This window comes from Lactuca serriola, chromosome 9, assembly GCF_051521515.1.
Source record: "Lactuca serriola cultivar US96UC23 chromosome 9, Lser_US96UC23_V15, whole genome shotgun sequence".
Classification (NCBI taxonomy): Eukaryota; Viridiplantae; Streptophyta; class Magnoliopsida; order Asterales; family Asteraceae; genus Lactuca; species Lactuca serriola.
In genome coordinates, this window is record NC_136416.1 from 16,285,750 (window position 1) to 16,357,838 (window position 72,089).

The window sequence follows — 72,089 nt, forward strand, 5'->3', positions numbered from 1 at the left end:
CCAAGCATGTTCTTGGGCAGTAAACTCATGTTTACTCTTCAAAAACTCATTTTCAAGGTGTTCTAAGTCCGAATATGCAAGTCTAAGAGTCATATCTAAGCCTTAGGGGCAATTTGGAGGGGTTTTGGGGCTTAAAACCCCATTAAATGGTGTTCACGGCCCAAGAGTGTTCTTGGGCTGTAAACACATGATTATGTCCCTATTTTATGTTTTAAACTCGAAATTGCAGGCTAGATAAGTTATACAACGAGTTAGGATAGTTTACCTACTCGTTTGGGGCTCGAAACGGACGATTTTTGGCTCGAATTTAAGTTGTAGAGAGAGAGAGAGAGAGAGAGTGGGGAGAGTGTAAAAAGTCTCTAATGGACTCCACTCACCCTTATATAGGGGTTGAAGTTGGGGCTCAGTGGAAATCTACCCGATACTGCTGTTAAACGGGGCTTTTGGTCGCACCCGATTTAGTGGTCGTAATAAAATTTAACTTTTTCCAAAATAATATGGAAATGTAAAGTAAGTGTCTTTATTTCTTTTATCACGACGTTAACGACATATAATATAAATAAATAAAACATTTATTTATTTGGCGACCTCTAATTAACGGAACTTTTATAAAATGGAATATTCCGTTAACGGTAACGGGGTAATGTAACGGAATAAACTTTGGGTTGTCACAAGTACACATTCTTGTGCATTGATCAAGCCCACCACAAATGTAACTTGAGTGACACATCTTAAAGAAGGTTTATTAACACTAGTGAATTGTAAGAGTAAAAGGTTTTCTACTCTTGTACATTTGAATTTGGTAAGTTATGATGTTTTTGATAAAACAGAGACCAACTTAGGCCAATTGTGTTAAGTGTTTGTCTTGATTAGAATCCACACTATCTCTTGAATTTTGGCAAGAAAGTCTTATAGGTCAAGGAGACAATGGGAGTCTAAGAGATACTGAAAGGGTTTCCAGAAGTAATCAAGAATAAAACATGTATTTCATCACTAGCACACATCTAGAGGTTTATAACCTATAGTGTTGACATTTCTGTGTCCATTCCAATTAAGTTGGCTATACATTTGAGTTCTACATGTTCTGAATTGTTTGCATAGCTACTTGGAAACAATGGCAGGCCCTTGAGCAGCCAGGTGGCAAGAAGTTAAGATTGCACAAGTTTAATCCATATAAGTGTGGATTTGTCAGTAACCTTGTCCTGTGATTATGGTTTTGACAAATTCATATGGGTAGGAAATCATACACTAGAAAATCTAAGTGTCATAAGGTTTCTCTTCGATTTATGAAAATGATGGTAAGGAAACACTTTCACTAAGTAGATTTTGAGTAGATAGCAATCTTTGCATTTTCAAAGTCGTTAGCAGAGCACACTAACATGGACTTATGAGAAATAGCAAAGGTCTAAACAATTGAGACTATGATTACGACATACATTTTCATTGTTTCGAAATTGTTTAGACACACATGTGAGCTATCTAAGAAAAGGTGTGTGATTTTGATAAAGTCTTATCAAAGCAATATAGTATCAGAAATCTAAACTTTGGTAAGAAAGTCAATAAAGTATTGATTTCTAGAAGTACAGCTGATTTTTGAGTACATGTCAAAGCTAGTGGGAGCATAAGTGTTATGCTAATAACCATCATGTTAGTGGGAGCATGATAATTATGATAAGTATTGAAAGTTAGCAATGTTAATTATAGAAAACAAAAGTTTCAATTCGTGAGGCTGCAGGGGTTGAAAAAGTTGTTTTGCTATAATTAAGGGAGAGGAAATTATACTTCATTTCAAGTCTAAAAGCTTAGATTGAGATTTTAATCAAATTTAGTCAAGAATATATATGAATTTCATGTTGTAATGGCTCAACATATGGAAATTCTATATATAGGTTCATTATTTGCGTTTTAAAATTCGATTATGATTACGACATCCCTTTTCATAATCTAAATTATGAGAACTTGGCAAATAGAAATGGAAATATTATAGCAAAAGACTGGTTTAGTCTTTATGTGAGACATCATGAATCATGTTCCATATGCTTCGGATATAGGATCGATTACATGTGTTATATTCATCCTTTCTAAAATTTTCCAAATGCCTGAGGCATTAAGAAGGGAAAAGATCTAGAATTAGATATGACTAAAAGGATTAAGCAATTGTTGAGGAAAATCTAAGGTTTACCAAAGATTGGTTGCTCAGGGACAGTTGGAAGTATAGTGTTAGTTGTTGGAAGGACCATATTGATATATTCTGAAAAGAGGCAACTCTTGTTCAAAAGTGATAGTCAAAAGGGGAATATGGAAATGATCCCATAGGTGGAAGTTGTTCAATAAATCTATGTAAAATTAGGAAACTTAATGCAAGAAGGATGTTTCCAAGGAGTTGATCTCCTTTGGAATGCTCTGTAACGTTTGTTGTCAAGTCTTTGTGACTTTGTTCATAATCATTACAAGAGAATCAGTGCATATAACTTTAGAATCTAACAAATTTCGGTAAATGGCATGAATTTGGAATTCCTACATTTGCCATAAGAATTCGGGACTTTGAAATTAGAATCATTGAAATTATGGTCAATTGATTTATTTCACAAAGTAAGGATCATAGACAAACATAGAGTGCATACTTGGTGTATGGAAAAGCTATTGTTTAGAAAAACATAGTGTACATGCTCGGAGCATGGGACAACTATTGTTTTAATTCAAGAATAAAGTTGATAGCTGAAACAATATGCAATGAATAATGTGTAATCATATGGTGATAAATAAAAGGTGTTTTATTTATATTCATAAGTTTTGAGACCATATTGGATTCAATTATTCTTGTGTCTCATTTTTGCATGTTTTGACTTCCAGAATAACTAGGTCGTTCTTCTTGAATGACTAAGTTATTCAAACTATCCACAGTCGGTCATATGTTGTAAGTAGATATAAATCAAGACTGTCATGAGTTGGGCTATGTAGAGATCTAAGATGTTGGACAAGGTGATGCTACAACACTCATGAGTGCTCATAAGTTCTGAGTATTTGATTCAACCCACGCTCATTGGAATAACTTCATGGATTTTATCACGAGTGATCATGAGACGATAATATCTTAAATTCTTCAAACCTAGAGATATGAGTTGTTACTATGAGTTGGTTGTACATTGATTGCACGAAAACGCATTGGTAACTCGATGTTATAAAACGTGTCTTTGTGTATGATTCAACAAGTAGTAGAACAAGCCATATGAGTCGAAATTTATCCATTCCTTTTACCTTCGGGATAAAAGCGATATATGTGGGCCCCTCGATGATTTAATGATGATACATGTGAGTGCTTGGCTAAGCCAGGACTGATTTGATCTGTTCAATCAGTCAGTCATCATGAATCGAAAATCAGGAAACAACAAATGGACAGAGAGAATGATTTATAATCCATATCTCAGTCCATATGATATCTAGAATGGAGGAATATATGATCACTTATCTAATGAACAAGTCATTGAAAAAGGTCAGAGATCATCGGCAAGGTCAGAGTTCGACGGAAGCTTTTGAGAGCTACGATTGCCAGTCGGTTCTTGAAGTCATACACAATAATAGGTTTAGACTTATCCAAGTGGGAGACTATTGGATTAATTTCTAAGTCCATAACTATAATTGGTAAGACTTGACCCGACCCGACATGGTCCATTTGGGTTGCATGGCATCGGGATAATTGGATAGACAATATGAGGAAAAAAAAGGATACTAGTGATTTTATATTAATATATTATAAGTTCTAATATATTAATATATAATCATATTATTTAATTAGTATTGATCAAGAATTAATTTATAATTAATTAAGTAATCAAAAGGAACTAATTAAATATGGACTCTTAGATATATATGTATGATGGGCCAAGTTCATTTAAGTTGGGCTAAGCTTTCATGGATAGTCCATGGAGTGTTTAACCCATTGATCATAAGAAATGAAAGGTCATGGGTATTAGGGTTTAACCCTAATCTCCACACTATATAAATAGGTCCTTGGTTGGTGAAATTGGCACTAGTGTGGGTACACTAAGAGGGCTAGCCGATTTCACTAGAGAGAACCAAGTATCCTTATTCTCAAGGTTATTCCAAGAGTTCATGGTGTTGTGTGAACCATTTGAGGTGTCACACTTGGGGCACTAGGCACTCAAGCTTCATGAAGACTAGCTACATCAAACAAAGGTATGCATTCTATCCATTTGATTACCCAAGTATCAATTATTGTATGCTAGATAGGGTAATACCTTGGAAAGTTCATAATTGCATGTATAATACAGAAAACATAGATCCAAGGTATTTAGGGTTGCATGTACACTTAGGAGTGTTAGAATGTTCAAAACCCATCAGACATATGGCTCTACTTCAAGTAAAATCCAAATAACTAACTCTATAAGTTCCTATTCTTTGATTTTCAATACATAATGTGATAAGATTATATTTTGATGTTTTGTAGGATCGAAGAAAAGAGAGGAAGCTTAAGGGAAGAAGTAAGATGAATCTGATCGTGAAGAAATGGATTTCAATCGCATTGCTTAAAGATTGAATTTTTGAGCTACTACGAGTTAGAATAGATTGCTTACAAATTGAAATAGCATAGTTTTCAGTTAAATTGCATTGTAAGGACAAATTTTTCCGCAATAAAATAAATTTTGATTTTGTCGTATTTATTTATCCTTGAAATGGCATGTATGAAAAATTGTTGTTTGAATGTTTCTACTATTAGCAATAATGGATTTGATTCTTAATTAGGTTATTTATGGAAATGTCGAGAATTTACCAAATAGGGAGAGTTTCTCATCGCCCAAGTTTCAATTGGACAGAAACTTGGAATCATGCAACTTGGTTGCGTGATGAACGAGAAACTTCATATTTGGAAATTAGACTAAATCTTTGGCAAAGTGTCAAGTAAAGGACTAAAACATCGAGTACACTAGGTTGTACGTTGATCAAGTCCACCATAAGAGTGATAAAGATATTCGTCATGATTTACTAAAGTTTAGTAAATATGATTATACTTATAAGATTAAGTGTAATTCTGAGTTGGTTGAAAGAGTTTCAATAAATAGCAGAACGAATAAGAAGAATCAAGTAGGCAGAAAGATAAAAGTTTGTCCATTCTAAGAAGAAGGGAGAGTACCTTTTATTGTGTTTTATGATAAGTCTTAATGATTAAGAACCATATCTCAATTGATCCTCTAAGTGACTCTTAGTGCATTTGTATGTCTAAGAAGAGGAATCGAGAATTGTGGAAATGGTTAAATCAAGAAGTCAATCATACTTCATTCCAATATCAAGTCTTAGAGTTATACTCAAAAATTGTGAATTGAGTGACACATCTCTAGTAGGTTTATAACACTCAAAAAATGTGGACTTGGAAAAAGTCTTCTTATTCCTACACATTTGAGATTGGTAATTTGTGATGTCTTGGATAAGACAAAGACCAACTAGAACCAATTATGCGAAGTGATAGTCTTGATAAAAACTACACTAACTCTTGAATATTTGTTTTGTCAAGGAATGTTTCTTGACAAGAGAATCGTATATGTCAAGGAGTCAGTGGGAGTCTTAATGGTCTTGAAAGGTTTCAAGAACAGATCAAGGGTTAAACCTAGTTGATCATCACTAGCACACAACTTGAGGTTTAAAGCCTATCGTGGATGACATACTCTTTTTCTGTGCCATTCCAATTGAGTTAATTATGCATGTGAGTTCTATGAGTTCTCATTTGAATGCATAAAGACAAAACACCTTGATCAATGGAAAGTACATTGATATGAAAGGGTGAGTTTCTTGGAAAACATGGTGGGCATTCATGTTACCATGAGGCAAGAAATCGAGATTGAGCACGTTCGGTCCATATGAGTTTGGATTTGTCGCAAACTTTGGTTTTGGAAAATTCACATAGATAGGAATACATACACCTTAAAATCTAAGTGTCATGAGGTTTCCCTCCTTCATGAAAATGATTGTAAAGAAATGCTTTCACTAAGAGAGATTTTAAGAAGATTGAAATTGTGAAAATTGTATTCTCAAATTCGATTATGATTACGGCATCGATGTTCATAGTTCGAATTGTGAGATTTGGCAATTAGTAACATAAGTTCGGAATTTATTTAGACACACATGTGATCCTTCTAAGGCAAAGGTGTATGAGGTTAAGAAGCTTAGATAAAGGCTTATCAAAGCATCAGGTATTTAGAAATATGAACTTAAGGAATTCAATAAGCTTTGTTTTCTGGAAGTTCAAATGTTTTCTGAATATATGTCAAAGCTAGTGGGAGCATAAGTGTTATGCTTGTATGGTAATAATCATCGTGTTAGTGGGAGCATGATTATTATTTCAAGTATTGCAAGTTAGCAATATTAATTATAGAAAAAAAAAGATTCACTTTGCAAAGTTGCAGGGGTTGAAAAGTTGTTTTGCTATAATTAAGGGAGAGAATATTATACTTCATTTCAAATCTAAAGGCTTAGATTGTGTAATATTAATCAAATTTAGTAAAATATATATGAATGTTGTGTTGGAATGTTTCAACATGAGGAAATTCTATATATGGAAAGGATAATTGCATTCTTAAAATTTGGTTATGATTACGGCATCCCTTTTCATAATCAAAAATTGTGAGAACATGACAATTAGAAATATTATAGCAGAAGACTGGTAAAGTATCACGTCTTCATGTGAGACATTATCAGTCGTGTTCCATACGCTTCGGGTATAGGATCGATTGCATATGCTATAATGTTTGATCATTCTAAAATTTTCCAAATGCTTAGCACATTAAGAGGGAAAAAGGACTAGAACGATTTTGGCTAAAATAATTAAACAACTATCAAAGGACGATTTAAGGTTCGCCAAAGATTTGTTGTTTGTGAGTAGTTGGAAGTATAGTATTGGATGAACCATGTTGACATTATTTTGAATAAATAAGACTCTATTTAGAATGAGTTGTCATATGGCAAATATGGAAATGTTTCCATATTGGGAGTTGGATATTGAGAGTCTATGGCTAGATTAGAAACTTTTATGCAAGAAGGATGTTCAAAGGAATGTACTTTGAATGTGAGACTTCGTGTCTATGAAATTGTCTTGTAACAATTTCCGATAGAATACCTTGGAATTTCATTAGCCGAGTCTTGGTGACTTTTGTGTTATGACATTACAAAAGGACCATTGCATAAAATGTTAGAATCTAACATATTCTATTAGTGGCAAGAATGTTGTCATCTTACACTAATGATAAGGAGTGGGAATTGTGAAATGAGTTTCATTGGAAAGGTTTTCAATTGACCTATTTCACAAAGTAAGGATCATAGGTAACATAGTGTGCATGCTCGGAGCATGGGACAACTATTTTTGTAATTCAAGTAATAAGTTGATTATCCGAAACATTAAACAATGAATAATGAATAGTCAATATGGTGTTTAAATAAAAGGTGTTTTATTTACGCTCAAAAGTTTTGGGGCCATATAGGATTAAGTATTATCATTGTGTTTCATTTTCTATGTTTTGACTTCCAGAATAATTGGGTTATTCGAACCTCTACAGTCGGTCATATGTTGGAATTAGGTATGAAGGAAGACTGTCATGAATCTGTCTGTAGATTGTCTAAAGTGTTTAGACATAGCACAAGTTTGTTGCAGAGTTCATGAGTGCTTTAATAAGATTAAAGTATTGGATTAAACCCACACTCACTTGAATCACTTCATGGATTTATCATGAGTGATTAGTGAGACGATAACATTGTATACTCTTGAAACCGAGACGTGTGAGTTGTTATTTTTTGGTCGGTTGCACATTAATGATAAGTAAACGCACCAGTAACTTGGTGTTATAAAACTTATTGTTGTGTGTGATCCGATTACTAGGTGCAAGCAAGCATTTGAGTCAAAGTTTATCCATTCCTTTTACCCAAAGTGGGATAAAAGCGACATTTGTAGGCCCCTTGATGATTTAGTGATGACACCCTAAGCACTTGGCCAAGCCGGGACTGAGTTGATGTGTTCAATTGTAGTCTGTTGTCAGTCGTCGTAAATCAGATGTCGGGAAACAATACATAGAGAGAGAGAGAGAGAAAGAGAGATTGATTTAAATCCATGTCTAGTGTCTATACGATATCTTGAAATGGAGGAATATATAATCCCTTATCTAAAGGACACGCGTATATGATAAGATCAGAGTTGACAACGGCTTTTGAAAGCTACCATTGCTGATTACGTTCTGAAGTTATGAAAAATAGCTATTAGACTTATCCAAGTGGGAGACTATTGGATTAGTGTCTAAGTCCATAACTATTTTGGTATGTACTTGACCCGATTATGAGCATGGTCCTTTTGGGCTGTCTTCACCATAGCAAAATATAGGATGAATTAAGGAGAGAAAGGTTTAATTATGATTTATTAATATATTATAAGAATAATATATAAAGGAGAAATCATATTGTTTAATTAATATTAGTCAAGAATTAATAAAGAATTAATTTTGTGGCTAAAAGAGATTAATTAAACTTAGGGGACTGGAATTGTAATTATAAGATAATTGCAATTGGGCTATGGATCACCTTGGAATAATAGGTTGGACGAATTCAATGGGGAAGCCCATTAAAAATCGTCAAAGGCATGTTCCAAAAGGGGTCGATGGGCTGCTTAGGGCTTAAGCAGTCAAATTAGAGTTTTCCTTGTTAGATAACCCTAATTGCCTACCTATTTAAAGAACCCTTGAGACCCAAAAACGTGGCAAAGAGTTCCTCTAGGGTTTCCAGCCGGTTTTGGTGCCTCCTCTCTCCTCCTTCTTAATCCAAGTTGCTTAGTGGTGTTTGTGACTCCATTAGAGATGCAACACTTGAGGCACTAAGCTTTCTGAAGCTAAGGATTGATTGTTATTGCTATATAACAATCAAGGTAAGATCTAAACCGTAATTTCAGTTATAGTTTATTAGATCTAGGGTTTATGGCTTTGGATTATCAATTGCATGTTCATTAGACAAACTAGATCCAAAGCTATTAGGGTTTGCATGTACACCATAGGATTGATGTATTGCTCGAAACCTATCACAAACAACATATTTTCTTTATCATTCTCATAGCATACGATATCCGCACAATAATTAGTTAGAATAGAATAACCTAAGCTTATATATATATATATATATATATATATATATATATATATATATATATTAGAGTATTAATTAGTTAATCATACTTCAAAGTTCTACCCAATCTGGTTAATTAGTTAACACAATCAACAAGAAAACATAGGTAATACTTCATATTTTATCATACTTTAACATAATCAAAATTAGCAAATAAAATGATTAAACAAATTTGATAGTTAATCATACTCACAATTTTATTCAATGGAAAGGCACAAAAGTTTTTGTTTGAGCTAAGAAAAAAACAATTTTATTCAATGGAATGAAACAAAAAAATGTTTTTTTTATGTAAAATAGCCTAATAAATTTATTCAAATAGCGGTTTTAGCACCACTATAGCGGTGACCATAATCGCGGTAACAACGGTAAATCGCGACGTTAATAGCGCCACCACTATTACAAACCTCTATTTTGAAAATCACGATTCTTTACCTCTGCTAACCGCTATAGCACCACTATAACGTTTCGATTGACTGCATAGACCAAAACTTCCACAACAAAAACACCCTTTTACGACACGTAATGCGTGTCGTAAAACGCTCAGACGACACGCAAATGCGTGTCAAGGAAGGCCCTATCATAACGAAAGACGACACACTTTTGTGCGTCGTCTATTTACGACATGCATTTACGATGCACAGTTACAACACACATTTACGACACTCATTTGCGACATGCAATGCGTATCAAGGAAGGCCCTGTCATAAAGGAAAACGATATGCATTTGCGTGTCGTAACCTTATGACGCGCGTTTAGGACACGCATTGCGTATATCATTAAAGCCCTTATCATAAATGAAGATGACACACATTTGCGTGTCATAAACTTCAGCAATCATCTATGATATGCATTTTTGACGTGTCTTTATGATAGTCATTTATGCATAATACAAAAATATGGAAACAAATATATAACAAAACAATCAATTTCATCCAATAACATTATGTCAAAAAATTGTACTACATTGGTGTTAAGGGGATCTGATTGTACATTGTTATTAAGAGGTTTTCCCTAACTATATAACCTAATACTACATTGCTATTAAGAGAAACTTTGTTTCAGATATCATGTAAAAAAAATATCCTCCATGTCAAAAAATTGGTTGTTGTCCACCAGGTGTAGATGGCAAGTAATGACTTGAACATTAGCTGAAACAAAAAAGCTTTTATTAATCACACAATCAACAACCTTTGGAAGTACATCTGAATGCATATATATACTAACAAATGTGATATAATATGTACGATCCTATAAAAAGAAAAATAGCAAAAAACAATTTAAGGAATAGATTGCAAATGATAATGAATAATAAAGAAATGCCTCTTACCAGATGATCCAAGAACTTCTCCAGCTTATCATTGTGCGAAGGCAATTCGCTCATATGAAATTTACTCAAAAGCTTTCGCTATTGAAAGCTAGTTTCTATTTTAGTAAAAAGAAAAAGAAAAAAATGAAATAGATTTTCTAACTACTTGTAAGTATAAATTTGCAGGAGAATCAATATGTACACCCTACATATTATCTTGGACGTCATCAATAAGGCCATATAATATTTCCTTAAGTTTAACCATCACTGTTGACCGTATATAATCATCATTAGTGATCTCCCTGACGAGGTCTGCATCTTCCTTTCCTTTGAAATCTTTGGCCATGTCTAATGCAATAGGGATCTTAAGTGGCAAAAAGTCAAAACCAATAACAAAAATAAATGTACCTTACTGGCAAGCAAGAATGGTGGCCAATGGACAACTGGAACATCACTTGTGGTGCTTGCGTTTTCTTCCATAGTTTCCTTCAATCAAATAGCATTCACCTGTACATGGTACGAAATGGAATAATGAAATAATCAAGGGAATGGAATGAGTCATTCCATTCCAATTTCATACGAACTTCACATTATATATTAAATTAATTGATCTCACCATTATATGATAAAGAGGAGCAGTAAATACATCATTAAACATGAAGGAATCATTGCCATCCACTTCCCTCCCTTTTGGAATCTAAGAAAAACATCAACAATATCAGTTGGTAAGCCATGGAAAAGACATAAATGCAGCAACACAGGCCCTTTTTGCCCCAATTTTATGAAGAACCTGCAAAATGAAAAAAAATTAAATAAATCAATGAAAGTACAATGCTATTTCTTACAATTGTGATTTTGTTTTGTTCTTGTTGTTGTGATAAAAATTTGGTGGGGTTCACCTCTCGACTACTAGCATCACCAAAGTATAAAGTATACAGGAAGGTCAAGTGAAAGTATATAGCTATTTCTCATAGTTAACCAAAAAAAATTTAAAAGAAGTTCATATCCTTAAAAACTTTAAATATTACTTCAATGTCCTTATAAACTCTGAAATTACATATATATCATTCTAAAACTATAAAACTCTCATATGTATCGAAACTTAAATTTTAATTTGGATTATATCAATTTAAAACTAAAAAACTTATCTAAAATTTAAAATTTCATATGAGATTCCCAAAGTACCCTCTCCAAATGAAATCCCAACTTAGGCATGATATGTATCACTTTTTTCATAAAGATGAACACAGTAACAACTGATTCTTTTAGTTAAATCAATGCTGTTTTGCAAGGTTTAAAAAGCTGCCACCATGGGCAATTAAGCGGGCCCCCACATAAATCTTTGGTGTTGGTTAAATCAAGTTCACTGACTTCTGTTCCCATGGATACTACAACTGATTCTTTTAGTTCTGTTTCAATCTCTTCTGAAAGTATCTGTTGTGATAATAGTTTAGTGTCTAAATCAATACAACTTTGAATAAAAAAAGATAATATTTAGGTACCTCAGAGAAATCAAGTTTTGCAACATTTGTTCAATAACCCATGAGCTTAATAGCTTTGGCATAAAAAATGTTGTCTGAAACAATCTTTGCAAGCTCTGGAAAATGCCAACCATACCATTCTCTAACTCTAATTGCATAGGTGTTAAGTTCTTTATCCAGATCATCTAGAAGTCCAATAGCTTGAATGATCATTGTATCCACCTATCCAAGAATCATGTTTTACTAGAACTATTAAATCCAATTAGAATAATGAAGTAATAATGTTTGAGAAGAAAGTCAGAAACTAAACTTATCAGGGCTGAATTTTAGTTTGTATCTTGACATAATCCTTTGTTTTAAGAACCTACAAAAATCATTCCCATATTTTAACACAAAACCTGATAAATTATTTAACAAAAAAATTATAAAGTTTACCAAAGTTTTGAACAACATTCATGATGCCTCCTTGCGAGTTTTCCCATTTAAAAGGTTGTTCATACGAAGAGCCTTTTTATATTCTTTTCTTCCTTATGTACATATTTTGGAGATATTTTCCAACAGGCCTGCAAAAAAAGGTTTTATTTATTTTCTTTTTAAATTAGTGTAAATAAATAAGTAAATATGATTGTGTGGTACGTGAAGACCATCCACTGTTATCAATTATACGTTTTTCTTCGGTGTCACTCAAATCTTCATCAGGTTCTTAGCATCATTGTCAACTTCATTATCAAAATTCAGAAAATCTGAAGATAAAAGAAAATACCTGAATAATATAATTCTTAGAAATAAAACTAGGAGACCAAAATACTTAAACATGTCCATTAAATACACATTCTGCATATAAATGAGGCAAACTTGTATTATTCTGTATTATTTTGAACCAGAGAATATTCCATCTCCGGCACAAAAACAAGCCAAAGAGTTAATAAAATATATTATTATTTTTAATTTTAATGTGACAAAAGTTACAATTTTTTCATATCCAAAGAAAGTGAGTGCAAACGTTATACCTTCAGGTCCCACCACCACCACCTTAACCTCATCTTTTGCTTCTGATGTCTTTTCAGGTGAAGCAATATTGATCTTAATTTCGTCGGTTTTATTATCGATGTATTTACTATTTATATTTTTAGAAGAATCCATTTAAACAGATGGCGGATACGTCATTTCATCTGATTATACACTTTGGAGGGGAGAGGGAGTAGCATCTGTCTCAATTATTGCAGTTTTTTAAGTAATGGGTTGTCTTATGCATGATGAGTAAAAAATAGCATTCACATCAAGGTATAAAAAGTTACAAATTCAGAGCAATGATAGTATTGGTGATAGTTTCTACCCTTGAACCACAATAAGCAAGGTATTATGTTAGATAAATAAAAAACCCTAATAAGTAAGTTGTAGAGCAGTTAAGAGAATTATCACACTTGTATACGTGATTTTTATATTCTATGAATAGAAATAAGATACAAAAACAACAACATTGCAAATCAATTAAGAACGAAAGTCAAACTATAGAACCTATTGCAAAACGATATTCAAACTCCCCTAAACTGCACTAACAAAATGAACAAAGTAAACCTAACTGGCCAAAATGAGAGCTGCAGTTCAAAAATCAGGGCATTCATATGAACGAATAAATAAAAGCATCATAGAAACTACAAATATATGGAATCAATGAGACCAAAAGATTTTGACCTCTACTGGAGCAAAAGTGAGATAGCTTGATAGAGGTTTTGAATTTGAATAATTGCATCCAAGGGTCTGAATTGACAAGTGATCTCTATATCATCGTTATCAGTAAGATTGAATTAGGTCACACACATGGAAAATGTAATCACTTTGCTAAAATGTATAATTCTTTAGGCAAAATGGATTATCTTGACCACTGGCTTGATTATATACCTGATTTAATGACTGGGACATATAATTATAGTATCTTATTTATTGTAGGATCTTGACCTACTTCTAATTCAAGCTAACCCTATATGTTTGGTATTATTGTATTCCCAAAATTCAATTCTCATAAAGAGAAAGAAACGCTTTTTGGAAAAAGCAATTTTATCAAACCAATAGGAAATTATTTGTTAAACAAATAGATTGAGACATATATCTTCAATCCACTTGTCTAATAATTCAACACTAGCGGACTAGTACATAGCGACAGACGAAGAAAAGTTTCTTACAGAGAAAGCCTCATGATCCTAATGGTGTTAATTTTTTCATAGCAAAGCAAATCTTAATGAAGAAATATCAAAAATAGAAAAACAACTTACCCAAATATACGTCATTGCCAAGGGTTTCGAAACCCAGCATCATCAAGCTTCCTAATCTGAGTCATTAAGTATCAAACACAAACACATAACCTTAGACCTCATTTAGTTGTTGAATCACCGAGTGTTATTACAGAAGTACACAATCAACAAAGTAATGAAATAAAATAAACTAAATTCAGATATTTTCAATATACAAGAATCAAATTTACAGAAAACATACTTGTTTGATGATAACACAGAAATATAACCACGAAATTGTAGAGATTGAGGCCTGCTTTAGCAGTGTCCTAAGACAGAAATTTCCCTGGGATGGGTCTGTCTTGAGGATACAACAATCCAATTCAAGAACAGATCTTGAATCTGTCGAAATTCACCATGATCCCTTTGGAAAGATAGACGATTTTTTGAGAGAAAGTTTGTGTGTTTATTGGCCCTCAAATTCTGTCCAGATCCTTTCATTTATAGGCTGTTAATGGTGGTTGTAAACCACCAAACGAAATTAACTGCCAAAAACTGTCTGCAGTTAATCCTTTATTTAACAGAATTTATTTTTCACTGAATTAATAAAAGGATTAATTAAGGACTAATTAATTTCGGATTATATATTAAAAAATATTATTTAGTCAAGAAGAGCCCAAGAGCCCCAAGGCCCAAGGCCCTATCTTTGACCATTAATATTTAATAATCCAAGCCTACTACTAGCCCAATTAGACTAGTCCAACACCACAACCCAAACCCAATTTGCTTAACCCATTACTTGGTCCATTTGAATAAATGAGTGGGACAAGCCTTATAAGGTGAGAAAAGGTTTCCTCTTCCACCAATGTGGGATAAGTCCCATATTGTAATTTTATAGAGCAAAGTTCCAACAATACCCCACATTTTCTATTCAAACTCCATGAATACCCCACATTTGAATAGAAAATAAGTGAACTTTGATATTCAAATAAGGGAAGTAAGATATGACATGCATCTGAATAGGTGTTGGAAAACTTGAACCTTTCATAGTGAGTACTACTTGGATCTACTTTGTGGGTAGTGAACTAGAGTCTTGAACTAACCACTTCTTATAGTAGAATCAAAAACAAGAAGTATCACACATATCATATCTAAGCATGGTTCATTTCTTACCGTTGTGTTCTTTTCGGTCGTGAACAATCCTTTCTTCATGAGACTTTTAGAGAGCTTAGCCATGTCAGCTCCCAAAGATGCGACCTCACATCCATCTCACATAGGTAATGCTAATCTGGAACAATCCGTACTATTCCACTATAGAAGCTATCAGCATTATTAAGAATAAAGAATTCATCCCTATATCATCAACGGAAAAACACAAAATAGATATCATAGGAGTGAGCATACCTTGGTGTTGGTGGTTCTTTGAGTCTTCCCCAACTAGTTGTCCTATTGAACCTAGACCATGGGATCTCCAATGTTGCTAGGTTAGGTTTCCGCCCGGTGGTGACTCATTGTGTTGGCTTTAAGCCCATTCCCCTCGATGTGAAGAGAACTTGCTCTCTACTAAGGCCTTTTGTCAAGGGATCAGCTATATTTTCCTTTGACTTTATGTAACTAATGGAAATGATTCCATTCTTCAGCAAGTCTCTTATTGTAATATGTCTGCGCCTAATGTGTCTCGACTTGCCATTATATATATGACTTTGTGCTCTAGTAAGAGCAGCCATACTATCACAATGTATGGCAATGGCAGTAACAGGTTGAGGCCACAGAGGAATACCCTCTAGGAAGCTCTTAAGCCGTTCAGCTTCTTCAGCAGCTTTGTCTAAAGCAACGAACTCTGCTTCCATTGTAGAACGAGTATTCACAGTTTGCTTAGATGATTTCCAAGAGATAGCAGCTCCACCAAGAGTGAACACATATCCACTTGTGGATTTTGCCTCTGAAGTATTGGAAATCCAATTTGCATCACAAAACCCTTCAAGAACAGGAGGATATTTCGTGTAATGCAGTCCATAATTCATTGTATACTTTAAATATCTAAGCACTCTCACTAATGCATACCAATGATCTTTTCCAGGATTATGGGAGTAACGACTCAATCTACTTACACTATAAGCCAAGTCCGGTCTAGTACAATTCATAATATACATTAAGCTACCAAGAACTTGAGTATATTCTAACTGAGCTACACTATCACCTTTATTCTTCTTAAGATGACTTGAAGGATCAAAAGGTGTGACTACCGGCTTGTCATCATAGTGTCCAAACTTCTTAAGTACACTTTCAATATAATGGGACTGAGTTAGAGTATAACCATCGGATCTTTTTTGAACTCTTACACCAAGGATCACATCTACTACTCCCAAGTCCTTCATGGAAAAGGAGGAATGTAGCATTTTCTTGGTTTGATTGATCACATCCAAATTAGTACCCATTATAAGCATATCATCCACATACAAGCATATGATGACACAAGCATTCTTGTATTGTTTGACATAAACACATTTATCACATTCATTAATTCTAAATCCATTAGAGAGTAATGTGTTGTCAAACTTCTCATGCCATTGCTTTGGAGCCTGTTTTAGTCCATAAAGTGATCTAACTAACTTACAAACTTTGTTTTCTTGACCCTTAACCACAAACCCTTCAGGTTGGTTCATATATATTTCTTCATCTAGTTCACCATACAAGAAAGCAGTTTTCACATCCATTTGGTGTATTTCCAAATTGTGAATGGCTGCAATTGCTACTAATGTGCGAATTGATGTAATTCTTGTAACAGGTGAATAAGTGTCAAAGAAGTCTTGACCCTCTTTTTGACGATACCCTTTAGCCACTAAACGAGCTTTGTACTTCTCAATGGTACCATCAGGTCTAAACTTCTTCTTGAATATCCATTTGTGCCCAATTGGTTTTTGCCCAGGTGGCAAATCTACCAATTTCCAAGTGTTATTCTGCACAATGGAATCAATCTCACTTTTGATTGCCTCTTTCCAAAAGGGAGCTTCAGACGAATCCATAGCATCCTTGTAGGTTTGTGGTTCCTTATTCACTACATAGGTCATGTAATCAGGTCCAAAATCTTTGGCTATTTTTCCCCGTTTGCTTCTTCTAGGTTCTAAGTTCTCTTCTTGAACCTTAGAAGAGCTCTCTTCATTTGATTGTAAACTTTTGTCTGAAATGGTATCATTTAGTCCATCATCCAGAGGTCTTTTCCTAGAGTAGATAACCTCTTTCTCTTTATTCTTAAAAGGAAAAATATTTTCAAAGAATTCAGCCTCTGCTGATTCCATGATGGTTTGGTTATGGATATCATCAACATGTGATTTAAACACAAGAAACCTATAGGTTGCACTATTCATGGCAGGGCCAAGATAGATGCAATCTATGGTTTTTGGTCCAAGTTTAGTCCTCTTGGGAAGAGGTACTTGTACCTTAGCAAGGCAACCCCACACTTTCATCCTTTTGTAAGAGGGTAACCTCCCTTTCCACAGATGATAGGGTGATTTATCACTCTTTTTATGAGGAATTCTATTAAGTATTGAATTTGCTGCAAGACATGCTTCTCCCCACAGATTATATGGTGCTCCAGAAGTAATTAACATTGAATTAATCATGTTTTTCAATGTTCTATTTTTCCTTTCTGCCACTCCATTTTGTTGGGGAGTATATGGAGCAGTTGTTTGATGTATAATACCATTTAAAGAACAAAATTCAGCAAAGTCTTTGGATTCATATTCTCCTCCTCGATCAGACCTTAGAATTTTGATCTTTTTGTCAAGTTGATTTTCAACTTCAGCCTTGTAATTCTTAAAATAATTCAAGGCTTCATCTTTGGTATTTAATAAATAAATATAACAATACTTGCTGCAATCATCAATAAAGGATATATAATAATTCTTTCCTCCTCTTGTAGGTGTTGCTCTAAAATCACATAAATCAGAGTGGATTAAGCCAAGTATTTCATTAGATTTTTCAACTGATTTATGAGGATGTTGTGAAAATTTTGATTCTACACAAACCTCACATTTTAAATTTTTATCTAATGAACATTTTGGTAACATGCCAAGTTTTGCCATTCTTTGAATAGAACGAAAATTGACATGTCCCAAACGAGAATGCCACAAAATTGAAGGATCATGCATATACATAGAAGAGGGGCTAGTAGTGCCCATTATTGCATTAACATTAACATTGGTTACATCATTGTTTGGTGTTTCAACACCATAGTACAAGGGTAAGACACTGACTTTGAAGAGACCATCACTAAGGTATCCCTTTCCAACATACACCCCACCCTTGGTGAGAACAAACTTATCAGACTCAAATACAAGTTTGAAACCTTTGTTACTAAGAAGAGGACCAGAAATCAAATTCTTAGTAATTTCAGGAACATGCAAAACATCATTTAAAATAAGTTCTTTTTCAGAAGTCAGTTGTAGCTTCACTTTTCCCTTTCCTTCAACTTTTGCAGTAGAGCCATTCCCCATAAACATTGGTTCAGAATCTGAGACTTTCTGGTATGTAGAAAACATGGTTCGGGAGTTGCAAATGTGCCTTGTGGCTCCAGTATCAATCCACCAATCCACACAATTGCTAACCATGTTGGTTTGAATCACAGCAACAAATTGATTTGGTGATTCAACCATGTTGGCTTGACCAGAATTTCCTCCACCAGAATTGCCACCATTGTTTCCATTGTTCCCTCCATTGTTCCCTCCATTATTTCCTCCATTGTTTCCTCCTTGACCCCTCCTGAATCTGCAATCTTTGGCCTTGTGTCCCATTTTGCCACAAACATAACATGGACCAGAATTCTTCTTGAAATTCTTCTTGTTAGGGCCATGATTTTTGCCATCTTTGGAAGAGTTTTTAGAGCCTTGCTTCCCTTTCTTGTTGTTGTGCTTTGTCCTTGAAGTGCTTGTTTCTCCAACAAAGTTTGCACTTGGTTCCAAGGAATTCGCATCTGCCTTCTCATTCAATCTGTTATCTTCTTCCACACGAATTCTCAACACAAGTTGCTCAAAACTCATGTCATCAGTTAAGTGTTTAAGATATAGTTTGAAATTCTTCCAAGAAGGAGGAAGTTTTTCAATGATTGAACCAACAAGAAAGTTAGAGTTTATACCCATACCTTCAACTTCAAGATCATGTGCAATGACTTGAATTTCCTCCACTTGTTTGAGGACAGATTTGGTATCCATCATCTTGAAATTCATGAATTTTCCAATCACGAATTTCTTGGAACATGCCACTTCTGTTTTGTATTTCTTTTCCAGTGATTCCCATATCTCTCTTGCAGTAGTCATGGTAGAGTAGATATCATAGAGAGAATCATCCAGGGCATTCAGAATATAATTTCTGCAATTATATTCATTTATGTTCCAAGTTTCCACTGCCCTTTGATGTTCTGCCAATTGGGCTTCATTGGGTGGTGTTGTTCCTTCTGCAGTGGTTATACCAACAGGAGGAGAGGGGGAGTCATCAGTGAGAACATTGGAAACATGAAGAGTTGTTAGATAGAACAACATCTTCTGTTGCCATCTCCGGAAATCTGAGCCTTTGAATTTCTCAGGCTTTTCCACATGTGTTTTGATGATGGAATTTTGATCCATTCTTCACTCTTTGATTTCTGTCTTAGAATGTTATTACAGAAGTACACAATCAACAAAGTAATGAAATAAAATAAACTAAATTCAGATATTTTCAATATACAAGAATCAAATTTACAGAAAACATACTTGTTTGATGATAACACAGAAATATAACCACGAAATTGTAGAGATTGAGGCCTGCTTTAGCAGTGTCCTGAGACAGAAATTTCCCTGGGATGGGTCTGTCTTGAGGATACAACAATCCAATTCAAGAACAGATCTTGAATCTGTCGAAATTCACCATGATCCCTTTGGAAAGATAGACGATTTTTTGAGAGAAAGTTTGTGTGTTTATTGGCCCTCAAATTCTGTCCAGATCCTTTCATTTATAGGCTGTTAATGGTGGTTGTAAACCACCAAACGAAATTAACTGCCAAAAACTGTCTGCAGTTAATCCTTTATTTAACAGAATTTATTTTTCACTGAATTAATAAAAGGATTAATTAAGGACTAATTAATTTCGGATTATATATTAAAAAATATTATTTAGTCAAGAAGAGCCCAAGAGCCCCAAGGCCCAAGGCCCTATCTTTGACCATTAATATTTAATAATCCAAGCCTACTACTAGCCCAATTAGACTAGTCCAACACCACAACCCAAACCCAATTTGCTTAACCCATTACTTGGTCCATTTGAATAAATGAGTGGGACAAGCCTTATAAGGTGAGAAAAGGTTTCCTCTTCCACCAATGTGGGATAAGTCCCATATTGTAATTTTATAGAGCAAAGTTCCAACACCGAGCACAACACCGATCACAACCCTAAATCTTTTAGGAGTCGTAGTCGCCGATGAGGTAAGGTGAGCCAATGTCGCCAAACTATTGTAGAGAGCACGCCTTTATGTTTTGAATGGTTCTTGAAGAAATCCCTAGAATTGTCCCTTCAATTTTTTTGTGTATGTGAGAGAGAGAGAGAGAGAGAGAGAGATGGAGATAGAGATAGCGATAGCGATAGCGATAAGTGTGTGTTCTTGAAAAAAAGACCTAGAATCAACCCTTCAATTTAACGTTTTCAGATTCTTTATGCTGATCAGTGTGGCATCGGTTAGCTAGATGTTGGTTCTCATGGAGAGATTTGATTTCAAGAACATGTTGAAGGCGGTGGAGAAATATAAGGTCACGTATATGCCTTGAAGCAGAGATGGTATGGTGATTAGGGTTTATAGAGAGAAGGAAAGAAGATAGTGAAGGGATATCTTGAAGCGGGGTATTTCAAAATGAGAATAATTTTAAAATAAGCGCCCTCCGTGTTTGTAATTTTTCTTGTGGGACAATAATTTTAATGCACACACAAATGCGTGTCTTCTATCCTTCAAAATTTGGAAGGCTGACATTATTTTTAGGACACACAAAAAATGTGTATCGTAAATCAATGTGTGTCATTGTTCGCGTGTCATTAAAGGGTATTTTTTTTTTTGTAGTGGCGTTTATATATATATATATATATATATATATATATATATATATATATATATATATATATATATATATATATATATATATGTTAAAGTGTTAATTAGTTAATCATACTTCAAAGTTCTACCCAATATAGTTAATTAGTTAACATAATCAGCAAGAAAAAATAAGCAATACTTCATATTTTATCACACTTTAACATAAACAAAATTAGAAAATAAAATGATTAAACAAATTTGGCAATTAATCATACAACACATACATGGTGTCGATGGAAGTCATCATAGTCACATACTCATAATTTTATTCAATAGAATGGCACAAAAGTTTTGGCTTGAGCTAAGAAAAAACAATTTTATTCAATGGAATCACACAAAAAAATATTTTTTTTATGTAAAATAGCCTAATAAAATTTATTCAAATAGCGGTTTTAGCATCGCTATAGCGGTGACCATAATCGCGGTAAATATGGGTAAATCGCGGTGTTAATAGCGCCACCACTATTACAAACCGCTATTTTGAAAATCATAGTTCTTTACCTCCGTTAACCACTATAACGCCACTATAGCACCACTATAACGCCGCAATTGACTCCATAGATTGAAACTTCCACTCCATTATGGGGCAAATAAAAAGTGTACTCCAAATATTGAGTAACACTATTTAGTTCCCCTAAAACGGAGTGAGAAATAAAATAGGGTTGGTAAGGAATAGAGGCAAAAATGGAATGGAAAATAGTATATTATATGGAGCTAGATAGGAGATGCTCTTAGTGAAACTTCAAATGACTTTTATGAAGAAAAAAAAAAGAAAAATAATTGATGGCATGGAGTTGATATTATAAACAAGGTGATTGGTTGGCTTAAAGGGGTGAAAGAAAATAATCATTCCCTTTTAAGGTTGGTTTTGAAAAAAGCCTACGACTGGTCTTATCTTGACACGGTCTAGACCTGACATCTATGAATGTCATGTAGAAAAACAAAAGAAAAAAGAGCGATGAGGGGAGAGATAGTTCATGAGGTCTAGAAAGATGATTTATGTTTAGAGATGTTATGTTAATCATTCAAAGATACAATCTTCTATGATTAAGGTGGTGTTTTTTTCTCTAAAAGCTCTTATTGGCCACTTATGTATGTGGACGGAAAACGTTTTGCTTGAAGACTTTTTATTGTTTAGAAAACCGCAAACATCAAAACATTTGGGCACCCTCTTTTTTATAGAAGACCAGGAAAATCAATTTTGATGTATTTTAAGGTATGTATAGATAATAAATTAATATATTTATTATATTATCCGCAACCATATCAACAACAATACACACAATCACAATCACAAGTCCAATGAGACCAAATTTAATCCCTTCAATTTTTTTCTCAATCTCAACCCGAATTTATTCGAGAAACTCAAATCGAGTTCAATTCCAAACCTAATTTCATTCAAGAAATGCAACTCACCGAAGCACCTAACAAAAGAAAAGGCAAGTGTATGTGTAAAGCATGGGAACCCATAGAAGTGATGATATTAGCATATGTATGTTTCAGAGGATCCAAAAGTTACCAAAGACCAAAACCATTACCATTTTTAGGCGAGTTACAAACAGGTTCCACGAAGGAATGAAGCTGGGAGAGTATCGTATAAAAGACCAAGTGCATTAAACACGGGAAGACAAACAAGGAAGTCATGTTGTTTAATGATTTATATAACAACATTCAATATCAATTGCGAAGTGGAGAAAGTAATGATGTGATTTTGAAGAAAACTTTAAAAGTCTACAAAAAAGAAAACAAGAAGGCTTTCAAGTTTGTTTACTTTTGGAATTTCATGAAAGATATTGAAAAATGGAAAAAGACCAAAACATTCGACGAACATATCAATGGTGGTTCAAAACGCTCAAGAACATTCAAATCCTAATACACTACATTGGATGCTCGTGTTGGAATCGACCTCAACGATGATGAAACCGTTCAAGTTACACTACCTTCGCGACAAAATTTGAAGGGACAAAGCAAACACAAAGACAAAGCAAATGATTCAGATGACTTGAAAGTGGTGGGGAACGAAGTGAAGGGTCTAAATGCAAGAATTAACAAACTTTTGCACGTTGCTTCCGAAAAAGAGCGTAGGAAATAAAGAAATAGTGACATGAAATTATTAATATACGACACAAGTAACTTGGCTGGTGAGGACGATGCCATTGGTTTGGCGATCAAAACTGATCTTAGGAAACATTATATTTTTTAGTTGTTTATCTAAGCGTTTGTTGTGTTTGTTTTAATTTTTTAGGTTTTTAAATTTCATGTTATTTTTGTTTTCTAAGTTCTTAGGGGTTTTTTTTAATGCCATGTTATTAATATTATTATTATTATTTTAAAGTAATGAAATTGAAGTCTTTTATTCAAATCGAATTGTTAAAATTTTAAAAATAATAATTATGTATATCATGATACCCATTCCTTGTGTGGAAAAAAAAAACATTGATTTTATGGTAAAAATGAGGTGCTAGTGAAATGGAGCTTATGTGGCAAATAAAAGTGACGTAAAGATGACACCACATCCTCCGGACCTAAGATAACAATTCAGCTGCAACTCGGCTCTATAACAATTCAGCTGCAACTCGGCTCTATGGTCCAAGATGTGGGCACCTTCTCTTGATTTTTTAGCTTGGGTCCAGATGATGGGGTACACCACGGATATCATTTTCTTTGTATTGTACTATCCATTAAAAGTATATCATATTATTGTGTGTTATTAATATTTCTATCTGATTTTTTGGATTTTATATTGTATTGTGTTAAATCATTAGATTTTATAATACTGTTTTCTATTATATGATCATTTAGGTTAATGGGAGCAGTAGCACTATTAGCACCTTGCCTGAGTGTCACATTATTTTTGCTTTCTTATGGTATGTTAAATTAAAAGGGTTTATTTTGAAGGAAAAATAATGAAAAAAAAAGAAGAAAACAATAGTTATAAATCAATTATAATCAACCAATACATCTTCTCACTCTTCTTTCCTCTGTCTACTTGCTTGGCGACAAATTCTTAACACCTCCCTTACTGAATCCGAAGGGGTGGTGTTTGATTTGTTAGTGACTTGTTTGGCGAAAAGGGTGGCGTGTCCATTTCCTCAAGCCTTAGGGCTTCAAATGATTTTATATCATCATTTATTATAGTACATCTCATCCTACTGAAAATTTAAAATGTTGTGAATTTAAAATTTATTATTTTAAGAGTTTCAAATCAAAAACAAAATATTTTTACATTTACTATCATAATTATTTTTTTTTAAATATGTTATTCATCTTTAACAACACATTTGTTTAGGGATGAGCAAAGGAACCGGCCCGAACCAGACCCGGCCCGGGAACCGAAGTCGGCCGAAATTAAGAACCGAACCGCCGGTTCTGTCGGTTCCGGTTCTACCGATTCCCGGTTCCTACCGGTTTTTGTCGTGTCTTCAATGTTGTAACCGGTCCTCGAGAAATAACAATATACGGTTCTAATGGTTTTTGTCGTTTCCACCGGTTTCCGGTTCCAAAAATTCACAAGAATATCGTCCTGGTAACGGCCCGATCGGTTCTATCCGGTTTCGGTTCCGGTACCGATTCCGGCTGGTTCCCTAGTCCAAATGCTCATCCTTACATTTGTTGAGCCTGAAAGTTTGTCATGCTTTGTTTTATGTGAGTGTGACTGTCGAAGTCTGCAAATGGCGTTGTTCCACAGACGTCGTCTTTCTTTTGTTCTTGGCTGTTCAAAGACGCACAATAAGTGTTGGACAAAATGCCTGAAGAGATTATGTCTCATCGACTCCAGAAAGGTGAACTTGTCCGAGATTGGGAATGTTTAGGAGGATGAAATTGTTTGTCATATCATAAATAATAATATAATTAAAACCCTTTCTTAATTATAATGTTAACTGTTCTTTCTAATTTGTATCCGCTACCACATCCATCTGTCCCATCTATCTGGCAGGTTTGCATTGATGATAGTTTTGACCAAATAAGGTGGCTTAAATGGTTTAGAAAAAAGAAACGCTGACCAGATATTTTTTTCTGAATTCGGTAGTCAGTGTCAACTATTTCTTGGCAGCCAGAACTGAAAATCAAATGTTAATCAATGAGCTTTCAGGAAATCATATATTATTAATTACTGTGTAAAATTATTAATATTGTGCAGTACCATGTTCCAAGAGCTGCAGGAAACTTAAATTTTGTGTTGCCAATGGCGGATTGCAGGTTCTTTCCATTTCTGATATTGATGTTGCTTATCTTTCAAACCCTTTTAACAGCACATGCGACTTCAACCTTTTTAAAAAGTTTGAAGCTAAAATCGAATGGCAAGAAGCTGAGAATTCTGGTTCCAGATTTCAGCACATTCCCGAATTTAGTACAACTCACTATCGATCCAAGAACAAATGAATCGGGTGTGAGTGGATTCTGTTGGGATGTTTTCAATGCTGCGTTTAATGCCTTAGACCACGGAGTAGGGATTGAGATTATTCCATACCCTTATAAGGATGGACGTAGTTACAATGATTTAATCGACAAAGTTTCTCTTAAGGAATATGATGCTGCTATTGGGGATATAACCATCACAGCAAATAGATCTCTTTATGTTGACTTCACATTGCCCTTCACTGATCTAGGAACTGGAACAATAGCCCGAGACGCCAAGAAAAGCATTTGGATCTTTCTAGATCCTCTTAGTGCAGATCTTTGGATCACAAGTGCTTGTTTCTTTCTCTTTTTAGGGTTTGTCATTTGGTTTATTGAACATCGTACAAATGAAGAATTTCAAGGTTCTGCATGTCAGCAAATCGGAACAACTCTCTGGTTTGCTTTTTCGACCATTGTTTATTCCCACAGTAAGCTCACTAACTCTTAAAGATTTGATCTTTTAAACATTAATATCAACTTCAACTTTCTAAGAAACACCCACAAAAATTTGGTGATTCAGGGGAGAAGCTGCAAAGTAATCTATCAAGATTTGTGGTTACAGTTTGGGTTTTTGTAGTGCTTGTGCTCACGTCAAGTTACACAGCAACATTGAGTTCACTTTTAACAATACAACAGATTGGAATGAAGGAGATAGAGGTCGGACTCCAAGGTGCTTCACCCTTAAGAGGAGCTGTCTTTAAAAACCTCAACTTCAAAATTGAGGAACTGTATACACATGAGGCCTACTCTAAAGCATTAACAAATGGAAATGTTGATGCAATCATCGATGAGATTCTTTATGTCAAAACAATCCTTGCTATGTATCCTGGTTCTCACTTCTCTTTAATCGCAACAGCATCCACCACTAATGGCTTCGGCTTTGTAAGTGTTGTATATATAATTCTATATGTCAATTATGTGTCCATGTGTGTGATGCAGGTATTAGCTATGTTTGCAGGTGTTCCAGAAAGGTTCGCCCATGGCTGGAGAGATGTCAACTCAGATAGCAAAGATGCGGGAAGATGGGACATTGAAAGCATTAGAAGATAAATGGTTGAAACGTCAGTCTACAGTGATGTCAAAGGATTTTTCTTCCCCTTCACCAAAAATCTTGAATCTTTATGGGTTTCGGGGCCTCTTTCTTATTAGTAGTGTGTCAATGGCATTAGCCCTTTCTGTGTCCATGGTTCGTTGTATCTTTCGGGGAAATTTTTATGTGAAGGTTAAGATGCAGTTATGGAGGTACATCTTACAAAGAGATGTTGAAGTGCATGTACATGATCGTGTTTGACAATTTTATAAAGTTATAGACAAACCATTGTACTTAACATTTTGTTTCAAAGTAAAAATGAAAATCTGTATCAAATATGTACAGTTTTGATAAAAAAAAAAAAATAATAACTTGTGTTTGTATCTATTTGAGACTAAACCACTTTTTGTAGCTGGTAATGGCTTTGGGAGTCTCATGGAAACTCAGTGCCGAACTTTTACCCAAATGCAAGCTGTGACGTAAAATAGTAGACAAGTTTCACATTTGTTCCATCCGGGCAACATGAACATTTTTTAAAAAAGTTTAACAGCTAAAGCTTGGATGTACTTTGGAAAATGATGATGATGGAAAACAGAAGGGTGATGACCATAACAACAAGACTGGTTTTTGATGACAATGTTGATGATGATCTTAATGCTCTCATCTTCTTCAAAGATTTTAACCATTCAACCCTTGCACACTTTTTGATAACTCTGAAATCTACTTAACTAAACGCAAATTACTTGTATTCGATTGCTTCCGTCCGTGTTTGTTTGTTTGTTTTTTTATCTAAAAGAGGCATATGCTCTCTTTTCTCATCTTCATACTTATAGTTAATCAGTGATTTTATGTATTCGTATTCTTTGTGGAGTTTGTCTATATGAAAGAAGGGTTCTCCATCTCGCATTCATATAAGGATGAAAGTTTGGGTGGACTCCGAGCTTATAAAAAGAGTCTAAAGCTTTTGTTCCAAAAAACTCCAATCAATATACTTGAAGTGTTTGATTTTATCTTTTCTTTCTCATGTATTAGAGTGTAGAACACTGTTAGCCAAAACTTTAGAGAGTGGAGTAATTTGTCAGAGGCTTGAGATAATAGTTTCTATGATTATAACAATTTAGCATATATTAAATCTTTTTTAAGACCTGTGTTTATTCTTTGATTTTGGAGTTTTCCACATATATTTTTGTGCTTAGTTATATTCTCAATTATTGGCTTTGGGATGGTTGTTAGGGATCCTTGATGCCATTTCCCAAACAAGTGGTATCAAAGGTATTGGTTTTAGGTGAGGTCATAGTTTTAGAGGTTTATAGTATGCTTTATGGTTATAGATTTTGTAGGATCTTCCACATCATGAAAGAATTTGTTATTGGTCATATTGCAAGGTGTCTCAATACTTTGCAGGTTCGTAATATGCCCTATGGTTGTAACTAGATCTAAGCTTCCATATTAAAAATGAGGATTTATTTGACATTTTTTGTATGATAGAATACTATGTGAGCAACGAGTATGTATATATATATATATATATATATATACATACACAGAGAAGGTTATGGCTAGGAAAGATTTTGTATTTAAGTGTGTCCGTTGTGACCTACCTCTTTCTTTCTTGGGAATCCTTTATTGGTGTATTAGTTTATTGGTTTGGTGCATATTTTTCTAGTATATAATATTGTTTTGAGACATGAATACGATTTAAAATTCAATCCTATGAAGTTCTATGTAGAGAAATATGATCAAAGGATCAACTTTAGTTTGTAGCAAGTTCAAGTCAATGATGTGTTGATCCAATTTGGGTTACACAAAGGCATTGATGATTGGGGAGGGTGGGAGGGGCAATCCTTGTTTTTAGCAAGGAGTCGAGCATGACCAACAAAGTAGATATTGAAGAATGGCATGATTTGGATTCTAGAACAACAAGTGAAATTCGTTTGTGTCATGCAAAGATTACTCGTAAATGTGTATGGAATATAACCGGTTACGGAGCTTTGGAAAAAGATTGAGTGTTTGTATCAATGCAAAGGCATCTCAATCAGTTGTATCTTAAGGAACAATTTCAGATGCTTCGCATGAGTGGAGGTACAAAAAATTTAGATCATTTAAGTATTCTTAATAATATCGGGTCGGAACTAGATGTTATCGTTATGAATGTTAAAGATAATGATAAAGCATTGAGGTTATCTTTACCATCTTCCTATGAGCATATGAAGCCCAATATGATATACAGGAAAAAGACCTTAAAGTATGCAAATGTTACTAGCAAACTCTTGTCTGAAGAGAAAAGACTAGAAAGTAGCAATTATACTTCATCATCAGAAGGAAGAATTTTGATATGTAAGAACGGAAAGACTAGGTATGCCAAGAGAAATTGCTCAAGTGGAGAAAATTCATCAAAAAGCTTTGATACAACTAACAATGTCTTCTTTGTCATTGATGATGATGACTTCCTTTGAGTTATGATATATACATGGTTATATGTGCTACCATGTAAAGGAATGTGTTTTGTTAGCAGGTTCACAGATTTACTGTAACGCCTGCGTTACCAGGCTAGGCATTATTGTTGATGTAATAGTCTAGGTTAACCCTTGTAACTCTTTTTGAAGTATTAATGATGAAATATTTGAGTATTATGTGATTTATGTGTTTATTTTCTTAATTATTATAATTTAATGAATTAAGGATAAAAATAAACATCAAAATTAAAGTGTGAGATAAGCCTGATATCTTTGCATGAAGATGTAGTTGTTGAAACAAGGATTCCGGAGATATAAAGAATGCCGAAATCCGAGTTATAACGAAGAGTTATAACCTGTTGAAGTTTCGCGACAGAACCGGCAACGCTGAATGACGTAAAAAGTAAAATTTACGTTAGAGTGATATTTAGCCTTAGCGGTCTAAAAGAAAGTCGTAGAGTTCGTTAAACAAAGAGTGTGCAAAAAAAGATCATCCAAATCTGACTTCATATGACGAAGTTATGATTTTCTGATGTTTCGACTTAGTAGTATGCAGCCTGAATACTCGATTTGAGACCGAGCGGTTTTTAGCCGAAACAATCTAAACAAGAATCGAAGATCTCGTTAATTGTAGTGAAATGATAAAAAGGCAGACGAAAACGGACGTCGGATGAAGAAGTTATGAATTTATAACGGAGTTTTCCTGTCCCGGCCTAGTAAAAATAAATAATAAAAATAAAGTCAAAATTAGCCGATGGAGTCTAAATGAAAGTTGTAAAGCGTAGTCTCAACTACGTGGGGATATAAAGAGCGTCGAAAACGGAGTTCGTATTAGGAAGATATGAATTTTTGAAGTTTATTAAATAATTAAAATATTAAATTTAGTTATAAATACCCGATATTATCCAAAGGGGGGGGGGAGTCAGCGACCTTATCCACATTACGCCCAGCGTAATTCGGGGTTTCAGCCCCCTATAAATAGATGTCGAGTTCAGCCAAGTTCTATTGCTCATTTCTTTCTTTCTCTCACGTTTTTACCTCGTTTTGCGTGCAACTTATACCCCGAAGCCCCGGTATCATTCCCGATCCCTGAAGCAAGTCCCGAAGCCCCGAAGATCCCAAGAAGTGCAATTCCCGAGCCGAAGCTCTGCCTACGAGAAGCCCGGTTTTTGTGAAGATCATCCAGATCTACCGAAGAATACTACTTCTACAAGACGTAGTGCTGTCCGATCATATTCTGATCAAGTGAGTGTGTATTTACTTTCTTCTAGCGCATAATTATGAAGTATTTTATATGAAATACATGTTATGTGTATATTTTGTTGTTATATGTGTGAATGTATATTCACTTTCTTCTATCTCATAGATATGATTTATTCTCTATGAAATACGTGTTATGTGTATGTGTCTCATCTGTTGTTTGGAATATGTATTGAATGAGAATGCTATACAGGTTTTAAACTGTGTATAAAATATATATATATATATATATATATATATATATATATATATATATATATATATATTTATCAACTAATATGTTGGATAGAACATGGGTAGATAGTTGATGTGTGATAAACAGATGAGAGGCCTCGATGTTGTTGTTGTTGATCTAGTTATTCAGCGGAGTATGGATAACGACCACAGACTCTTTCTAGACAGTCCTGTGGAACGCTAGCAGGCTCATAACCTATATATAGGTGTTGTGCACGATGTGTTCACCGGTGTACTCTATCCCCCTCGTGGTTTCCTTTAGGACATCTACTGTTGAGGAAATGTGACATCCCCAAAATCTCGGCCAGAAAAGACCGATTTTCATTTATGCTTTTAAATAATTTCAGAGTAAATCCTTTTGATTTGAAAGAGTTGCGGAATTTGTTCCCAAAACAAAACATGATAAAATAATATTTATCAAAGCATTTCATCAAGAGATGCATTTCATTATATAATCAAAACTCGGGATGTCATGTTCCGATACAGACCATAAAGCATAAACGATAAACATTACAAGTGCGGTTTGAGTGTATTAAGTAAATTGTGGTTTATATGTGTGTGGGTGCAGTTACTTTCTTCTAAGAAGTAACTATGAAGTATTTTATGTGATATACTTGCTATGTGTATATTTTGTGATTGTATGCGTGAATGGATATTCACTTTATTCCATCTCATAGATCTGAATTGCTTTCTATGAAATACGTGTTATGTGGTATGCCTCATCTGTTATATGGAATATATATATATTGAATGAAAATGATATATAGGTTTTAAACTATGTATGAAAATATATTCTTATCTACTAATATGTTGGGTAGAACATGGGTAGATAGTTGGTGTGTAATAAACAGATGAGAGGCCTCGATGTTGTTGTTGTTGTTGATCTAGTTATTCAGCGGAGTATGGATAACGACCACGGACTCTTTCTAGACAGTCCAGTGGAACGCTAGCAGGTTCATAACCTGTAGGTGTTGTGAACGATGTGTTCACCGGTGTACTCTATCCCCCTCATGGTTGCCTTTAGGATATCTATTGTTGAGGAAACCCCTTAGCAGTGATGTCCGTCCCGATGAAAATCCTAGATTAGGTCCCTTGAGATAGTTGTTGTTTTAGGGACGTAAAGTGAGGATAACGGGAATGGGTAATCGGGATAGTGATTGGTTGGTGAAATTAAATATAACTTATTTATTATGGGTTGAAAACCCTATATGCTCACCAGGCTCCCAAGCCTGACCCACTCAGTTTTATTTGTATTACAGGAAGTGGCACAAGGGCATAAGATGGATGGATCATCTTGTTGTTTTGTTTACAAGTCTGTATATGTATATATTTGTTGAATGACTTGTAATGTTTATCGTTTATGCTTTATGGTCTGTATCGGAACATGACATCCCGAGTTTTGATTATATAATGAAATGCATCTCTTGATGAAATGCTTTGATAAATATTATTTTATCATGTTTTGTTTTGGGAACAAATTCCGCAACTCTTTCAAATCAAAAGGATTTACTCTGAAATTATTTAAAAGCATAAATGAAAATCGGTCTTTTCTGGCCGAGATTTTGGGGATGTCACAGTTGGTATCAGAGCTAGGGCATGGGTCGATGTGTTCGACGGGGACGTCGAACCCTATAATGGGGGGTGAAAGTGGGTTAGATCTGATCCCACATCGGCTGGGAAGGAGAACTAAGCATTCCTTATAAGGGGTGTGGATACCTTCCCTATCACAACGCGTTTTAAAGCCGTGAGGGCAGCAGATCCCATAAGAACTCTGCAGTTAAGCGTGCTCGGGCGGGAGTAGTACCAGGATGGGTGACCCCCTAGGAAGTCCTCGTGCCGAGTGGCCCAAAGCGGACAATATTGTGATACGTGTCAGAGGGGGATGTTACAAATGGTATCAGAGCCAGGACACGGGTCGATGTGTTCGATGGGGACGTCGAACCCTATAATGGGGGGTGAAAGTGGGTTAGATCTGATCCCACATCGGCTTGGAAGGAGAACGAAACATTTCCTTATAAAGGGGTGTGGATACCTTCCTTGTCACAACGCGTTTTAAAGCCGTGAGGGCAGCAGATCCCATAAGAACTCTGCAGTTAAGCGTGCTTGGGCAGGAGTAGTACCAGGATGGGTGACCCCCTGGGAAGTCCCCGTGCCGAGTGGCCCAAAGCGGACAATATTGTGATACGTGCCAGAGGGGGATGTTACAGTTGGTATCAGAGCATTAGTTTAAGTGAACTAGGAATTTGTAGGATTTCTAGACTTAAACTTAGAATGCTAAGTGGAATGTTGAGATGTGTGTCTGTTGGATTTTGGACACAAGCACTAGCTTATTTTTAGGAAAGTTGCCTAAAATGCTTTTATGTGCTAAATGTTATATGTTGCCATATATGATATTATTTGTTCGGATCTACGGTCTGTTGCCGACCGGATCTGGAAACCTTATGTGTGTAGGATTCTAAGCGTATGTCTACGATATTAGAACTAGCATGTAAACGTTTCGGAGTGATAAGGATGATTTGAATACCTATCGTGAATAAGGATCTAATTTCACCTTATTCGGTGTGTAGATCAAAAATGGTGAGAACAAGGAGTGGCGTTGGAAACGCGGATGAAAACAGGAATCAACCGCCAGTGATTGAGCAAATACCTGTTGTAGCAGCAGCACCAGAACCAATAACAATGGCTGCAGTGCAAGCCATGATTCGGGCTATGCTAGCCGAACAAAGGGAGGATATGCGACAAATGTTGCATAATAATAGGGATGAACCTATCATACCTATTGAGGAACCCGAATTAATTCCCGAGCAATCGGAGGAAGGGAACAATAGTCGCATGATGAGTCAAGTTGGGACTCAAGGGGATCGAAGGAACGATCCGGAAAGGAGAAACAACAAGGATGGGCGAATGTACAAGAACTTCTTGGGCGCCAAGCCGCCAAGTCTTTCTGGGAGCCCAAAGCCTGTTGAGATAATGGATTGGATCTCCGAAATGGAGATGGTATTTGAAAGTTGCGACTGTAGCAACAAGCAGAAGACCGTCTTTGCGATTAGACAACTGAAGACTGGAGTCTTAAGTTGGTGGAAGTTGTTGGCAGATACTATGCCACGAGGAGAAGCCCTGAAAATGTCATGGGAGGAGTTCTTGGAACAGCTAAGGGTGCAGTATTGTTCAGAGATAGATCTAATTGATCTGAACAATGAGTTCCAAAACTTGAAGAAGGGGAAGATGAGCATAGATGACTATGCTACTACATTTACTGAGAAGATGAAGTTGTTTCCGTACCTAGTGCCAACGGAACTCTCCAAGATTGAGAGGTTTGCTAATGGACTGCCTGCCGACTTTGGTCCGACAGTCAAAATGGCAACTACTCTGAAAACAACTGTTCGTGCAGCTAAGAATGTGGAGGCCCAGCAGAAGGAAAAGGGTCTGGAAAGGATAGATGTTGGTGAAAAAAGGAAGTTCGATGGAACTTCAGGGTCCAACAAGAAAAACAAGTTCTCGAAGTCTGGTTCGAGGGGAGGTGGAGGTGAAGCGAAATGGTGCGACAAATGTAAGAAGAAGCATCATGAAAAATGTGAGGTGGCGAACACATGCTACAAGTGTGGAAAGCCAGGGCACTATGCCAATGAGTGTACCCTCACAAAGAAAGTTTGCTATGGTTGTGGTGAGGAGGGTCATATGTCGAGAGACTGCCCGAAGAAGAAGGAGGCAGCTAGACCCAACATTCCGCCAAAGCCAAAGGCGAGAGCATTCCAGATGACACTGGAAGCTGCTAAAGATGAAGCTGATGTCGCTTCAGGTACCTTTCTCGTTAACGAATTGCCTGCCCAAATTTTATTTGATTCTGGAGCCAACTACTCCTTTATATCGCATGAATTTGGTAGAAAGCTAGCTTTGCCTGTTGTTAGACTAGATAATGCCTTATTAGTCGAAGTTGCTAGTGGCAAGTTTGTACCTGTTAGCCATCGTATGAAAAACATCTTAATTGATCTGAATGGGAATAAGTTCCACGAGGTATTATTGCCTATAGAACTTAATGGTTTCGACATCGTATTGGGAATGGATTGGCTTAGCGCCAACGACGCCGAAATCTTATGCAAGAAGAAAATAGTCAAAGTAAACCCGCCTGGGAAAGATTCGTTTATGGTGTATGGAGACAAACGCAGAGTGAATTCTGGAATCATTTCATTGATGAAAGCCAGAAAATGTTTGACCAAGGGGTGTACATCATATTTAGCATTCGTGATTGATGCTAAGAAGGAAAAGAAGGTGATGCAGAATATTCCAGTGGTGTGTAATTATCCGGAAGTATTTCCCGAAGATCTTCCTGGATTACCGCCTGATCGACAAGTGGAATTCCGTATTGACTTGTTGCCAGGAACGACGCCAATAGCAAAAGCACCTTATCGATTAGCACCGACGGAGATGAAGGAGCTAATGATGCAACTTCAGGAGTTATTGGACAAAGGTTTCATTAGACCTAGTTCATCACCCTGGGGAGCTCCGGTGTTATTCGTGAAGAAGAAAGATGGAAGCATGAGAATGTGCATTGATTACAGAGAGCTGAACAAGGCAACAATAAAGAATAGATATCTGTTGCCGATGATTGATGACCTGTTTGATCAATTGCAAGGTTCGAGCTATTTCTCGAAGATCGATCTAAGGTCAGGATATCATCAGCTAAAAGTAAGAGAGCAAGATATCGAGAAGACTGCATTCAGAACTAGATATGGACACTATGAGTTTTTGGTTATGTCGTTTGGACTGACCAATGCTCCAGCAGCATTCATGGATTTAATGAATAGGGTTTGTAATCCTTTTCTTGATAAATCCGTGATAGTGTTCATAGATGACATTCTGATTTACTCGAAAAGCCCGGAGGAGCATGGCAAACACTTGCGAGAAGTGTTGGAAGTTTTGAAGAAGGAGAAGCTGTATGCAAAGTTCTCCAAATGTGATTTTTGGATTCGTGAAGTCCAATTCTTGGGTCACGTGGTCAACCAAGAAGGGATAATGGTTGATCCAGCGAAGATTGAAGCTGTGACAAAGTGGGAGCAACCGAAAAGTCCCACGGAGATTCGAAGCTTTTTGGGATTAGCTGGATATTACCGAAGGTTTATCCAAGGCTTTTCTTCGATCGCTAGTCCATTGTCAGCTTTGACCCACAAAGGAGCTATTTATGCTTGGAGTGAGAAGCATAAAGAAGCATTCGAGAAGCTACAGAAGAAACTATGCGAGGCACCGATACTTTCTCTACCCGATGGAGTTGAAGACTTCGCTGTCTATAGCGATGCGTCTGGTGTTGGATTGGGTTGTGTTTTGACCCAAAGAGAAAAGGTGATAGCATATGCGTCTCGACAGCTGAAAGAGCATGAAAAGAATTACCCGACTCATGATTTGGAGTTGGCAGCGGTAGTTTTCGCTCTGAAAATATGGAGGCATTACCTCTATGGCACGAAGTGCAAACTTTTCACTGATCATAAGAGTCTCCAATATCTCTTTAATCAGAAGGAATTGAATATGAGGCAACGACGCTGGCTAGAATTACTTAAAGACTACGACTGCGAGATACTTTACCACCCCGGTAAAGCAAATGTTGTTGCTGATGCTCTCAGTCGGAAAGTCAATCTTGAAAGGAAAAGGCCAAGAGCGTTGAGAATTGAAGTTGTCTCGACTATTTTGGAAAGTATAAAGAAAGCTCAGAGCGAAGCTTCTGAGAAGAATGACAGAAAGGAGGAACGTTTGGGCAAAACATTGGTGTTCGGTGTAAACAGTCATGGACGGAAGGTGTTCCAAGATCGGATTTGGATACCTAAGACAGGAGGAGTCAGAGATCTTCTGATGGAAGAAGCTCACAAGACCATGTACTCAATTCATCCGGGTAGCACTAAAATGTATAGGGACCTGAAACCCTACTACTGGTGGCCGACGATGAAACTTGATGTTGCAAAGTATGTGGCTGAGTGTGTGACTTGTGCGAGAGTCAAGACACAACATCAGAAACCATACGGGAGTTTAGAACCTTTACCTGTGCCTATGGGTAAGTGGGAAGACATTGCTATGGATTTTGTCACTAAACTGCCCAGAACAAAGAATGGTCACGACATGATTTGGGTGGTCGTTGATCGATTCACTAAGAGTGCGCATTTCATAGCGGCCAAGGAGAAATGGTCTATGGAGAAGCTTGCGAATTCTTACGTGAAGGAAATTGTGAGGCTTCATGGTGTTCCGTTAACGATTGTGTCAGATCGTGATAGCCGTTTCACCTCACGATTTTGGAAAAGTCTACAAGAGGAATTGGGTACCAAGTTGTGTTTAAGTACAACTTACCATCCGCAGACTGATGGTCAGAGCGAACGAACGATACAAACACATGAAGATATGCTGAGAGCATGTACTCTGGAATTCCTAGGTAATTGGGATGAACATTTACCGTTGGTAGAATTTTCCTATAATAATAGTTTCCACTCGAGCATTAAGATGGCACCTTACCAAGCCTTGTATGGACAGAAGTGTCGTACGCCGTCTTGTTGGCTTGAGGCTGGGGAAAAGCAGTTTATGGGACCGGAGATGGTTCATCAAACTGCTGAAAAGTTGAAAATAATTAGGGAAAGAATGTTAGCAGCTCAGGATCGTCAAAAGAGCTATGCTGACAAGAAGCGAAGACCGATAACTTTTGAGGTTGGGGATTCGGTTTTGCTTAAAGTCTCGCCGTGGAAGGGACTTATAAGATTTGGTAAAAGGGGAAAGTTGAGTCCAAGGTTTATTGGACCGTTTAAAGTTCTTCAGAGGATTGGGAACCAAGCTTACAAGCTCGAACTACCAGAAGAACTGAATGGAATTCATAACACTTTTCATGTGTGTTATTTGAGGAAGTTCACAGGAGAAGTTCCCGACATAATTCCAATCTCTGAATTGAGAATTGATGAGAACAAAAGGTTGATTGAAGAACCAGAGGCAATTGTTGACCGAAAGACTAAGAAATTGCGATGCAAGATGGTTGGGTTAGTGCTTGTCCGATGGAAACACACGAATGGGCCGAATCTCACCTGGGAGACGGAGAGTGACATGATGGGTCGCTATCCGCATTTGTTTGTTGATGTGTGATTCCGGGGACGGAATCATTCTAAGGTGGAGAGAATTGTAACGCCTGTGTTTCCGGGCTTGCCGTTTTTAGCAATGTAATAGTCTAGGTTAACTTTTGTAACCCGTTTTGAAATAATAGAAGTAAATTATTTGAGTATTATGTGTTTTGTGCCTAATTGCTTAATTATGTGGTTTGATTAATTAAGAATAAAAATAAGCGTCAAAAGTAAGGTATGAGATAAGTCCGCTATCTTTACATAAAGTTGTAGTGGTCGAAATGAGGTTTCCAAATATATAAGGAATGTCGAAATCCGAGTTATAACGAAGAAGTTATGACCTGTCGAAGTTTCGCGACAGAACCGGCAAGACCCAGCGCGACGTAAATAGTGAATTTAAGGTAGATAGATAACTATCCTTAGTGATCTAAATGAGAATTGAAGATCTCATCGATAGTAGTGCAACGACGGAAAGACGGACGGAATCGGAGTTCAGATGAAGGAGTTATGAATTTCGAACGGAGTTTTCCTGTCCCGGCCTACTAAAGATAATATATAAGTAATATACTTATAATATATTAAAAATAAAGTCACAATTAGCCAATGGAGTCTAAACGAGAGTTGTAGAGCATAATCTCACCTTCGCGGCGATATAAAGAACGTCGAAAACGGAGTTCGTATGCGAAAGTTATGAATTTCTGAAGTTCGGGGCGCGAAACCCCAAAACTGTCAGATGCCACGACGTGGCAAGCAGTGCCACGACGTGGCAAGTGTCCTGTCACCTCCGGAAGGCCCCCAGATGCAACTTGGGATGACGCATGCAGTGACGACCAAGCCCACGACGTGGAACAAGGTTGCCACGACGTGGCAAGGGCCAAATTTGCCCTATAAATAGATTTGAAGGGCCAGCCGTTTAGGGTTGCTATTTTCTCTCTTCTCTCTCCCGTTTTACATCGTTTTGCGTGCCAGAAGTACCCCGAAGCCCCGGTAATATCCCCGAGACCCGAAGCAAGTCCCGAGATCCCAAAGATCCCGAGAAGTGCTATTCCCGAGTCGAAGCTCTGCCCGCGAGAAGTTCGATTTTTGTAGAGATCTTCCAGATCTGCTGACGATTACTACTTTTGCAAGTCGTAGTGCTGTCCGATCATCTTCTGATCAAGTGAGTGTATACTACCTTTCATAAACACGATAATAATACAAGTGCGGTTTGAGTGTATTAAGTAAATTGTGGTTTATATGTGTGTGGGTGCAGTTACTTTCTTCTAAGAAGTAACTATGAAGTATTTTATGCGATATACTTGCTATGTGTATATTTTGTGATTGTATGCGTGAATGGATATTCACTTTATTCCATCTCATAGATCTGAATTGCTTTCTATGAAATACGTGTTATGTGGTATGCCTCATCTGTTATATGGAATATATATATATTGAATGAAAATGATATATAGGTTTTAAACTATGTATGAAAATATATTCTTATCTACTAATATGTTGGGTAGAACATGGGTAGATAGTTGGTGTGTAATAAACAGATGAGAGGCCTCGATGTTGTTGTTGTTGTTGATCTAGTTATTCAGCGGAGTATGGATAACGACCACGGACTCTTTCTAGACAGTCCAGTGGAACGCTAGCAGGTTCATAACCTGTAGGTGTTGTGAACGATGTGTTCACCGGTGTACTCTATCCCCCTCATGGTTGCCTTTAGGATATCTATTGTTGAGGAAACCCCTTAGCAGTGATGTCCGTCCCGATGAAAATCCTAGATTAGGTCCCTTGAGATAGTTGTTGTTTTAGGGACGTAAAGTGAGGATAACGGGAATGGGTAATCGGGATAGTGATTGGTTGGTGAAATTAAATATAACTTATTTATTATGGGTTGAAAACCCTATATGCTCACCAGGCTCCCAAGCCTGACCCACTCAGTTTTATTTGTATTACAGGAAGTGGCACAAGGGCGTAAGATGGATGGATCATCTTGTTGTTTTGCTTACAAGTCTGTATATGTATATATTTGTTGAATGACTTGTAATGTTTATCGTTTATGCTTTATGGTCTGTATCGGAACATGACATCCCGAGTTTTGATTATATAATGAAATGCATCTCTTGATGAAATGCTTTGATAAATATTATTTTATCATGTTTTGTTTTGGGAACAAATTCCGCAACTCTTTCAAATCAAAAGGATTTACTCTGAAATTATTTAAAAGCATAAATGAAAATCGGTCTTTTCTGGCCGAGATTTTGGGGATGTCACAGTTGGTATCAGAGCTAGGGCATGGGTCGATGTGTTCGACGGGGACGTCGAACCCTATAATGGGGGGTGAAAGTGGGTTAGATCTGATCCCACATCGGCTGGGAAGGAGAACTAAGCATTCCTTATAAGGGGTGTGGATACCTTCCCTATCACAACGCGTTTTAAAGCCGTGAGGGCAGCAGATCCCATAAGAACTCTGCAGTTAAGCGTGCTCGGGCGGGAGTAGTACCAGGATGGGTGACCCCCTAGGAAGTCCTCGTGCCGAGTGGCCCAAAGCGGACAATATTGTGATACGTGTCAGAGGGGGATGTTACAGGAAACCCCTTTGCAGTAATGTCCGTCCTGATGAAAATCCTAGATTATGTCCCTTGAGATAGATGTTGTTTTAGGGACATAAAGTAAGGATAACAGGAATGGGTAATCGGGTTATTGTTGGTTGGTGAAATTAAATATACTTATTTAGTGCGGGTTGAAAACACTATATGCTCACCATGCTCCCAAGCCTGGCCCACTCAGTTTATTTGTATTACAGGTAGTGGCGCGAGGGCATAAGATGGATGAATCATCAAGTTATTTTGTTTATTAGACCAGTTGTTATATGTAACTGTTGTATGGTCTATCTTTTGTTGTTTATGCTTTTGTGTCTGTATCGGAACATGATATCCCGAGTTTTGATTATATAATGAAAATACATTTCTTTCTGAAATGCTTTGGTAAATATTATTTTATCATATTTTGTTTTTGGGAACAAATTCCACAACTCTTTTAAATCAAAAGGATTTACTCTGAAATTATTTTAAATGTATAAATGAAACTGGTCTTTTCTGGCCGAGATTTTGGGGATGTCACATTTACACATGAGCATGGATTGGCATAAATGAAAGATGTGTAATGAAAGTATAGATGGTTGATAAATTTTCTGATATATTAAACGGGGAAGTAGTACCATAATCAAGTCACTTGAGGTGTTTGATTCCTTCCTTACTTTCTCATGTTTTAGAGTGTAGAATTTCCTTAGTCAAAACTTTGGAAAGTGTGGGTTTAATTTGGAAGAGGCGTGAGAGATTAGTATATACAATTATAACAATTTATCATATAGTGGGTATTTTTCTCCGGAGACTTGCTGTTTTCCTCTGGTTTTGGAGATTTCATGTATATTCTTGTGTTTAGTTATTTTCTATGTTATTGGCATTGGAAGAGTTGAAGGGCATCCTTGACGCTATATATATATATATATATATATATATATATATATATATATATATATATATATATATATATAGAGAGAGAGAGAGAGAGAGAGGTATGTTCAATCGAGAACATTTCTTACTGCGAGAACATTTGAGAACAAATTTGTAACACAAATTTCTTAAATGAAAAAAAGAGACAGCTCATTTAAATGTTAATTAAGACGGGTAATTTAACATGGGTCTTTTCTCTTTGCTTATTCACGCATAAAAAGAGTGACAACCCACTATGATCTTCCCTCTAGCAACACTGCCTCCTCCCGTTAATCACATAGACACCATCAACCGCTAGCGGAGATTACCACCATCAATCTCTAGTGGAGATTACCACCACTATAATCGAGAAGTCGATCTTTGATGAGATGGAAGGCGTTGAAGCCCTCGTTCTCAAACGCGAGCATATCGAATGGAATTTCTACATGAAATACACTCACATATTGAAGCCGGATGATCTAGATTCATCGTTATTTAGATTTTTTCATATTGATTTCAGTTGTTGAATATTACGGTTATATTGGATCTACTGGTGGCGAAATTGAGAGTGTCTCCTCCTTCAACGATGTAAACCAGTGTTCAGGCTCCATATCAAGGTACAATCAACTACCGTTCCTCTTTCTTGCAATCGCACTTTTCATTCACTCATCCCTGACTCGCGTATACTCCCCATTCATTTCCAAAACCCTAATTTCCCTATATTATTCATATCATCATTTGAACTTGTTGTTGAACAAAATAAAGTCATAGATCAATCCATTATTACATGATCGAACTATATTCAGATCCATTCAAAACCAATGAATATGTTATGCTCGAATTGAAGTCCAAACCAAACCTCGCTAGTATCGATTATGTTAATGAGCTTTTTAAAAATTGCAGCTTGGAACCTGGAGTTGCTAAGGCGTTGTTTGATTGGGTTATGTCAAAGGAAAGTGACAATCTGAGCTCAAATTCATGTAATCAATCGTTAGGTATGTTGGGGACAAATGGTTGGGTGAAAGAGTTTTAGGATTTAGTTGATGTTATGAAGAAGAAAGGGTATAGAGAACAAAGTGTGTCTTTTAGAGCCATGGAAAAATTTGATGTTATGAAGAAGAAACTTCATTCTAATTCTTCAAATTTATAGTGATGCATAGTGCATACCAACTATTTGATGAAATTTCAAGGGTAAAATCAAGATCTTTTTTCTCTATTGTCTCACATATGATTATTTCACTTCATTTTCTTATTTAATTCTAATAAATTTCTAATTTCATTCTTTTAATTGCAAGAAATATGTTTTCATTTTTATCTCAAAATATTCACTTTAATATTTGAATTTAGATTTATTTGATGGAGCTTATGTTCTTTCACGTCTTTTATTGAATAAGATGGTACTTACCTTTGTCCAACAGTGTGAGTATTATTTTGTCGGCATATTCCAACACTATATAGTTTACAAATTCCAAAACAAAATACTACATTTAATATTCTATATTATTAAGGTTTAATAATTTATGGAATATTATAATAAAAAAACATGGAAAATTAAATGAGTTAATGAATTCATGTGCAAGTAGCATAAAAACTTATTAAATGGTCATATAGACAACATATAGATGCTTATTACAAGAGTTTGAACTAATGTTAGCTACTACAAGTTCAACCGTTAATGAACACTGATAATTTTTTTTATGTAGGGTCATTATATATTAAGTCATAAATTGAAGCATGTTGGTCGTCTACCCTTCGCCAATATTTCATATGGTATGTATGTTTTCATAATAAAGTTTTTAAAAGTTCTTGTAACTTTTAATTTATCATAGACAAATTTACATAAATAGTCCTTTTGGTTGACAAAACCGACCAATTGCAGTCCTTATGATGATTTTTTTTACATGGATGATCCATTTGCTTTCAAAATATTGCAATGACGGTCCTTTTGGCTAACGATGTTAACTCTTCTAGTTAAGTCCTATGTAAAATGAAACATTTGCCCTTCTTGCCATTGGGATCATTTATGTAATTTGTTCCTATAACATGGACCATTTATGTAACTTTTTCTATTATTTATTAACATTTTTACTTAATTTATTTAGATTTTTTAGATTTTAGATTTTTTTAACATTTTGTTCAAATATATGTGTAATTTTTTTATATTTTTTTGCTAACATGTTTTCGATTCAATAGTTTTTCTCATTTATTTAATAATATATGACTAATGTAGACAATGAACAACAATTGAATCGAGCATAAAAATAAATCTTGTGCACAAAAATCATATGTGATCAAATACATATACTCTTATGTGATAAATACACGAGAACAATTATTGATTCGAAAATGCGAATTTGAATCTTATTCACATAAATCATATGTGATTAGATACGTATAATCACATGTGATTAAATACACGAGAACAACTATTGAATCGAGAACACAAAAATGAATATTGTGCACATAAATCATATTCGATTAGATACATATAACATTTGGTTATGTGTATCTAATCACATATGATTTATGTGGATAAGATTCATTTTCGCGTTCTCGATTCAATAATTGTTTTTTTTTCCACTGTAATCATATGTGATTATGTACATTTAATCAGATGTGATTATATGTTCCTAATCACATATGTTTTATTTAAAAAAAATGAATCTTGTCTATATAAATCATATGTGATTATATACATACAAATCTTTATTATTTATATAAATATTGAACCAAGAACACAAAAACAAATCTTTATCCAAATTAATCATATGAGATTAAATACCTCTAATCACATGTGATTATATAAGTCTAATCACATATGATTTACGTGGACACAATTCATTTTCGCTTTGTCGATTTAATAGTTGTTCTCATGTATTTTATCACGGATTAAGTACATGAGCACAACTATTAAATCGAGAAGGAAAAAATGAATCTTGTCCACCTCAAATCATATGTGATTATATACATAAGATCACATGTGATTAATTAAACAAAAGCAATTATTCAATCGAAACCGCAAAAATAAATATTGTCTACATCAAATCCAAATCAGGCCATTGGGGACACTTAATGAGTACGTGAGGCGGACTGGATTTACGCTTGGCGTACGTCCAGACTTTCTTTTTCCACTCTCTTGGTCTTAACCCGTTAAGACCATAGCTATACTCTCAGATCTGGACTCCCTAAAGGTTCATACTCCATAAAGTTCATGACTTTAAGCCTTTTCAAGGCTGATAAAGTCCTAAACCCAAATACACTCACTCTTTACTCCCAAAAATGCTCATATCTCATGCATGGGGTGGCTTTAACGTCCAATACCTCATTTTTATGAATCCTCTCCACTAGAAACACTTAAAAGGATAGATATTAGGCTCTGGAGTTCAACAACTCATAAAGCTTCAAGCTTTGGGACCAAAAACCCTAAAATGGACCATAATATGCTCAAATAAAAAAGGATGAGAAAGCTTTGAGCTTTATACCTTCAAATGATGTTCCAACCACATAAAAGCTCAGATCCAAAGCCTGGACTCCAACTCCATTCTCTTCCATGCTCCTTCTTCACTCCAAAGGTACCACAAGAACACTTTGAAGCTCGCAAATGGACACTCAAGCTAGAGAAATGGATATTAGGGTTTTGAGAGGGTTGAAGGCTGGAAATGGTGGCCAGAAATGAGGCCATCATGTTCTTTAAATAGGGACACACCCCTCATTTAGGGTTTTCACCCTGCGCTTAGTACACCCAGCGTACCCTCTGGTACGCCCAACGTAATAGGTGGCTCTGCTGTCACCTTTCTCAAATAAGGGACTTATCTTGCCAAAACTTCAAACTATCATATCTTCCTCGTTATAAGTCTGTTTCCAATGAACCTCATATCCACGAAAAGGTGGCGAGAAGCCTTACGCTTCTAGAAACTCGTCACAGCCCCGAGGCTTTCTCATGCCCGGTTGCAGACCACGAACCCTAAATCATGGACAATCCGAAACAGCATGTTACATAAATACATATAATCACATGTGATTATATGTATCCAATCATATATGATTTATGTGGATAAGATTCATTTTCCCATTCTCGATTTAGTCATTATTCTTTGTTAACTGTAATCATTTGTGATTAAATACATATAATCACATGTGATTATATGTATCTAATCACATATGATTTATATGTACAATACTCATTTTCGCATTCTCGTTCAATAGTTGTTCTAGTCACATATGATTTCTGTACACAATATTCATTTTCGCGTCTACGATTCAATAATTTTTCTTTTTCCACATTAATCATATGTGATTAAATAGATACAATCGCATATGATTAAATACATGAGAAAAAATATTGAATCAAAAATGCAAAAAACGAATATTATCAATGTAAATCATATGTGATTTGCTATATATAATCACATGCGAGTGAGTACATGAGTATAACTATTGAATTGAGAAAGAAATAATGAATCTTGTCCACATAAATCATATGTGATTAGGTACATATAATCACATGTGATTATATGTATGTAATCACATATGATTTATGTGGACAATATTAATTTTTTCTTTTCGAATTCAATAGTTGGTCTCGTGTATTTTATCACATATGATTTACATGAAAAGGATTTGTTTTCACGTCCTTGATTCAATAGGTCATATGTGATGAAATATATATAATCACATGTAATTATATACACGAGAACAACTATTGTATCAAGAAAATTAAAACAAATTTGTGTCCATATTAATCATATATGATTAAATACTTATACTCACATATGATTCAATATATGAGAAAAATTATTGAAACGAAAAGTCAAAAATGAATACTATTCAAATAAATCATATGTGACTGGTTACATATAATCACATGTGATTATAAGTATCTAACCACATATGATTAAAGTTGACAAAAAATAAGTATTGAATCGAGAACGAGATAATGAAATATGTGATTAAATATATCTAATCACATTTGATTATATATATATATATATATATCTAATCACATGTGGTTATATGTATCTAATCACATGATTTATATGGACAAAAAATAATATTGTCCATATAAATCATATGTGATTAAATACACATAATCACATGTGATTATATACACATAATCACAGGTGGTGGTGGTGTGTAACAATGTTTGGCGGTGGTAGGTGGTAGGTGGTGGTGAAGGGTGGTGAAGACGGGTGATGGTGATAGGTGTTGGTGGTGGTGGATAGGTGTGTGATGGTTGGTGGTGGGGATGGTGATGGTGTATGGTGGTTTTGGTGGGTGATGGGTGAATTGGTGGTGGCAGGTGGTTGTGATGGGTGGTGAAGGTGGGTGGTTGTCGATGGTCGGTGGTTTTGGTGGATGGTGGGTGGAGCTGAATGTGGCAGGTGGTGGTGATGGGTGGTGGTGGTTGGTGGTGATGAGTGGTGATGGTGTTGGGTGGTGGAGGCGGGTAGGGGTGATGGGTGGTGGTGATAGGTGGTGGGTAGTGGGTGGTGGTTGGCGGTAGTGATAGGTAGCGGTCATAATAGTGGGTGGTGGAGGTGGGCGGGTGGTGGTGATGGTGATGGGTGGTGGTTTTGGTGGGTGGCGGGTGCGGGTAATGGTGGCGGATGGTGGTGGTCGATGGTGATGGGTGGTGGTGGTGGCGGGTGGTAGTGATGGGTGGTGGTGGTCGGTGGTGATGGATGGTGGTGGTGGGTGGTGAGTGGTGGTGATGGGTGATGGTGGCGAGTTGCAAGTGGTGGTGATGGGTGGTGGGTGGTGGTTTGTGGTAGTGGCGGGGGGCGGTCATAATGCTTGGTAGTGGCTAGGTGATAATGATGAGTGGTGGTTGTGATAGGTATGGTGATGACGGTGGGTGGTGGGTGGTGGTGTTCGATGGTGGTGGGTGGTGGTGGTGGGTGGTAGTGATGAGTGGTGGTAGTGGCAGGTGGTGCTCATAGTGGTGGGTGGGTGGTAGTGATGGGTAGTGGAGGTGGATATTGGTGGTAGGTGGGTGAGTGGTGGTGGGTGGGGTTGGTGGTGGTGGTGGATGGTTGTGGTTGGCAGTGGTGGATGGTGGTGATGATGTTGGGTGGTGGTTTTACGGGTGGTGGGTAGGGGTGGTGGTGATGGGTAATTGAGGTGGGTGGCGGTGACGAGTGGTGGTGGTGGATGGTATTGTTTGGGTGGTGAGTGGTGTTGGTTAGTGGGTTTTTTAAATTTTTGCTACTTATTTTTTGATTTATATTAATATTGTATGATAATTTTAATTTGAAAAATAATTGTGTGGTCAAAATTTGTTCTCAAATGTTCTCGCAATAAGAAATATTCTCGATTGAACGCTCCTATATATATATATATATATATATATATATATATATATATATATATATATATATATATATATATATAGGGTTAGGTTATTTTGTTTCTAGTAACTATTGTGTGCCAGAATGCACAGATCTGGACCATTGGATGGAATATAATCAAAGATCATGATCTGAGGGTTTATGATAGTAGAATAGGATAACATATACCATATAATGACACAAATTTGAGCATAAGGGCATTTTAGTCAATTAACCTATATTAAAAAAGGAAATTTTCAGATTTTTAGGGATAATGAATTCCTTTATTTTTAAAAAATCTGAATATTTTAAATTAATTTAAAATTAAAAATTAGATTTTATTCTGTCAGAATGATAGAATTTTAGCCATAAACTAGCTAGTAAATATATTTTTCGATTTTATTCTGTCAGAATGACAGAATGTCAACCATAAACTAGTAAATATATTTTGAAAGAATACACAAAATCGATTCTTGAACGAATAATATACCAAATAATTACATTATATGATTGTGATTCATTGAATAATAATAAACATTCTGAAAGAATAACAAGTATAATTCTTAAAAAAAAAACAACATTTTTAAGCAATGAGTGTGATCATTCTTTAATTCATTCTTCAAGTCTTTCCCATCAGGTCTTCAAGCCATTCTTCAAGCCATTTCTATCAGAAATTCATTGCCAATTAATTTGTAGTGATACACTTGTGTTTGCATTCTGATATGAAAAAAATAAAGAATAAAATTCGAGTTCATTCTTAGAGAACAATCATTGTAAAAGAATAAAATTAAAGCTTCCCTGCCTTTTTTGGTTGTCTAGGTCTGATCAATTTGTAGGATTACATGTGAAGAATATTTCCCTTCTTCATTCTGAAAGAATAGTAGCCTTCTTCAAACTAAAGTCATCTTTATTCTAAAAGAATATTGCCCTCATTTTGAAAAAAATTTCAGGTTAACATTCATTTGGTAAAGCAAACAAGTTATATTACTGTAGATGAAAATCAAAAATTATAAAGTTTGAAACCATTTAATGCTAAAGTTTGCAAACCTTTAACTATTACTCAATTAACTAAAATATTAAAAAGAGAGAGAGAGAGAGAGAGAGAGAGAGAGCATGGAAGGGATTTGCTGCCATATCAACTAAGCTGATGATGATATTCACATGCAAAAAAATAATAAATCATCACAAATCAAGGAATGTGAATGGAATGGAATGTAAATATGGAATGGAGTCAGTCATTACCTTGAGAAGGTGCAGTAACATAATAAGCAAGACCACCAACTGGAATAGATTGACCAAAGTATTTAGATTCCTTCCATTTTCCCAACATATTAAACAAGAAATTCTCACTATACTTTATGTGCAACAACTGAAAAGGAACAACAACAACAATATAAGTAATTATTCAATTCAACAAGTAAAGAAATAAAGAATAGATAAAAGTATACATGTCAAAACATCGGTAGTAGTTTATTCCTCATGTGAAACCAGTTTGCTCGAACTTTTTGGTGTAATAATCAACATCTTCTTTGGATAACCATGATGGCAATATGACAGGAGTCTCACACAAATCTCCAAAGGGACTATCTCTAGGGAAATAAAACGGATCAGGATCACGATGTGTCAAGAATTTCTTAAAAACCTTCTTGGTTCCAAGACTCGCAAACACAGCTTCTATTTCCTCTGGTTCTTACAACAAAGGTAAACGGGGAAGAAAAAATCGACCCTTTTGTCTCAATTTATATTATATTATACCATGGAAAATACTAAATGAAAGTTATTTTAAATATTCTTTGCGCTTGGGTTCATGAATTATACACCAAGATATAGTTCTTAAAATTTCGGTAAGAGTCTTACAGCATAAATGTTACCTGAAATCGGCAAATGCAGTGATAATCTATGTATGCAACACGAAGAATCTCTACAATTTTCTGGTGAGGGTTTCTTGGGGCAAAGTGAACGCTCAAATTGACCAAGGCTTTAACTTTTACAGGTCTAAACAAACAAAGGCTCCAAGCAATCATGGCACCCCAGTCATGCCCAACTACAAACACCTTATCTACACTAAGAGCGGCGATGAGTGTGACCATGTCGCCGACAACGTGAAGTGTAGTGAACTTGGTAGGATCGTCAACAGGTGCTCCAGTGGTGTCTCCATAGCCACGGGGGTCAGGGGCGACTGCTCGGTACCCATGGGCGGCGAGGTAGAGGATCTGATGGCGCCAGGAGTACCAAAGCTCAGGGAAGCCGTGGAGTAGTAGTATAATTGGGACCTGACCCATATCTGCATTCCTTCTCTCTTTTTTCTTTCGACAATTGTAACAGCCATACACATATCATTCGTTTCGTCAATCGATTTAGGGCTTGAATATGGAACAAATAGAGAAGACAGAGAGAAATGGTGAAATCGATCTACAAGGGTGGTGGGAAGCGGCGATTTAGAGATAATGTTCTATATTTATCTTTGCTTCATCCGTGATATAAGGAATTGTTGTTGATCTACCATAATAAACTATACAAAGATTATTATAATACCCTTAAATGATTTATTTAATTATTTATTTTTTCCTAATTTCCTATTAGTGCATTCATGCATATAATAGTTGCTAGAAACATTTGAATCTAGCTCTCTCTCTCTCTTATTTGTGTGTGTGTGTGTGTGTATATATATATATATATATATATATCCTGTTTAATACATGAAGGTTTTTTTGTCACATATCATCTTCTCCTTCATTTTGACACTTGTCATTTTGTGAGAATTTTAGAAATTTTATTTCCACTTGTCATTTTTTAGGGATTTCCATTTTCTTAAAATAAAATTCCATAAAATTGTAATGGGTTCTATAAGGAAATAAAATCATCCTATTAATTTGGTAATAAATTCTCATAAATGTTTCAAACGATTTAGTTTCTTTTGCAAATTTTCAGAAGATTACATTATGTTACGTAAAGTATTACATTATAAAATATTTCATATTTATATATTGATATTAAAATTTTATTTTTAATAAACCCGTGTAATATACGGGTCTTACACCTAGTATATATATATATATATATATATATATATATATATATATATATATATACTAGCCGTTTACCCGCGCTAAGAGACAGGTACGAATAGTTTTTTCAGAGTTCAGTTTCGAGAAACAATTAGTTCTTTTGCACAAAGAGTTTACTACATTTTAACTAATCAATGACATCATATCATCTCCTTTGTTGTTCATGTGGCAAAACATGTTTTGGCACTCTGCTACATAAACATATGGACCCACCAGACCAAGTACCTTTCAGATGGAGATAGTTAATAAATATGCGTTTAAAATCGAGTCGTGCTTCTATCTTGGTGAATAGATCTGCAACCAAGGAATTTGAAATTAAATAGGTGCGAGACAATGATATCCTTTGTCTCTGTTTCTATTTATACTTGCAACGGAGGAACTTAATGTCTTAACGGAGGCGGTATTTGAATTTTCATTCTTCCACAAAACAATAATACATCATGTTATAAGACTTTCACATCATTATAAATCTCAAATTTTGTTCATTTTAACTCATCCAAATGAAAAACCATGAAAAAGCATGATTTGTTCAATAAAAAATACAATGTTATTGATTCAAAATATGTGAAGGCTTGAGTGGTCCAAATTAAGAATAAAAAAGAATAAATAGCAACAATGACAAAATTGTCCAAAAACAGTCAAAATGAGAACCACAAAAAACCTCTAATTTTTTGTCTTTTACTTTTTCATATTATTATTAGTTTTTTTTCCTTCCTTTTTAACACGTCCATTTAAACAAAAAGATTTTTTTTTGTTAAAATGGTCAAATTGACCATTTTGGTCACAATTGTCATTTTTACAAAAATATTTATACACCAATTTATAAGACTGTCATGTTATTATAAAGTTCTTTTTTGTTCTATTTTTACTCATCTAAATGACAACAAAGAACAAAAATTGTCAAATTTACGAAATTGATCAAAAAGTATAAAATGGTCATTTATTGTATAATTACTTAACCATGAACCACTTCTGTTATAATTCATTCAATAAAGTACATTGCTATTTGTTTAATATATGTGTTTTAAATGGTCTAAATTAAAAATAAGAAAAAAATTGTAACAACGATAAATTGTCCAACCCTTTATCACACGGATTATAACCTAGTGTTATTATAAACAAATAAACAAAACTATAGCAGTAAGAATCATTATAAAATCTAAATCAATAACCAAAGCACCCTAAACACACATAGACATCTATTCGCCTCTACCCACACAATGCGACGGGTAGCGAATAATTTATTTCGGAAATTAGTTGTATTTGAAAACATGTTATATTTTAAGAAACACAAAACAAATAAATATTGTTCTCGATTGGACTTTTAATAAGGAGGTTAGGGGTATATTTATTTTGGTGAGCAGTTTCAGTTTGACAATTAGTATGTTGATGTTTTGTATTAAAAAAAAGTATTTTCTTGTTTTGGGATAAAGTACGTTGTTATTTTCGGGTTAACAAAAGTATGTTGCCATCTTTTGAAGTCTAATTTGGCCCAATGACGATAATTTGATTTCAATTATTTGACTTTCCAAATTTCGATAGAAAAAAGTTCCTTCAAATTTAAGATGCATATTTTAGCTTAACTTAAATGATATGGATTTTAGAATTCAAAATTAACCCTCCATTTGCTTTTGTATTACAACTACAATATATATATATATATATATATATATATATATATATATATATATATATATATATATATATATATATATATATAGGGAAAAGTGAATATACCCTTAAGGGTATATAAGCTTAGGTACCCAAACCTACTATAATACGTCGTTTGGTTTTATATATTCATTATAATGTTCTTAATTTTCAACCCCTAACTTGATTTACTTTCAAGATTTTCGAAATTTCACTATTATCTTCCTCTTACATCACATTTTTATGCCGAACGCCTACTAGGCTATATATATTATACTTGAAAATAAAAATTATGTAAAAGGAAGATAAACGTAAAATTTATAAAAATCTTGAAATTAAATCAAGTTAGAAGTTGAATTAGAATAACAGTGGACAATTACAATGTGTATATATGATACAAAACGACGTAATATGATGAATTTGGGTACCTAAGCTTATATACCCTTAAGGGTATATTCACTTTCCCATATATATATATATATATATATACACACACACTTTAATAAACATTTAACATGTTTTGCTGAATTTTAAGAGGTACAAATTTTAAAACAGAATATACTACAATTTTATGCATTGCAGAAACAGATCTTATCGAGTTACTGAATTAGGCAAAATTTGAATAAGTCAATAAGTCTTCGAATCTTATCTTCTAATTGAATCGGTCAAATATAAGCAAATATAAGCAGTATTCCTGAAAGTTCGACTAATTGAATCGGTGAGGAGGGAATATATTTTATATATTATTAGCGTACACCCACCTACAACCCAAAAGCTTTCTTTCTCTCTCAGTGTCTTCTTCTTTATATTAACCTGAAATCCTTTATAATACAATCGATTTCATTGTTTTTGAATTTTGTATTAATATTAATTTTGTTTTTTTTTGGTGCGAGTGAAAATGAAATCTACCTTTGGCGAAGGAGCATCAGCGGTAAAAGTATTTGATGACTTTGGGGAAGCTACCAAACAAGTTCAAGACTTGTGTCTCTTCGCTGTCTCTTCTTTCTCGATCTACTACCATCAATACCATCCCAAACACCACCATCAACCAAGAAAACTACCGCCACATTACACGAACACAAGCACCGAGCACTCCTCTCCAACTGCCGAAAAACCTCGCACCACCACCCTTGTGAGCCCCCACCATCGAATTTCCTATTTCATGTTTGATCTAGATTTTTAACTGTGAAAGCTCACCACTTAAACGGGAAAATAAAAAAGAAGAACATTAATAGTTTCATTCTTTAATAGCTATTTGAGGTTATCCCTTGTACATTTTCTTGATTTTGACGAATCATGTTTATGAAAAAGAAACTTGAATTTCTCTCTATTTCTATTGTAGAAACATGGAGTCATCTCCATTTTAGGCCTGTTTGCATTTTTTTTATATTGAGTTACTCATAATCTGAGGTGAAACCACTTCTGTTGGCGCATTTGTTCGATTGTTTTATTGCTTTTGTTTTTCTTTTGATTTCACAATGATTTTTATTTTTGATTTAATAGGTTGGATCATATCGGTCAGAGATAACTAGGAGTTAAACCCTTACCATTATTTTATCTTTGGGTCTCTAACAACGATGAGGTAAACCCCTTAGTGTTTGCGATATTTGACTGTCACATTTACTTTTATCTTTTTACAAGGTTCCTACTCAAGGTTTATGAATCCTTCTTTCATTTGTTGAATGTGGATACCCAGAACCTAGACGAACATAAAGTGCTCTTCCTTAAGGTGTTTTAGAATATTGTTTGCTCTCTAGATTATTGGCTCATTAATTTGTGCATTGTTGAATGGTACTTAAGTCATTATACAAATACATGTTTTCTTTTCCTTTGCCACCATATTTTGTCTCTAATTTATATTTATGCTTGATTTAGTAGAATATGCAGGTATGATACCACAACTTGAGGCTTTTACACTAAACTAAACGGAAATCTGGTTGCTTACAACAAGCGGGGGAATCATGAAGACGTATGGTCTGATCTATAAACATAACCATGTTAAAAACATAAAAGACATTCAGCAACACCATTGTTGACTATGTTTCAAACAAAACATAACAAGATTCGTCAAAATCAAGAAAATGTACAAGGGATAACCTCAAATAGCTATTAAAGAATGAAACTATTAATGTTCTTCTTTTTTATTTTCCCGTTTAAGTGATGAGCTTTCACAGTTAAAAATCTAGATCAAACATGAAATAGGAAATTCGATGGTGGGGGCTCACAAGGGTGGTGGTGCGAGGTTTTTCGGCAGTTGGAGAGGAGTGCTCAGTGCTTGTGTTCGTGTAATGTGGCGGTAATTTTCTTGGTTGATGGTGGTGTTTGGGATGGTATTGATGGTAGTAGATCGAGAAAGAAGAGACAGCGAAGAGACACAAGTCTTGAACTTGTTTGGTAGCTTCCCCAAAGTCATCAGATACTTTTACCGCTGATGCTCCTTCGCCAATGGTAGATTTCATTTTCACCCGCACCAAAAAAAACAAAATTAATATTAATACAAAATTCAAAAACAATGAAATCGATTGTATTATAAAGGATTTCAGGTTAATATAAAGAAGAAGACACTGAGAGAGAAAGAAAGCTTTTGGGTTGTAGGTGGGTGTACGCTAATAATATATAAAATATATTCCCTCCTCACCGATTCAATTAGTCGAACTTTCAGGAATACTGCTTATATTTGCTTATATTTGACCGATTCAATTAGAAGATAAGATTCGAAGACTTATTGACTTATTCAAATTTTGCCTAATTCAGTAACTCGATAAGATCTGTTTCTGCAATGCATAAAATTGTAGTATATTCTGTTTTAAAATTTGTACCTCTTAAAATTCAGCAAAACATGTTAAATGTTTATTAAAGTGTGTGTGTATATATATATATATATATATATATATATATATATATATATATATACTAGCCGTTTACCCGCGCCAAGCGACGGGTGAGAATAATTTTTTTGAAAATTAGTTTCTAGAAACAATTAGTGTTTTAACTTTTGACGCAGGTGGGAGGGTTGTTGCCGATTGTTTAGGGTTACAAAAGAGAAATGTTAGAATAGATATTACCTAGAAGGTGGAAACATATTTGGTAGACGGTGGTCTCACCTTGAGTGGTTCCGATTGTTTGACGGTAGCATTGTGAAAAGGTATATGTAATGTTTTTGATTAAAATTAAAAATATATTATTGTTCTGATTAATCCATCACATTTTAAAATTGTTCTATGCTTGTAAAAAAATTGTTTTTTAGAGTTAATAGAAATATCAAAAACTATGGTTTAAGAAGTAATTACATAAATTCTCTAATATGCTTATACAGTAATATTTTTCCTAACCTATTGGTTCCTCAAATCAATAATATGCTATTTATCAATTGTTATTGTGTTTGGTCATTTGATCTAGTTATATAATTTTCCATTTTTTATATTTCCATATCCATATGATCATCCAGTTATATCATTTTCCATGTTTTATATTTCCATGTTCATTTAATAGTGGTTCGCCATGAAGCTTCATTCTTTGGTTATGCTTAAGTTAAACGTTATCATGCACATAGAAAAATATATTATATATTAATATCAGTGAGTTTTTACAAACAATGTTTAACAATTAGATTATTCAACAAACACTTAAAGGCGTGGGTATCCCCTACTCTTACTTTATCGCCCAAAAAAGTAATAAGAACAATGAAATTTGTAATCTGTAAACACTTCATATAATTTTGCATGTAATGAATATGTGCTGCGTTTGCATTGATCTGTAGCCTTCCTATATTAATATAAACAACATTATTTATTTATTTTCAAACTTCTCCTTGTAAAAACAAACCCCAAAGGCAAAATGGTCAAGAGACATGCCAAATATATTGTAATCCATTATCTACCCACTGAAATATGTGAGGCTCATCAAACCAGAAAATCCAATAAAAGTATAGCATCAACAGCCAGAAAAAAGGTTCAGGAACTCAACAAACCAGAACCAAGGGCAAAATGGTCAGAACCCAAAATCGATACAATAAAAGCATACCAACTTTTTTTCCTCCTTTTTGAACATGAGATAGAAACCCAAAAAGTTTTGCATATACCTGTGAACAATTTCAAAGTCAAAGACAAGTTTCGAAACTATTTGCCATATTAAAAATTTGAAATACCCTTGGAAGTTGACACAAGCATTAACTCAAATGACTTGAACTGTTAAAGGTTTATAATCTAACTTGTTTTGCACAAACTGAAGAGAGATCCCTTACAACCTAACTTTTAAAATCCATTTGGTTTGTAACATATAGTACACCTAATAAAGCCTCCAAATGTTAACTGTGTGATGCCATTAAGTGTCAACTTGGCACTAAACCACCAAACATCCTTGATTTAAGGTAACTTTTCAAGTCAAATGGGATGTAGTCGTTTAAAACACTAAAACAACATTTAACCTATATACACTTTTTATTTTAACACTTCAAAACCATGTAATTATCATGTAGATGCTTTGTACATTGTACTCGTATAAATCAAAAGGAAGTTTTGTTAAAAAAATCAAGTGGATGTTTGTGTATTCTGTACATGTAAAAGACAAAAGAAAAGGAGAAAATGGAGGTTAACATGAATATATTGAAGCTCAACTTTGAGCTGTAAAGAGAAGTACCTAGCAAAATAAATAAATTTAACCATATCAATATTGTTTAACAAAGAAATTTTTTTTAACGGATTTCTCGTAGCATTTTAATTTTCAAAAAGAGATCAGAGAAAACATCAGAATCAAGTAAAAAAACTCACAAACTGACCTGTGTTGAGAGAAAATTTAGATATGGTGAGAGTAGTGGCATAGATATAGGGTTTATTCTATTAAATGTTTGGTGAAGATGGAGAAAATGAGGTAACGTACACACCCTAAAAATGCCATCTGCCATTGAAATTTCAACCAACCACCAACTGAGCATTTCTTGATTCTCAGAGCATTTCTTTGTTAGCCAAAAGTTTGAAACCTCCACCCGAAGAGAAGCAAGCCCAAATTTTTCATTCGTATCAGCTTAACTCTGAACCAAAACAACAACCCAAAACATGATTATACATGTACACACCTACATATATTTTTACATACTAATTGCATAGCATTCACACACACACATAGGAAGAAGAGATATAAAAAGAAAAGCATGTTAAACCTGCTTCATCAAAATTTTCTTTGGATGATGGAACTTTCCTTTTAATGCTTGCATTCTGGAGAATAAGTATCAATTAGATATCCAATTCAACTTATCAGAATTTTATATACCATGTTGCACTTCAACAGATCTGAATGCAAAAAAAAAAAAATTTGCATCTTCACCATATCAAAACAGCGTTGTTGCTATAAGAGTAAAGCTGGATCATAAAGGATGAAATAAAAACCTTGTTGAGATGGAAATGTCTTTGTATCTTCTCGATGGATCTAAACTAACTCATCACCCACTAATTGATATCCTTTTCTCAACTAAATCTTTGACCTGTAGGAAAACCATACATTAATCACAAAATCACAAACCTATCCTTGATCTTAAAAATTGATGTATAATGAGCTAAAGGTTCAGATGGCCAGAATCTGAATGTGCTTTCCTGCTCTAACTTTGAGTTTTGTCAAAGAAATAATATAAGATGCAAAAAAAATACACAAAGAGAAGATGATAACAAACACATTAAGGGTTTAATAACATATATCTAGAATATACATACAAAGATATGAAATATCTTACCAGAATAGGGGCGTTTGGTGGTCATGGTCAGGGAACAAAGGAGCTCTAGGAGTTTCTTGTTCAAGTTTCTTTAATCTAGCCATACATATACGAAATCAACCAAAAAACAATAAAATTAGATATTTGTGTGAGAAAAAATAAAAATAATAAAGATTAAACATCCAAGATGCGCGTTTCTTGTTCAGACTCCATCAATTCAACCAAAATAGAATTTGATTAATTAGAACAATATCAAATCCTAATCATATAGGAGAAAATATTTAAAAAGAATAAGATATCGATCTCACTCATATAGTTAGTGGTGATGACATACCTGCTTTCTTCTCCCTCAACCTTGTGTCTCTAGATTTACAAAAAGCAAAAGGGTCTCTTGAAAATGTGGAAGAGGGTTTGACGGTGAGAGAAGGTGACGACTGTAACAGACGGTGGTAATGGCGATGCCGACTTCATCTAGGTCATAAAAACATAGTTTAAACATATATTAGAAAGATATTGAATCGAACAAATCGATGGTGGTGGGGGAGACAACTGTTTGTAGTGATGGAGTTCACCTGTTAAGGAAAAGAGAAGAAGAATGAGTGTGGTGGAGATGATGGTTGATTTAACTGACGATGGAGATGTAGGGATGGCAGGAGAGAGTGTGTTCATCATTTAAGGAAGGGTCAGCGAAGATGCAGGTGGCCGTAGGTGGTAACCGATGATGGTGGTCTCGATCATGACGTCGGAATTGCCTGTAGGTGGTAACTGGTAACAGGTTGAATTGGATAAAATATGTTATATAAAGTGGATATGTTGATTGATTCTGTTGGCATGAGAAATAATCGTTCAACTTTGAGCTCATTCAACAACAGTAGAACAAGATAAAAGAGATAAAAAGCTATAATTAAGGACTTGAATTTGAATATGCGTATAACTTTGTTTGACTTTTTCAAATCTTGACTAACCGGAAGATAGATATAAGCTAATAAACCACAGTCATTCTTATCTTTAAGATGTTGACCAAAATAAGATTTATGATTTGATAATGCATAAAATGATTGTAAATAGCCCAATACGGTTTGTACCTCTTAAATTTCAGCCTTTGACCAAATATGCATATTAAGGTATAATATATATATACATATATATATATATATATATATATATATATATATATATATATATAAAACCTTCAACATATTTCTACAACTTATTGGAATAATTATTTCTTGGTTGGAGTATAATGACTTTGAATTATTTTAAAGTTAAAAAGTAATTAGTCTAATTGCCATATATAAATATTACTTTTTATGGTACAATACCAGACATTATTTACAACAATATTTATACGTATTAGCGTGTTGATGGGTGGGTGTCGAATAATTAGGAAGGATGATCAGATTAAAAGTGGTTGGTTAAAGATGTTATGGTGAATAATTAAAGTTATATTGGTTTGATTTTCACTTTCCATTGGAATCTCTAGGAGATATATCTAAAAAGTAACTTTGTTCAAGTTATAGTTGCTAGTGATCATTGAAGATAATAGAATGATTATTAATTATAATGCAAAGTTATATTGCATTTGTCATGTTAAAAGTGGAACACGGTAACACCCTTCAAAATCAGAAAAGAAGACCCATTAAGATTGTTTTTTATGCTGATTTTTATTAAAACTAGTCGAATCTCCACGCGTTGCGCGTCAATATAATTATTTAATTAAAATACTAACATTTAACAAATTGTGATTTAATATTTATACATGTAAAACCAATGTCAATAGCAAAACAAACTCTATATTAACATATTAATTTAATAAATTCATAACATTAGTTATTTCCACTATTAATTTATGATTTTATAGACCATTTTATGTTGTGTAATTATATATCAAACATATATTGATTTCTATGTATAAAAAAAACAAAGTAGTATGAAAAAAAAATAAGTACTACAGCTTTTGATGGTTTTATAGAACCTTTTAAGTTTTTTTAAAATTATATATAAAAGATGTGTCGATTCGTATATAAAACAAATAACAAATAGTATAAAAAATAGTATAGCTTTTAATAAAATAAAAACACTACAACATTATAATATTTACATCAAGCAAACTTATTAAACACTTATAAATCATTCAAAATAAATATTTAGAAATCAACATACATTTGATATATAGAAACATTGTTATAAAAAAATTGTGTTGAAATAACCACTGATGCGACAAAACGTTTTTTTTTTCAACTCTTTCATTTTGAATTACAAATCTTTTCAAACATATGATTTTTTAATTAAAACTTACTTATATACAACTAATATATCTACAATGTGTATAATAAATAAATATAAAATAAAAAAGCATTACACATTAATAACCATAAGTTTAAAAAACTTTTGAATATAGTAGAAAATATAAAGACAAATTACATTAAATTTGAAATCATAATTACATTTAAATAAAAAAACAATTGAGTTGTAGTGGGAGTTTTAAAATCTTGATTTGTGCCCAATAATATAATATACATACATACATACATATATATATATATATATATATATATATCAACAATTATATGTTATAAAAATAATATTATAAGTATTTATCATTGAAAAAATAATTTTATATTAAGTTGTAACTAATATTATAATAATTTTAAGTATAGGATGAAAAAAATATTGAATCAAATTGAATTAAGTTTTTTATTTAAAACTATTTAAAACTATAGGTAATTTTAACTAATTTATAAGAAATTATTTGAATATTTTTTATTTCCTATATTATTATTATTATTATTATTATTATTATTATTATTATTATTATTTCGAATAACAATAACTTTTTAATATAATATAACCTATTCTTTAGTTTTACTTTATTTTAAATAATTATTACTTTTTACTAATTAAAAACTACTTGTTTGAAAGCTATCAAATATTGGAAGACAATGAACGGTCCAAATAGAAGAATGATTTGAATTTTAAAATTATAATAATTGTTATGTACTACAACCAATCTTATATATATATATATATATATATATATATATATATATATATATATATATATATATATATATATATATATATATATATGTTAAGAGTAGGTTAGGGGAGAAGAGTGTTACACTTGAAGTATATTTTTATCATTTATATTTTCTTATGAAAATATTAATATTTTATTTATTTTACTTTTCCTTTACGATAAAGAACGAATAGGGAAAAATGAAATTGACAAATATAATAAGACAATTTATTTTTATTACTATAAAAACATTTAAAATTGGGTACATCCATATAAGTTTTGGTAGAACATAAATAATTTATTTCTATAACACATATAATTATTGGTTTTCGACAATAAATTCATATCATATTAAAAATCATTCGCTCTAACTCGTCATAATCACCAACAATTTGGAACAATAATTGTAAACTCCTTTCATCAAAATCAATTATAAAAAACTTCATCGATGTTATTTACAACAGAATAAGCGATAGAAACTAATATAGTATATACATAGCATAAAATACATGTTGAATAATGTTCTCTTGTATATAAAACATATTCTCTTAACATTAAAAAAAGAGAGACAACATAAAAATACATACATGTTAACAAAGTTAATTTCTCTAACTAATAAATAGCTTGGTGGTTGATTTACTAAAATCTCATGAGAAGTAATTATCAATCCACTTCATCATCCTGTGATTATAGAAAGATGCATAACACGTACACTTATAAAATGATCTCAAGTATGCCTTTACAAACATACCTAAATTTGAACATTGGTTAATATCTAAAACTTTACATGCACCCAATTTGAGTTTACATGAATTTATATTTGGAAAAGTTCCAATTGTTTTCTTACATCCAAGAAACCACTCACATAACTCTTCAAACCCTACAAATATAATCTATCATTTTATGTTGATATACATGTAATATGTAATCTACAAATTTCTTATATAGGCTAAATATTTCATTTAACTAATCCATTAAATAGTCTTAAATAAAAAATAAAAAATAAAAAATAAAAATATGATATAATACCCAACAATTTTGTAGGACGGACGAGGAAAAATAATATGACAAGTTAAAACTATAGTAAAACATGATATAATATGTCTAGTCTCATACATAACGTACATATTAGAAAATGTCATACCGAAACCAATGATACATGTTGGTGGATCGATAAATACATATCAAAGCGATGCAAGAACCCTTGAACAACTAGAATAAATAATCATGAATGCCCATAAATCATGATCGACCACTATAACATATTTATATTTTTATTATTCCTAAAAACATTTTATTTATACTTTTTCTGTATATATATATATATATATATATATATATATATATATATATATATATATATATATATATATATATATATATATATATATATATATTTCTTACACATCTACTATAATAAATGAAGGTTTTTTTTGTCACATGTCCTCTTATCATTCATTTGGACACATGACATTTTTTAGAATTTTTAAATTTTCTATTTTCCACTTGTCATTTTATTGTATTTTTCATTTTATTAAATTAAAATTCCACATGTAATGTGTAAGGTAATATATATGTAAAATATTTATTAGAAAAAAGTTTACATATGTAATGTATTCAATACATTAAAGTCTAATTAATTTTAATAATTCAAATTTTTCTTATTTTTCTTATACATTCAAACTTTTCAAATTGTTAAAATTTTATATTTATTTTTTTAATTAAACCCATGTAATACATGGGTCTCACACCTAGTAGTAAAAATATGAAATTTTAGAATCTACCCTAATAAATAAGAATGATTTTGCCACTTGTCATTCTCCCATTCAATTGGCCACATGTCATTTTGTCATAATTTTGAGATATATTTATTTTCCACTTGTCATTTATTTTATTTTTCATTTCTAATATATCATTAATTTAGTTTCCATAAATTAAACCTACCATAATGACTATTAATTTCAAATTTCAAATTCTAAATTTTAATTTCAATTTCAAATAAATTTACAGTTTAAACCTTTATGTTTAACATTTGTTATAATTTACCCGTTTAGTACACAAATCTATAACTAACATATAATTTTAATTTATTTATTTTTTGCATATTTTTTCTCATAATTTTCAGTTATTTTAAATTTCAAATTCAAATAAAATTTTCATTTAATCGTTTATATTAGCATTTTGTTTTAATTAACCCGTATAATATACGAGTCTCACAACTAGTATATATTATATTTCTTACACATAGTAACAATATGTTAGAATCTTATACCCATAATTGCGTGTACTTCAGTTTATTTATCATTATCTAATCTAACATTAACCATCTATCAAAAAATTTATAGCCTAACGGTATTGGTTAAAACTTAAAATGTATCTCTCGTCCATAAGCATTTAAAAAAAAAAAACACCTTTAAAAAGCTTCTCAAATGCATAACAATTTAAAAAAATTGATAATCAAATACCTTGAAACATTTTATAAATTTCATCGTCTGATTATTGATTTAAATACATACCATTGTGTGTGTGTGTGTGTTTTTTTGAATGGTAGGGTTAGTATTTGCTTGAGATTGAACCAAGAACATCTTAATTAGAAACTTTTAGTTAGTCACCTTCTTAATCAAATAGGTTAGCTGTAACGCCCGTAGATCAGGGCTAGTCAATTTAAAGACGATAAGCGTCAAAAATGAGTTTCTGATAGAAGATTATTTAGAATGAATAATCTTAACTAGGTTATAGTATATGTTACAAGAATTTCGCACATATAAAGAACGTCGAAATCCGAATCATAACGAAGAAGTTATGACCTGTCGAAGTTTCGCGACAAAACCGGCACGACGCTGAATGACGTAAAAAGTGAATTTATGTTAGAGCGATATTTAGCCTTAGCGATCTAAACAAAAGTCGTAGATTTCGTTAAACCGAGAGCGTGCATAAAAGGAATGCCCAAATCTGACTTCGTATGAGGAAGTTATGATTTTTCTAAGTTTCAACTTAGCGGTATGCAGCCCGAATACTCGATTTGAGATCGAGCGGTTTTTAGCCGAAACAATCTAAATGAGAATCGAAGATCTCGTTGTTAGTAGCGAAACGATGAAAAGTTAGGCGAGAACGGACGTCAAACGAAGAAGTTATGAATTTATAACGAAGTTTTTCTGTCCCAGCCTTCTAAAAATAAATAATAAAAATAAAAGTCAAAATTAGCCGACGGAGTCTAAATGAAAGTTATAGAGTATGGTCTGACCTTCGCGTGGATATAAAGAACGTCGAAAACGGAGCTCGTATGCGAAAGTTACACAATTTAGAAGTTCGACGAGTCAATTACGCCCCGCGTAATTTGAGTACGCCCCGCGTACTCAGGCGGATGCAAGTTGCCTGACCGATACTCGAGTGCCACAGATCGACGCATGCAGTGACGTCAAAGTACGCCCCGCGTAACCGAGTACGCCCCGCGTACTGAGTACGCTCTACGTAATTTGAGATTACGCCCCGCGTAATCCCAGACCCTCAGCCTATAAATAGAACTCGAAATCAGCCATTTTCTCTTGTTCAAACTCTTCCCTCTCTCTAAGTTTTGCCTCGATTTGCATGCCAATCATATCCCGAAGCCCCGGTATTATTCCCGAGCCCCGAAGCGAGATCCGAAGCCCCGAGAATCCCGAAGAGCGTTATTCCCGAGCCGAAGCCCTGCCCGCGAGGAGCCGGTTTTTGTGAAGATCTTCCAGATCTACGAAGAGACACTACTTCTGCAAGACGTAGTGCTGTCAGATCATCTTCTGATCAAGTGAGTGTATAGTCACTTTCATCTTACACATAAATATGAAGTATTTTATGAAATACGTGTTATGTGTATATTTATATATATTGTTGTTTATATGCGTAATTGCATAGTTACTTTCTTCTAATACATAAATATAAAGTATTAGCTATGAAATACGTGCTATGTGTTATAGATTAATTATCTATTTGAGATGGATTTGGAATTGATGTTTTTATACGGGTGTTAAATGATTTAAATTGTGTTTGTATTTATATCTACAAATATGTTGGGTAGAACATGGGTAGATGGAATAGTTAGGGACGATGCGACTTCGTGCCTATTGAGTAAGCCTTGGTGACGATGTGACTTCGTGCCTTTTGTGTAAACCCAGGTGACTATGAGACGTAGTGCCAATTGTATGAACCCAGGTGACTATGAGACGTAGTGCCTATTGTGTAAACCCTGGTGACTATGAGACGTAGTGCCTATTGTGTAAGCCCTGGTGACTATGAGACGTAGTGCCAATTGTATGAACCCAGGTGACTATGAGACGTAGTGCCTATTGTGTAAGACCTGGTGACTATGAGACGTAGTGCCAATTGTATGAACCCTGGTGACTATGCGACGTAGTACTTATTGTATAAACCGTGGTAGCAAATGGACTGTGTGCCAGTTCCTCAGGTAAACCCTTAGGAATGAATGAAGAAAGTATAATCGATTCTTAGGGTAAAACCTTAAAGAAGATAATGGGGATGGGTATTTGGGTTGATTGTTGATAATTGAATATAATAAATGTATTATTGTGGGTTGAAAACCCTATATGCTCACCAGGCTCCCAAGCCTGACCCACTCAGTTTTCTTTGTATCACAGGTATCAATACGAAGACATAATTCACTGAGAGAATAAAGGAGATGTAAATCATTAGTGTAAATAAATGTAAGTTCTGTTTATGCTTATGTTCCTGTATTGACGATGACATCCCAAACGTTTTTAAATGAATAAAATACGTTTCTTCGAAAATGTTTTAATAACGTATTTATCATGTTTTTCTGGGGACAAATTCCGCAACACTTTTATTAAAGAAGTACTCTGATTTTTATAAAGGATAAACAAAGTCGGTCTTTTCTGGCCGTAAAAAAATGGGGATGTCACAGTTGGTATCAGAGCATTAGTTTAAGCGAACTAGGAATTTGTAGGAAATTTCTAGACTTAAACTTAGAATGCTAAGTAATGATTGTGAGGAGTGTGTCTAAAATATGTTAGGTAGACACCTAGATTGACACAAGCACTAGTTTATTTTAGGAATGATGCCTAAGACGCTTTTATGTGCTAAATGTTTTGTGTGATAGCTATATTGATGCTATTATTTGTTCGGATCTATGGTCTGTTGCCGACCGGATCTGGAAACCTTATGTGTTTAGGATTCTAAGCGTATGGCTACGATATTAGAACTAGCATGTAAACGTTTCGGGGTGATAAGGAGACTTATACGTTTATCGTAATTAAAGCTTTCTTATCTTAAAATTCTCGCTTGGTACACCGAATGTCTGCTTGGATGTACAAAAGGTCACGGTGAAGACTTGTAGAGAATTGAGTAAATGGAAGAAATAAAGAAGGCTTATGATAGTGAATGACACCTATCGAAAGATATCATAAGAGTGGTATCCTGCCTTTAGAGTATGTCTTATGAAATAACAGTACGTTTAGAGGAGTACGGTACGTCTAAAGTACACCTTCGATTGGCATGATGATGGAACGACTGGTGAAGTACTTGAAGTTGTCTCATCGTCTGATATTTTCATCACCAATCGAGTTGAAGTAGAGTTGATGATTGAAGATTGAGCAGTGAAGAAGTCCTAGTAGAGTCTAGGGAAATTGTTTATGATCACTTGGACGCATTCGTATGTGTTAAATTGTTTTGTGATTTTCTTGTATGGTGACTTGGTCGACTACGGGACAATACTTGGGACGAGTATGAGTAGGTGTGAAAGGTAGTAGATGCATATACTACCGGAAGCACAGGACTCGCACTTGGATCAGGGAAAGTCACAAGGTTACCAAGAAGCTAGTGATTGATTCCATTTTATTCTGGTATGTCATTACCATTGTTTCGGTAATGACTAGTAAGATGGTTCTTGTTCCGAACCTAGTGGTCATGTTTAAATTTGAGTTCGACTACGAGGAGTATGTTACGTGGTCTAGAGGACCAAGTTAGATGTAACATCTGACTTAAGTCAGAAGGTTGAAGTTAATGCGATTGATAGTGTCGTGCTCGTTGTTAAAAGAAGTTTGTAGGCAGAAATGCTACGTGCTGAAATGTGATTATATCACATTAGAATATGAAGGAAGGTATATTCCATTTTGGAATTTAACTCTAAGAGACCAAAGTCTAAGCATTACATCATGCGATAAGAGGTCAGTAGAGCACGACCCATCGGTCTGTTACAACAGATAAAGGAAAGTATTTATCCTGAGAAGAAAAAGGAGTCCTCAATAAGGACCTATTTTGTAACTCAAAGGTTACGATTGAAAGCCAACATAGTACGAAGAGCAGGTGCAAGATTGAGCATCACGGTGATTACTTAGGATGGAAGGATGACATATGGAATCATTATACAAGCCCTATTTCGTTGATGATTCCGGGACGTAATCATCCTAAGGGGGAGATAATTGTAACGCCCGTAGATCAGGGCTAGTCAATTTAAAGACGATAAGCGTCAAAAATGAGTTTCTGATAGAAGATTATTTAGAATGAATAATCTTAACTAGGTTATAGTATATGTTACAAGAATTCCGCACATATAAAGAACGTCGAAATCCGAATCATAACGAAGAAGTTATCACCTGTCGAAGTTTCGCGACAGAACCGGCACGACGCTGAATGACGTAAAAAGTGAATTTATGTTAGAGCGATATTTAGCCTTAGCGATCTAAACGAAAGTCGTAGATTTCGTTAAACCGAGAGCGTGCATAAAAGGAATGCCCAAATCTGACTTCGTATGAGGAAGTTATGATTTTTCTAAGTTTCAACTTAGCGGTATGCAGCCCGAATACTCGATTTGAGATCGAGCGGTTTTTAGCCGAAACAATCTAAATGAGAATCGAAGATCTCGTTGTTAGTAGCGAAACGATGAAAAGTTAGGCGAGAACGGACGTCAAACGAAGAAGTTATGAATTTATAACGAAGTTTTTCTGTCCCAGCCTTCTAAAAATAAATAATAAAAATAAAAGTCAAAATTAGCCGACGGAGTCTAAATGAAAGTTATAGAGTATGGTCTGACCTTCGCGTGGATATAAAGAACGTCGAAAACGGAGCTCGTATGCGAAAGTTACGCAATTTAGAAGTTCGACGAGTCAATTACGCCCCGCGTAATTTGAGTACGCCCCGCGTACTCAGGCGGATGCAAGTTGCCTGACCGATACTCGAGTGCCACAAATCGACGCATGCAGTGACGTCAAAGTACGCCCCGCGTAACCGAGTACGCCCTGCGTAATTTGAGATTACGCCCCGCGTAATCCCAGACCCTCAGCCTATAAATAGAACTCGAAATCAGCCATTTTCTCTTGTTCAAACTCTTCCCTCTCTCTAAGTTTTGCCTCGATTTGCGTGCCAATCATATCCCGAAGCCCCGGTATTATTCCCGAGCCCCGAAGCGAGATCCGAAGCCCCGAGAATCCCGAAGAGCGTTATTCCCGAGCCGAAGCCCTGCCCGCGAGGAGCCGGTTTTTGTGAAGATCTTCCAGATCTACGAAGAGACACTACTTCTGCAAGACGTAGTGCTGTCAGATCATCTTCTGATCAAGTGAGTGTATAGTCACTTTCATCTTACACATAAATATGAAGTATTTTATGAAATACGTGTTATGTGTATATTTATATATATTGTTGTTTATATGCGTAAGTGCATAGTTACTTTCTTCTAATACATAAATATAAAGTATTAGCTATGAAATACGTGCTATGTGTTATAGATTAACTATCTATTTGAGATGGATTTGGAATTGATGTTTTTATACGGGTGTTAAATGATTTAAATTGTGTTTGTATTTATATCTACAAATATGTTGGGTAGAACATGGGTAGATGGAATAGTTGGGGACGATGCGACTTCGTGCCTATTAAGTAAGCCTTGGTGACGATGTGACTTCGTGCCTTTTGTGTAAACCCAGGTGACTATGAGACGTAGTGCCAATTGTATGAACCCATGTGACTATGAGACGTAGTGCCTATTGTGTAAACCCTGGTGACTATGAGACGTAGTGCCTATTGTGTAAGCCCTGGTGACTATTAGACGTAGTGCCAATTGTATGAACCCAGGTGACTATGAGACGTAGTGCCTATTGTGTAAGACCTGGTGACTATGAGACGTAGTGCCAATTGTATGAACCCTGGTGACTATGCGACGTAGTACTTATTGTATAAACCGTGGTAGCAAATGGACTGTGTGCCAGTTCCTCAGGTAAACCCTTAGGAATGAATGAAGAAAGTATAATCGATTCTTAGGGTAAAACCTTAAAGAAGATAATGGGGATGGGTATTTGGGTTGATTGTTTATAATTGAATATAATAAATGTATTATTGTGGGTTGAAAACCCTATATGCTCACCAGGCTCCCAAGCCTGACCCACTCAGTTTTCTTTGTATCACATGTATCAATACGAAGACATAATTCACTGAGAGAATAAAGGAGATGTAAATCATTAGTGTAAATAAATGTAAGTTCTGTTTATGCTTATGTTCCTGTATTGACGATGACATCTCAAACGTTTTAAAATGAAAAATACGTTTCTTCGAAAATGTTTTAATAACGTATTTATCATGTTTTTCTGGGGACAAATTCCGCAACACTTTTATTAAAGAAGTACTCTGATTTTTATAAAACATAAACAAAGTCGGTCTTTTCTGGCCGTAAAAAAATGGGGATGTCACATTAGCCCCAACTTGTAAATACAAACCATAATTGATATTGGTATTATTTTTATAAACCATGCAACTATTAAAATTAAAAAAATGTGATATATGTATTTTATTCATGATATATAAAAAATTAAACTAATATGATTTATAAAATATGCTTAAAAGGATAACTAAAAGTATTATTAAGTAAAAAAATATATAAATTATAATACCATGATAAATAATTATCTTTTTGAATAATATGAATTACTAGAATACTACAAAATAAATTATATTTTAAATTAAATTTAATAATTTTAGTATTTAATGAAAAATAAAAATTTATGAAAAAACAAAAATAAAATAAAAACTCCATTGGAGTCTTGGAGATCAATAAGAGACAAGTGTGTAACACGAGCACGAGCTACTTTTCAAATTTTCTAGTCAAATGTAAATTTATCAAAATATGTCACAAAACTGTCACAAATCCATCGGAAATCTATCATTAATCCGTTGGAAATTCGTCAAACTCTGATAAATATAGGGTAGATGGCACAAAAAACACTCTTTTTACACAGAAATTCGATTTTGACACTGTGTTTTTTTTTGTGTCAATTTTGACACTATGTTTTTCAATTTGTTACAATTCTGACTACTTGACCGGTTAACCAAGTTACATGCTGACGTGACATGATGACGTGTCAGTTTTGATGACGTGACATGCTGACATGATATACTAATATGTCAAAATTGATTTTTTTTTCCACAAAAATCACTAAGTTTTCATTTTTTTTATTTTTTTTACTAAGTTTAATTTTTTATTTCAATTTTGACACTAGGTTTTTTTTTGTTCCAATTGAACATCATTTATTAAATTTTGTTCAATTTTGTCTATTTTCCATTTGAAACCGTATAAATATATTTTTTAATTACATTTTAAACCGTATAAACATATTTTCTTCGCTTAAAAACCACATTTTATTTAAATACAAGGAGTTTTTTTTTCTTACATTCAAAGCATTAGTTATATCATGAGAATCAAACTAACCATAAGCTTCTAATAAGATGTAAAATTTTGATGGGTTGCAAACTTGATATCCGAGTTTTGATCGACTACACGCCTCCAAACCTCCAAACACATTTTAAAGTTGCATATTTAATATAAAATACAATTTTTATATAACTAACACATATTTATACATAAAAATATGCTTTGAGTGTAAAAAAATGTATTTATACAAAACTATGGTTTTTAAATGAAAAAAAAACATATTTATACGGTTTTAATGTATTAAAAAAATATTTATAAGGTTTCAAATAGAAAATTGCCAATATTGAACAAAATTGGAAAAAATAATGTTCGATTTGGAACAAAAAAACATAGTGTCAAAGTTGAAAGAAAAAATTAAACTTAGTATCAAAATCGAAAAAAATGAAAACTTAGTGTTTTTTGTGAGAAAAAAATTCAATTTTGACACATCAGCATATCATGTCAGCATGCCACATCATCAAAACTAACACGTCATCATGTCACGTCAGCATACAACCTGGTTAACCGGTCAAGTGGTCAGAATTGTAACAAATTGGAAAACACAGTGTCAAAATTGACACAAAAAAAAAACACGGTGTCAAAATCGAATTTCTGTGTAAAAAGAGTGTTTTTGTGCCATTTACCCATAAATATAACTTGTAATCGGAAATAATTTTTTTTTCTAATAGTATAACTCCTAAAATTTTTGTACAACCCCTAATTTTTCTTGGGTGTTACTACATGTACTCTTAATCATATAAATTGTCAAATCGTGAATGATAAATACATGCTATTCAACTCATAAAGAAAATATACGAAGCAATTTAAGAGGTACATGTAGAATTTTGTGTCCAATATTATGTTTGGTGTAACCCACCCCAAAAAATTGGTCACATATTCCTAACAAGATAGAAAAAATAGCTTGGTTAAAATTCTCAAGTATTTTTGGCTAAAACATAATGTAATGTTGCTTCCCAAAAATAATAATAATAATAATAATGACGAAATTGGATTTACAAGAAACACACGCTTACAGTCGGATGCCACAAAAGCCAATTTTACTTTTTGGTTGGTGAACAAATAATTGTCGTTTACTGTTTTTACCAAACAATAAAGAGGAAACACACACCAAACATTTACACACACACAAGTGGCATTAAAAAGACAGCATGCTGTTCCATTTTTGTTACAGTGAGACGAGTATAAATAATTGAACTAGTGTATTGGTACGATACAAATTGGTTAGGGAGGAGGGAGTCGTTCCCACCGAACCTATTGAACCCACTGTCACATCAGTTTTTCTCTTTGATTTATTTTCATCTTTCCGAACCCACAACACACGGAAATCCTATATTTTTCAACCCACTCAATTAAAAAAAAAATACTAAA

General features: G+C 34.3%; 1 protein-coding gene, 2 long non-coding RNA genes and 1 pseudogene across 3 annotated transcripts; 2 read left to right on the forward strand and 2 right to left on the reverse strand.

Moving 5' to 3' along the window:
• Positions 1-10,160: 10,160 nt before the first annotated feature.
• Positions 10,161-12,313, reverse strand: LOC145074446 (uncharacterized). Its single transcript, XR_013691849.1, has 4 exons — positions 11,980-12,313; positions 11,094-11,911; positions 10,499-10,984; positions 10,161-10,319 (listed from the first exon to the last, which is right to left on the reverse strand). It is a non-coding gene; the product is annotated as an uncharacterized LOC145074446 (long non-coding RNA).
• Positions 12,314-25,347: 13,034 nt separating this feature from the next.
• LOC145077151 (glutamate receptor 1.3-like) lies at positions 25,348-27,070 on the forward strand. The gene is made up of 3 exons (XM_079022924.1): positions 25,348-26,132; positions 26,225-26,586; positions 26,663-27,070. Exons 1-3 carry the CDS (start codon positions 25,490-25,492, stop codon positions 26,993-26,995), a joined length of 1,338 nt encoding a protein of 445 aa, XP_078879050.1. The 5' UTR covers positions 25,348-25,489; the 3' UTR covers positions 26,996-27,070.
• A 14,424-nt stretch (positions 27,071-41,494) lies between these two features.
• Positions 41,495-43,289, forward strand: LOC145074526 (uncharacterized). The gene is made up of 3 exons (XR_013691881.1): positions 41,495-41,862; positions 42,149-42,436; positions 42,949-43,289. It is a non-coding gene; the product is annotated as an uncharacterized LOC145074526 (long non-coding RNA).
• Positions 43,290-48,802: 5,513 nt separating this feature from the next.
• On the reverse strand, positions 48,803-49,853 carry LOC145075386 (epoxide hydrolase 3 pseudogene; annotated as a pseudogene).
• Positions 49,854-72,089: the final 22,236 nt, after the last annotated feature.

Excerpts from the sequence above, each read along its gene's own strand:
- LOC145077151 (XM_079022924.1), top strand. The coding sequence starts at position 25,490 with ATGGCGGATTGCAGGTTCTTTCCATTTCTGATATTGATGTTGCTTATC. Across the intron at positions 26,133-26,224 it reads GACCATTGTTTATTCCCACA|GGGAGAAGCTGCAAAGTAAT; the intron begins GTAAGCTCACTA and ends TTGGTGATTCAG. Across the intron at positions 26,587-26,662 it reads CCACTAATGGCTTCGGCTTT|GTGTTCCAGAAAGGTTCGCC; the intron begins GTAAGTGTTGTA and ends CTATGTTTGCAG.